Genomic DNA, 72,089 nt, shown 5'->3' on the forward strand with positions numbered 1-72,089 from the left:
AAATTTAAATTCAGTGCAAATTTGAATAATGAATCAAGTTATATTCGAGTATTATTCGATTTGAGTAATCCATGAATTTATTCAAGTAATTTACGAATATATTGTCTTTCAAATGATTTGCTTTTTTATTTGAATTCAGACTTGAGATTTTAAGATTGAGTTTTTACACCTCAGACATTTGCTTGATTTGGGTTCAAACAAAAACTAGTAATTTATTGTTTAAAAAAAATAGTTTTTTTTTTTTTTTTTTTTTTTTTTTTTGCAAGGACAGTACAATGCATTACAATCCACTGAGGGGATCGTTTGCATTAAGAATTTTATAATTAATCATATGATAATGTTAATTTTAATCACGTTATGATCTTTGGTCAATCATATGATAAATGTTAAGGATTAAATCCAGGATTTCTTGATCCTAGGACATCACCCCTATCACCAGGGCAGGGAATCATTTGCATTAAAAATTATTTATTTAATCATATGATATATGATAATTTTAAGATCTTTGGTCAATATAGAGGTTATACACAAATTTTTGTGTTGGTACAACTTTTGTTGGCTTTTAGATAACGAAGCATATAAATGAAATGTTGGTTAAAAACATCTTCTACAAGCTTGGTCAAATGTTGGTTAAATGAAATGTGAGAATATAATCTAATGATTAAAAGATTAGATTTAAAAATCATAAAATATTACGGTTTAAGACTTTTAGTAAATATATAGATTAAATAAAACAGAAAAAGAAATATGTATATTTAAAGATAGATTTATATAGTTAATTGAAATTTCAAAGTTATGAAACTTTTCATAAATCAAAAGTAAATTTGGCATTCTAAAAAACAAAAGAAAGTAAAATTGATTGTTATTACAGTGAATCTAAAAATTATTTATAGTGAAAATCAAATAAATTTTTGATAGCCAAAGAAAATAAAATTATTTGACGAAATAAGTAACTTGGTGGTGATTTTTTCTCCAGAGAGAATATATAAAATAGTATGATAGGATAAAACTTCTACAATACGATTCTGATTTCTAAATAAGATTGACAAAATTTTAAATTCTTAATTAAGATAAGGTAAAACTTCCTGATCGGAATCAATGATATATATTTGATTTAATATTGAATCATAATTAAAATTTTGTATTCTTAATTTAGTATTGATATAGCATGTTTTTTTTTTTTTTTTTTTGTGGTGTAAACCACCAGTTTCCACCTAATTCGGGTCGGGGCATTTGAAGCTGAGAGAAAATCTGACACTTGTGACATAACCAAATGTAGCTACTGTGATGTTCATTCATTATCAGCTAGTAATGTTTGAGGTCCATGATCTTCTGAGCCAATTAAATTTTGATTCATGTGCGAATCATGTTCTTCCCAATGCACCCATTCTATTACCTATTCAAATTCTGATTTTGTGGCGCACCCAAGGAGGATATTATTCCATGCTCGCTTATATAGCACATCTTCACATAAGATGAAATTGGAGGTCAGTTGCCTCAAAGTATGCTTATCTGACTTTGAAGCAATTTTTGGATACTGACTATAGTTGAGGAGGTTTAGGATATCCTGAACCATGGCTTATCATCAATAGCTTGAATACTTAGGTAGAAAGCAGGCTCTTTCTAGGCCTGAATTGCCAGCGTTCGGCTTGCCATTCCTTCTGAGGTATTTACAATGAAAGTCAAAGTAGCTAAAATGTCCACAAACTGATTCTTAGACTAGGCTAGGTAGTGGAAAGATAAGTCTTGGAATTGTTGCAACAAGTTGGCCAAAAGTTGATGGTAAGGAACCAAATGTTCTTCCTTTATCTTCCATTTTCCTAATGCTTGAGATATTATTAGGTTAGAGTCCCATAGACGTCATAGTCAGCCTCATTGTTGGTCACTGCCTTAATTGTTATTGGCATATATTCTCCATTTGGGGTGACAAGCATGACTCTAATCCCATAGTACTGTTCGAGGCTCCATCAAAGTACATCTTCCAAATACTTGGCTTAAATATTAAGATATTTTTGTTGGGGCTTTAGGCTTGAATAGCTCATTGTTAATCGAAGTGGCTATAAATTGATTGGTTAACATTGCGTTTGATTGATTTTCTAGCAATAGACTTCAAGTCGAATGTCGCTCATACCGCCTTTCACCTTATCATCTTGTTGTCGAGAACCAACCTTTCTTTAAGGAATTTTAAGGAGCTTTAATCAACAATGACATGTGTAAGGTAAAAGTACAAGTAGTGTTATAACTTTTGGCAAATCCATACTGGTGCTATGCAGAGTTTTTCATTCGACTGTATTTCAATTCATGGACTTGCATGCATTTACTAAATAGTAGATGATGTTCTTATTTTGTGAATCGTAGACTTTTTATGCAAGAATGGTCCCCATGAATTCTTCAGTCATCAATAGGTACAATAATAGAGGTTGCCCTAGTCAAGGTAGTTGAAGGATAGGAGGATTTAACATGTACTCCTTAATCTTTCAAAGGCGATTTGGCAATCATGATTCCACTCTTTCGAAGCTCCTTTCCTCTAGAGTTTGAATATAGGCCCACAAGTGTTTTTCAATTGGACTATGAATTTGCTGATGTCCCGTAGGTAGCCTATAAAACCTCTAATTTCCTTCTCGATCTTGAGAGTTGGCATTTCCAAAATTTCTTTTGATTCAATGGGTTGACCTTTATTCCCTCTTGCTAACCATATATCCTAAGAATATTTTTGAGGATGCTTCGAATAAGCACTTTATGGGGTTCACCCGAGGTTGTATTGACGGAGTCTAAGGAAGAATCGCCTTAAAGCACAAAGGTGATCCTCAGTTTTCTTGGACGTGATGACTATGTCATCCACATATACTTCCACATCTTGATGCATCATATCATGGAAGATAATGGTCACTATCCTTTATTGAATTGCCCTAGTATTCTTTAATTTGAAAGTCCTTACCTTGTAACAGTAGGTGCCCAATCTATGATGAATGTCATTTTCTCATTATCCAGAGGATATATTGGAATTTGGTTGTACGTGGCATATAAGTCTGTTAATGAAACCATTTCTGACCGAGCTAAATATAGTAGCAGATCGATATGGAATAAGGGGAAATCATCCTTAGGGCATGCCTTATTTAGATCTATGTAATCCACACACATTCAATTTCCCCATCCTGTTAAGAATAAGCACTATGTTAGTCAACTATTAAGCGTAAGTGAATGGCTCTATGAACTCGTTATCTAAGAGCTTGATGACTTCTTCCATGATCTTCAAGCACTATCCAAGCTTCAACCTTCTCAATCCTGTTTAATTAGCGTGATTTGATCATAAGTAGGAATATTGTAAAAGGCAATCAATGGGTCTATTCCTGTCATATCCTTGATTTTCCATACAAAACAATCTTTGAACTTCTTAATGAAATTGATCAAGCCTTGTCTTAATATCCAGAATGGATAAAGGTAGGCCTTGGATCATTTTTCTTGCCAATATTGCATGTTCTATTCACTTTCATTTTCATTTCATTGATGTTAGAATCAAATGGTGATGCAAAGGAAATGAAGACCACATGCGAGTAAGCAAAAAACTAGAATTTATTATTGATAAGGAGACCATCAAAGGTCATAAGTTACATCTTAATTGAATACTAGACCCTCAAGGTCAAATACAAATGAATCACTAGAAGACCCTACAGATTCAGGCTTAGACTTAGACTCGGAAGACTCTTCTGGGAGGTATAACTCAATAGCAAAAGGGGATCCATTATAGTACCATGGCTATATGGTGAAGAATGCAAGAAATTAATAAAATAATTTGAGGACAAGTTATAGATGTAATAAACATCATATAAAGGACAAGATGTGTTGCAACTAGAAGGATAATATGCATGTTTATGATAGGAGAAATAATACAAGCATCATAAGTAAGTCCAACCTTAAGCTTCAAAGAATTATATGTATATATATCCCTCTGACAATTTGACCCAACAAAGCGGTTGAAGAGAGCGGGTAGGCTCTTGGAAAACTTCTAAAATGACATGCTAGTTAGGATAGTGGAATGTAAGGCATATGAATGAATCGAATCTTATATTGAAACAGGGAAAAACTAATTACTGGAGGTGCCTTTTGGTGGAATAGCTTGGAGAGTTGGAAGAACTTTGGGGTTAAGCATGCTTTAGAATTGGTGACCTCCTGGAAATTCTCCATTCCATTTGCAGGACAAAACCGTGTGGATCTTGTCCAAATTCAAGATGGGGTGAAATTGGCTAGATACAAAGCAAACAATTTTCTAATGGTTAGAGTCAGGGTGCGATAATTAGTATCAGAGATGGACCTCTCTAGTAGATATGTGGTTCAAGGAAGAACTAGTTGAAAACTTGTGGACCTATGACAATTCGACCCGATAAAGCGATTCGAAAAGGACAAGTAGAGCAAAGCTCCTAGCAGGCTTCTAACGTGGCAGATTGGCTAGGGTAATCGAACGTGGGACACATGAATGAATCGATCATACATTAAAATGGAATAAACAAATCATTAGAGGCGCCTTTTGGTGGAATGGCCTCGAGAGTTAGAAGACCTTTAGAGTTAAGCGTGCTCACTTGAGGGAAACAAAACCATGTGAATCCTGCCCAAATTCAAGTTGGGTGGATTGACTTGATCTGAAGCGAATAATTTCTCTAGTGGTTAGAGTTAGGGCATATGATAGAAACTTTGGGCTTTGACAGTGATTTTTCGACTTAAGTGAGTGATTAAGGAAAAAGTGTAGATTTTCTTTTTTCTTTTTAGAAAGAATGAGAAAAGAAAACTTGGGAGATTAGATATCATAAAAATTGAATTTCATAATTCCTCTTACTTATAAAAAATTGTTACATATAATTAAAAATTTTTTTTAAAAAATATTGATGAAGATTTTTTTTGGTTAAATACATAAATTCATCCCTGAATTTCATAACCTTAACCTTGTGACACCCTGAACTTCACAAATGATCTATTATACACTTGAACTTGTAAATTTTGATAATATTACACCTTTTTCAACACTAATATAAATAATATTTAGGGTTTTTTTGGCTTTATATGTAAGATATCGACTTGATATGTAGTTAGCATGACCTTTGCGATAATAAGTTTTATAAATTTTAACTTTTTAATGAGTATTTAATTAATCTAAATTTTGCAAATTGAAGTATTCAGTAGAATAATTTTAAAAATTGAAATGTTTTATAAGTTGAAGTGTTTGATAAGTCAAAGTAAAAGTTGAGGGTGCCACAAGGTTGAAATTGCAAAATTCAGAGGTGAATTTATATATTCTGCCCATTTTTTTAGCTATAAAATATAATTAATTCATCAAATCATAAAAAAACAGTTGTCCAAAAATGAAAATAGAAATTAAGTTAAATGCTTTACAAAAAAGAAGAAGGTTAAATCAATTGTTCGATATATTTATAAACCAACACGATATACAAAATAAAATAAAATAAAATAATTAATTACCTCCCGAATTTCGGCCATAGATGTGGTAGACAGAAGGTGATTACGGTTTAAGTATGAACCATAATCTTGCTCTCAATTTGATGATGAAGTCGGTCACAAAGATTTTGCATGTCCAAAACTTTCTTCTTTGCTTCATCCATTGCATAACAAACAAAATCTATATTTCGGAATAGGGAGAATTGAGATTGATGGTTTAAACAAAAAGTGATTATTTTAGGAGAAAATAATTTATTGCTCCATAAAATTTGAATTTAATGCTTTGTTTTCATTACCGAAAAAAGTTAGAAATAAAAAAAGGTAATTTAAAAATTTATTAACGTACAAAATCTCACAAATCTATCGGTGATAAAAAAATATTTGTCTAATTCTCATATCCTTTTTAATCAGCTTTTATTATAGAAATTCACAATTCCAATATTTATCAGTGTTTTGAGAACCGGACTGATCAGTGAATCAGTGAATGTAGGAGTTTTTGAACTAGAGAGTTCGATTGGATTCAATACGGTTCAACCAGATTTTTATATAAAATATTTTTAAATATATTCATTAAATAAAATTTAAAATATAGGTTACAAAAAAAATTTTTGATCTCAAATAAAAACAGATTCAAATTTGGCTTTTACGAAAAAGAGTAAAAAATTAGTAAATAATTTTAAATAAAAAGAATAAAATATGACTAAATTTAATACTAAAAAAATTAACTAATTACCATAAAATGTATTATTGTTTTTCACATGTGGTTTTAAAGTTAGGCAATTTAATTATTTTAATTAACATATTAGGACTTTGAATTTACAAATAAAGAGGCCCAAAAACTAAAAAATCAGTGGACTCAATTTTTAAGAGGCCCAAATTTTAAAAAAGTCCTATATTTTATGAAAAACCCAGAATTTGAATTGAATCAGTATTTAACCAATTCGATTCATTGGTTTTTAAGTTGGTTTTCATACATTTTTTACTGGTTTAGGCCGATTTTTAGACTCCCAATTTTCTTATGAAACTCGGACCAGACCACAGAGCAGTTTTTGGTTAAAATGATCGAACTGGTCGGTCCGGCCCGATTTTCAGAATAATGATGTCAATGCATGTACTAGTGCTTGTACTCACAAGGAAATAAAGAGAGGAAATATTCAAAATAATCAAAATTGAGATTTTTACTTTTATTAGAGAATTATAATTTTAGTGTTAATGCATGCATTAGTCTTTATACCTTAGAAGGAAATAAAATAAGAAAATATTCACAAAATTTTTAAAATTATGATTTTTACTTTCACTATAGAATTCACAATTTTTCGTGTTAATGCATATACTAATCCTTATACCTTACGAGGAAATATTAATAAAATTTTTTAAAATTATGATTTTTTACTTTCATTTTCCACCAAAACTAAAAAGGAAAAATATTTGAAATCTGAATTATGACATATATGTTACCACTAACGAGAATATTTGTAATCTAATTTATTATCCTTTTTCTATAATTTGGATTTATACAAGAGCACTTACCAAGAAAAGTAATTAGTTATTGAAGAAATCTAAAGGAAAAAAAAATGTTTAATTAATTTGATAAGAATCCAAGTGTGAACTTTAATACATTCATATTTGGAAAAACGTCTGTTAAATTATTTAATAATCTATATGTGGCCCATGTGATTAAAGGGTTGGTTCTAATTAAGGTGGCCTAAGATGATGGTTATTGGGCTTAATGGATAAGAGCCAGTTAGGGTTTTAATACCCTTCCTCTGCCTTATAAAAGTAAAAGAATCGACAGCTTAGGTGAACACAGAAAAGAAAACAAAATAGAGAGTGTGATTGCTACCTCAAACATATACGGTGATAGCTTGTTTGAGAGAGCTCATAAAAGAAACTCCCATAGCTGTTGATTATTCTCTGACCATTGAGAGAAAACTTACGGACAAAAGGCCAGAGGAAGAAACGTAGATCTGCTGTTACGGAGAGAATCGAATTGCCGCAACAAGGTAACCCATAATATAGATCTGCTGTTATGGATCAAGGTACACTTCCGATTATTGTATATTCTTGTCAAATAAATTCTATGAACAATAGATCTGGGCTATATTAAAGATTATTCAACAACGTCAACAACTTAGCATTTGATAAAAGATAAACAAATATGTGTGTTAAGCAAGTGTGATCAAGTAAGATCTCAAATAAAAAGAAGATAAACACAAGGGATTTATAGTGGTTCGACGCTAATCCGCCTACATCCACTCCTCAAGAATACCTCTTGAGATTTTTCACTATGTTATCTCTTTTCAAGGGTAAGAGACAAACCAACATTACAAAAGAAATAGATCAATCACCTAGATCTAACTTTTAACCCATTATATTTTCTAAGGTTTTAGTTAATCTTTACCCTTCTATTTTATAGAGCTTAGAAAACTCTGATTCAAGATATAAAATCTCATAGGAGAACATTGCTTGATAACTCTTATAACTTAGTTTATACCCAAAGCTACACACAAATGATTTTTATTTGAAAAACTCCAGCCTACAATAAATTACACAAAATCTATATAGACAGAGAGAAAATGCAAGATAAGCACAAGAAGAACAGAATTAAAAATCAGAAAAGAAAATTAAATGCAGAAACTTTTCTTCAAAAATAGTTGTTGAAAACTTCTTTTCTTATCTTAACAATATTCAATAAGATCAGAGAAGAAAAAAAAAAAATAGCGGGCTAAAGAGAAGAGCTTTGATAAATTTGAAAATTTGAAAACTTGGATCTCTTTCTCTTGGTTTGCAATTTTGAAGGACTAAGACTTTCATAGTCAGAGGCATATTCTTCCCGTTAGAAAGTCCAACGTTAAAAAATCTGTTGAGAAGGAAATCTTGCTGATAGTGGTGGTTAAAAGAGGAAAGGCTTGAAAGGATATTAAAAAAAGGTGTAAATTATCTGTTTCTGCTGATTTTAAGAAAACTAGTTTGGTGAAACACAAATTTGCTAAAATCGATCGGCTTTTTATTAGAAGCTTACAATTCTATCATAATAGAACAACTTTTGCAGAAATCTTTTTGATTTGATTTTTCTTTCAAAATCTTTTTACATATACCTCTTATCTTTTGATTTCCATGAACACCAATCTCAAAAGTACCTTTCTCTCTAAAATTTTCAATCAAAAGTATTTAAAATCAATTTTTGAAAGAAAGATTGTAAAATGAATTTTTGTGCTTATAATCCATATAAATATCTCTATGCTACATGAGCCCTAATAACCCTTATATAGTAACCTTCTTAACTAATAATTCTTCAATTATTCTTTAAGTCTTCAATAATCATCCTTGAGTTATTAAAACATAATCTTCACTTCTTCAATATCAAAAAATCCGCAGAAAAGACTTTAGCATACAAATAAAATAAAATTTATTTATTTTGTCATTCATCAAAGTCTTTTAAGATATGTGACCTTGAGCCAACATCAGAACATCTTAGTTACGACCAACTAAAAGATTTTAATCTAAAAATATAAATAATATTTGATTAATTATAATGTTTAATATTTGATTTACCTAAAAAAATCAATAATTTATGGTTCATACAATAGTAAATATTCTATAAATATTTAAAAGTTAATACTAATTTTAATATTTAAATAAATTAAAATTTTAAAAATAAACCTAATCATATATATATATATATATATATATATATATATATATATATATATATATATATATATATATTGATAAAAATTAAACTAAACTATATATAGATATAATATTTTTATTATGATTATTAATTAGTTATTACATTCACGAATATAAAATCATATTTTAATATTATAAAACATAAATAATATAAAAGAAAAATTAATACTAATACTTAATATTATGTATAAAAAAATAAACGAGTAATGATAAGGTGCAACATACCTCATACTAAAATACTGGTTGACTTAAAATGGTATGAGATTACATTCATGAAGCCATTTATTAATAGGATAAAACAAATATAAAATGATGATTAAATATACAATCTTTAGAAGCGAGAAGAAAGGGCTCGTTGAAAGGGAAGAGCATTCGTGAAGGGAATGTTGAGAATGTTGACAATGATTATATCAACGAAGAAAATGTGATGTGAGCTACAGCAAATGACACTACCAAAGCAAAAATGAAGAGAAGAGTTAAGGAGCTGTTTAGAGCATATGAAAACGTGCTCAACTTCTTCAATCATGCTCCTCAGGAGCCATAAGGTATAGTTTACCTACTATCAAAATGTAAAGAAATTAAGATTTTATTTAATTAATGGTAAAATAACGTCACTTAATGCATATGATTATATAATTAATAAATTTTAATAATTGTTAAAGAGTTTGATATGACTTTGGAACGATCAATGCAAATAATGAAGTTTAAGGTTAAGAAGATTCTAATTTTATATATATATATATATATTTAAATGTTAATTTTGTGTTTATTATTGTAACAAAAAAGTAACATGGAGAAGTGGAAGAGGATTGACAAGAAGAAAGAGGTGAAAGCATGATAATAATGAAAGAGATGAAATTGGAAGGAGATCTGCAAGAAAAGGAAGGCAAAGAAGCATGCAAAAAAAAAATAAAAAAAAAAGATGAAATTGAAAAAAAATCCACAAGAAGATAGAGATAAAATGATGACAAGCATGAAAAATATCAAAATGGAATGAAATCCACAAGAAAATGGAGGAAAAAAGTATAATAGAAAAGAAAACATGGAATAGAAAGAAATCTGCAATAAATGGGATGCAAAAGCATGATAGGAAAACAACAGTAGTATTGGAAGGAAATCTGCAAAAAGAGGGAGGTGGAAGGATGACAAAAATAGAATAAATGAAAGTGGAAGGTAATCTACGAGAAAAAGGAAGAAAATGCAAAGAAAAGATGGAGTAAAAAGAAAATCCATAAGAAAAGGGAGGCAAAAGCATGATAGGAAAATAAGAGACAATAATGGAAGATATTGATAAGAAGAGAGGCAAAACTATCATCATTGATGATAATCTAGATCGTGAATCACTTTCAATATCAGATGATTTTGATGTTGAAGTTATGCTTATAGATAATCTGATCTACTATGATTTTCACTCTTTTTAATTAAGTCTTGCCTAGAAACTTTAATTTCAAAATAGAAAGGCTAAAAAAATTACTATTATAGTAATTGATTCTTATGACTTAATTATGAAAATCAATAGTAGTTTTTTATTCTTTTTATTTTGAAATTAAAGTTTTCATGCAAGACTTAATTACAAAGAGTGAAAAACGTAGTAGACCGGTTATCCATAAGCATAACTTTATCCTCAAAATCATCTGATATTGAATGTGCAGATTCACTATTTGGGTTATCATCAATGATGATAGTTTTACCTTTTCCTTCTTATCATTTATGTTTCATTATTGCCTCTTATTTTCCTATCATGTTTTTGCCTCCATTTTCTTACAGATTTTTATTTTACTTTCATCTTTTATTTGTCTTTGCCGCCCTTTTCTTGTAGATTACCTTCCACTTTCATTTATTCCATTTTTATCATCCTTCCATCTCCATCTTCTTGCATATTTCCTTCCAATACCGTCTAATGTTTTCCTATCATGATTTTGCCTCCAATTTCTAGCAGATTTTCTTCTATTCCACATTTTCTTTACCTATTATACTTTTTCCTCTATTTTCTTGCGAATTTCTTTCCATTTTGATCTGTTCCATGCTTGTCATCATTTTGTCTCCATCTTCTTCTGGATTTTTTTTTTCTATTTTCATCTTTTTTTTGCCTACAACATCTTTATCTTCCTTTTCTTATAGATCTCCTTCCACTTTCATCTCTTCCATTATTGTCATGGTTTCACCTCTCTCTTCTTGCCAATCCTCTTCCACTTCTCCCTGTTACTTTTTTATTACTATAACAAAGATAAAATTAATATTTAAACATAAAGAGATATATATGTATATGTGAAATTAGAATCTTTGTAACCTTAAAAGCTTCATTATTTGCTTTGATCTTTCCAAAGTCATCTCAAACTTTTTACTGATTATTAAAAATTATTAATTTTATTATCATATGCATTTAGTAATGTTATTTTATTGTTAATTCTCTAAACCATCATGTCTTTACATTTTGGTAGTGAGTAAATTATACCTTATGGCTCTTGAGGAGTATGATTGAAGAAGTTGAGCAGGTTTTCATATCATTCTCTAAGCGCTCCTCAACTCTTCTTTTTCATTTTTGCTTTAGTAGCATCATCTGTTGTAGCCCACATTACATGTTCTTCATTGTAATAATCATTGTCAACATTGTCAACATTCTCTTCACGAATGCTTTTCCCTTTCAATGAACCCTTTCTTCTCGCTTCTAACGATTGTATATTTGATCGTAATTTTATATTTGTTTTAAGCTATTAATAAATGACTTCATGAATGTAATCCCATACCTTCTCTATTTTTCAACTCATCAATTTTCTCCACAGCATCCTTTAATTCGAACCTTTTCTATAAATCTCATTCACAACAATTTAATCTAATCTTTAATAGCTTTGTTATTTCAACTTCATCAAATATTGAGATGTTATTTAATCATTCAAAAAAACTTAGTGTTAGATTCAAGATAAACATCTCAATATTTAACCATTCTTATAATTGACTAGCAACTTCTCTTATTAACTTCAAATTAATGCATTAAGTGACAAAGAACAAATAATATTATATTTTTAATTTTAACTCTGATCCTAGATAATAATTTCATTGCATAGACTTGTATGATGACCTTGTTTGGATATTAATTGTGATTTGCATATGCATAACAGTGAGCTTGAAGCTTGATAAATGTAAGAGAATATGTACATCGGGAGGAAAATATAAAGAACTTCATCCATGAGCATGATCCTTGTCATAGATCCTAAATAAGAAAATTTCAAATACACACTAAATAAGCAGAAATTTATTCTCTAATTGCTTAATGATGAAGTCAAAAGATTGTGTTAATCTCATATTCCTTGATTGCATATTTGATGGAATAAGGTAATTGATGAAATACCTAATTAAATAGACGTGACACCCATTAGTAATCAAAGAGAGATGCATATTTGATGAAACTGATTATTCATTGGCTAATCACATTTCATTGGTGACAACAAAATCAAGAATTAAGTGTTCCCCCACTAACAACAGATCATTCATACCCCAAAAATATAAGATGATGGAAATTGAAAAATATCAGATCTCTTGAACTGAATCACCATTAATGCAATATTAAAGAAAAAGCCAAGAAATAGATTAACTTTTTAATCTATTGTTAATGTAAAAGCCAAGAAAATAAAAGGCAGTTTTCTATTATTCCTTTAACAATTATCAACTAAATCTGTTATTAAAATCAAATATTAAGCAGTTCTTAAGCAGTAATGAAAATTGAAATGCAAAATCAAAATGGAAAATCACACACAAACAAAAATGCTAGAATGGTCACTAAAAATCAAAATGTAAAATCAATAAAACATGAGAAATCAAATTAAGGGAATGAGTTTTTATCAAAAAAGAAAAGAAATTGGAACATGGTGACTATGGATCAATTAGGTCACTTGAGAAGCTATATCGATGTTGACTTAGGGTTAGAGGAAAGGGGAGAGGAGCAGGAGAGTAAATTGATCGATCAAGAGGGATAGCACATATTGACAATATATAGAAATTGGAATCGGGTGATTATGGATCAATTAGGTCACTGGAGAAGCCATGAACGAGGAAGTTGATAAGAAAAGGTGAATCAATGATGACTTAGGGTTAGAGGAAAGGGGAGAGGAGTAGGAGAGCAAATCGTTCGATCGAGAGAGATAGCGTAGCGACATTATATAGAGCATACCCTATTTTACTTTTTCAATTTACAGATAAATTTTTTTTTCGGTAAATGAAAAACTTTTTGTTGTTTATGTTTAAGGTTAATAAATTGAATGTATATACCGGCTGAATTTCGCTCGACATTTAGTCGACAATTGCATTTACCGACAGATTTTCAATCGGTATATCTATCAGTATTTTTTATCGATAATTCTATCAGCTTTTTATTGGAGTTTAGTCCCATCAAATATTAGTGCCAATATTACCCATTGATTACCTACAAAATTATTTTATTGGTAATTAATTTCTAAATTACTATCAAATTCTGTTACTTTTTCTCAATTTAATTCTATCGTTTTTTCTGTTATGTAGTTAAATACCTATCAAAATAAGTTTTCTCGGTAATTTCTATCGGTATTTAATAATTTTTCTATAGCGTAATAGTTAGAATGCCTACTTATCTCTTAACATTTTTATTACCCATTCGTAAAATTTAACAACTAAATCCCAAAAATCTAAAAATGCAAAATAAATATATCATAAATAATATTAAATCTTTAGCATAAGTCTTCACACGTTGAATTTGAGTTCCATACAAGGACAACTAAATACAACAATGAAGAAAATAAACAATAAAAAAAATTAATAACAAGATATTATATTTACCTTGAAATTAACTAATATTTTCTTTCATAAATATCCATTCTTTTCTTCATTTTAGATAGCTCTATTGGACGACAATCAAATATAAGTATTTTCACAAAATACTTTCATTAGAAGAAATAAACCAACCCTTATTTGGTAATTTAGCTGGATCAAATTAAACTTACCTACAATTTTGGATTATGTGTTCTAGCAATTTTGGACTGTGTGTAATAACAATAATACTAAGAATAAATACTCATTGAAATTAAAATTTAAACTTTGACTATAATGAAAACTAAAAAAAAAAAAAAATTGAGATAAAAATTAAAAAGACAAACCTTGTAATGTGATTTTAAGGAGGATAAATAGTATAGAAAACCCTTTTTTTTTTTTTTGTTGCATCTTAGTTTCTTATGTAGTAAACAAACCTAATTAACAATTTTTATAATAATTAAAAATTTATTTTATATAAAAAAATGACTTGCAAGATACACTCTTTTATTTAATAACTAGTCTTTTTTATGACTTGCTTTGCACATTGACTATACTCGTTATATACCTATACCCTTTTAATTTTTTTTATCTATATAATACTAAAACATAAGTTTTTACTTAGATTAAAATAAATATAAAATTGCTTAATTTATATTAGACTTTCCCGTACAAGTTGCTTAGAATATTACTTCTTATATACTTAATTCTATTTTTTTTTGTATAACGAAGTGGTTTCAAAATAAAATTCAATCCAATTCTCAAGCCTAGTCCTTCAGTCCCTAATTTATAAATACAGATTCTTAAAACTTTAATAATTAAGTTGCCAAAAAGAAAATCAAGTCATACTCAATCTCCAACCTTCTGCCCTCAACCCAAATCAATATATATATACAATTATAACGAAAAATATAAAAATTATTTTTTACTGTTAAATAAAGAAAATAAATGAGAAAATGGTCTGAATTGATAATAGTAATTACTTTGGCTACAGTAACAGTATTACTTACCTAGTGAATTAGAGAAATCAATATATGCACGTACACATAAATTCTTGAAACCCTAAAAAGTGATCCAAAACATACATATATAATTCTAGTTTTTTTTTTTTTTTTCAATTTCAAAAACATTATTCTCTTTCAAATCAAACAGATTTAGAATATAATAGAAAAAATTTCAAGAAAATTGAAATTTTTTAATCATCAAGACGCCATCTATTTATTGTAAGGGATATGTAAATATCTTACTAAATTAAAGTGATAATAATTACAAATTAATTCAGTAATTTGAGAAACTCTATTATCCTCGGTCTATAAACCTTATATGGTAAAAAATATAATTTCTTATTTTATCAAATAGAATTTAAGTTTAAATAAAAAACTAATATAACAAATCAAAATTAAATTACCTTTATTTTTTCAAATAAATAAAATTAAAGTCAAATAAATAAATATTACAACTTCAAAAAGTTTTATGAAGAATCTTTTATTTCTTGTATACACCTTTCAAAATATATAGGTCAACTTGGAACAATTATTAAATTAATTCAATATATTTTTTATTTTAGGTTTCTTCAATAATTAATATTATACAAGAATCAGATTGTATAAAAAGTTTATTAATATAATTTCTCTTTACTTATGGCAAGTGTTCTTGTATAAATCCAAATTATAAAAAAAATAATAAATTAGGTTACAAATGTTTCTTATTAGTGGTGACATATATGTGACAGTTTAGTTTTTAAAACCTTTTGTTTTTTAGTTTTGGTGGAAAATGAAAGTAAAAAATCACAATTTATAAAATTTTGTTAATATCTCCTCACTTTCTTTCCTTATTAGGTACTAGGACTGTAATGAAAGTAAAAAATTGATGACTTTTGATAATTTTGTGAATACGTCATCACTTTATTTCCTTGTGAGGTATAAGACTAGTGCATAATTTTTGTGAATTTCTGTAATAAAACTAAAATATCATAATTTTTGAAAATTTTTTAAATATTTACTCACTTTATTTCCTTGTGTAAGTACAAATACTTTTTTTGTATGCATCAACATTGAAATTGTGAATTTCTGTAATGAATGCATATTAAATAAAGATATGAGAAATGAAAACAAAGAATCACGATTTCAAAAGTTATATATATATATATATATATATAGTCTTTTAATTTATTTCTTTAAATATGCATGAGTCAAATATCATAGATCAGAATGAGACATTTATAAAAATTTATTAGTATCTGTTTTTATTTTTGATTTTCTTCAATAATTAATATTTATATAAGAAAAACTATAAAAAAAATTCAATTAGTATAATTTCTCTTCAATTATGGCAAGTATGACTGCATAAATTCAAATTATACATCAAAAAGTTTTACGGGGAATCTCTTAAATTATTTCTGTTTCAGCAATGGTCAAAAGTCATGTATGTACGTGGGACATATGTCAAAGTAATAAACATCTTTTTCTTCTTTTAGATTTTATCAATAATTAATATTTATAAAAGAATAAAAATATAAAAAAGAGAATTAACCTCAGTTAACATAATTTCACTTCACTTATGGTAAGTGTTCTAGCATAGATTCAAATTTTACAGAGCAATAAATAATTCTCTTCTAAAATAGTTATCTTTTGTTCAAAACCAACAAAAATTGTAATTGAACTTATTTTCTTATCTTTCAATTTCTCTCTCACCCTCCCTCACTCTCAATTCTCTCTGTTCTTGAATATGGATTTTCTTTGTTATGGAATGGGTGAAGCAGAAAAGGAAGTGTTGGATATGCAAATCTTTGTGCCGTCTTCATCGTCAAATCAAGAACAAGATTATGGTTTATATATAAACCGTAGTCATCTTCTATCTGCCACATATATGGCTGAAATTCGAGGGGTAATTAATTTTTTTTTTTTTATTTTGTAAATCATGTTGATTTATTGATATAATCTAACCCTTGATCGGTAAAATGCAGCTTTGATTTATCTTTATTTCTAGTTTCATTTTTGGACAATTATTTTTTATGCGATTTGATGAATTAATTATATTTTATTACTCAAAAAAATCCTCATTAATATTTTTTATCTTAATATTAATTACATGTGCTATTTTTTTTTATAAGCAAGAGCAATTGTGAAATTGAATTTTATGATATCTAACCTCCCCTGTTTTCTTTTCTTTTAAAAAAAACGAAAGACAATCTACCATTTTTCTTAGTAACTCACTTCAATCAGTAAATCATTGACAAAGCCATCAGTTTTAACTTACAGTAGACTTGGTCATCAGTTTGGATCAAATCGGAATAGATCTAAGAAATCTATTATTGGATTAGAAGGAAGTTGTCCAAATTTTTATCCTTGCCCAAATTCAACCAAACAAACAGATTTGGGTTCTAGTTCAATTGATAATGTTAGCAGGGGCAAATCTAGGACAAAATGTTATTTTCAATGGAAATAAATAAAAAAAAATCTCCGGGTGGGCGGGGCTTCCTTGGGCCTCCATTAAGCTCTACCCTGAATGTTAGAATATTTATGGTCTGATTTTTTATAAAAAAAGAAAGAAAAAAAATCTAGCAAATCCTTTGCCAAGATAAAAATTAGTCTGAAATTAACTATATTGAGACCAAACTACAATTTTATAACTAGATTAAGATTTCGATTTTGCATTATACAGGCCTTAGACCGCTGATTTGATCAACTAGCCACCGGTTAGTGACAGATTTGAAACCACAGATGTTGCATAATAATATTGTTGGAATTAAAAAATTTTAATTTCCATTTCAAATATTTTCTTTTTACATATAATAATAGCTTTTGTTGTATATATATTTTGAATGATTTACAGGAGCTACTGCCAATTTACAAATTTGTCCAGCAAATGGAAATGGGTCCAAATTTGAGGCCATTAACATCAAATTTCAAGCAGGAAATGTGTTTGGCAAAAGGCAATGGGTACTATATCGATATTGATGATATGGTACATTTTTTTCTTAATTTCCAATTTCTCTATATCTTAATTTAATTTCTTGAATATATTATTGCATATATACACACACATTATTCACATCCATAGATTTTCTTTTTCAGCTTATAATTTGAAGCATAATATAAATTTAGTATATATGCTAAAAAAAAAAAAAAGTTTAAATAATATATACAAATTAAATTATTAACAATTCATGCCAAGCATGCATCAGCAAACAACTAGTATTTTGATGTTTTATGTACCAAACTCACAAATCTAACATTGAGAGATTGAATTCATTAGTGATGAGTAGGGATTCTTTTTAGGGTGTGCAATCAGTCAGTTGGATTGAATGAAATTTGACTCGATTACATTTTTCTAAACTGAAATGAAATTTATGCACAAAATTAAATCAAACCTGTATTGGTTCAATTTGATTGATTTGGTTTGCTTTTTGTGCAAATTTGTCATATTTTCTATAACTAAACTAAAATTTGAAATCCAAAATAACCAAAAGCCATAAATCGCAATAAATTGACCAATTCGAACAATCGAATCAGTTTGATTCGATTTTAATCAATTATGCTCACCCCTAGTTTTTGTCACCCCCACCCCTTGTAGCTTTAAATGTAAACAAAACATTAATTTAGAATCTCTATTGGAAAGAAAATCTTGAAAAATTTTGAATCTACAGATATCAAATTATTCGACTATTAGATCTTGAATATAAAACATAATTGACGTAATATGATAGAAAATTCTTGGAAACTATAATTGTGAATATAAGATGAAATTATAAACAGCATTTTATGTATTCCTTTTAGTTGCCTAAAATTCCAACAAAAACATAAAATTTTTCTAACATAGAATATAACATGAGTTTTTGGAATAGACCGAGCATTAGAAGTCCAAACATACTACCTCCTTCCAAGTTGCCCAAGTAAGAAACCTAAAGTAACAAATGCTAAGGTTCAAGGTTAGTAAGGAGTATTGAAAGAAGCCCAAATGTTTTCACGACTCGTTTCCATGGGCCGGACCGGCACTAGCGCCTAGGTAAGCTTAAGGCTCCTAAGGCCCGTAGTAAGCCTAAACTACAAAATTCAACTGTATCAATATGAATTTCAAATTATCAGCCCATATTGTCATACATAATAATTATATTATGTAGCTTACCTGGGCCTAGTGTCGGTCCGGCCCATGGAAACGGGTCGTGACAAAGTTGATATCAGAGCCGGACCCCCTCCAGTGGATGTATGGTCCGAGGACGAACCACGCGGAAGCTGGTGGGCCTGTGATATCTCGACTGTGGGACATAGGAATGAATCGGATCATATATCGAAAAGGGAAAAATTAATCACCAGAGGCGTCTTTTGGTGAAATGGCTTGGAGAGTTGGAAGAACTCCAAAGTTAAGCGTGCTTGTCTAATGGAAATCCTAAGATGGGTGACCGCCTAGGAAGTTCCCCATTTCACCTGCAAGACAAAATGTTGCGGATCCTCCCAATCCAGTATGGAATGGATTCGGTTTAATCTAAAGCGGACAATTCCTTTAGTGGTTGGAGTTAGGCACGACAACTACTCAACTTTGATATATCGTAACTTTTGAATTCAACATTTGTAAAATGTCAATGGAAAGCCCTTCAAATATATTTGATTAGGTATCCCTTCTTAAGTTGGCGATAAAGATCAGAGAAGAACCATCGTTCATTATTTGAAGTAATTTTCAAGATTTGGAAGATGTCTCTGTTTGTTGCAAATCATTTTTGACTTGATTTGAGTCCAAATCACTAGTTTGTTTATCTATTTTTCATTTTTCTTTTCCTTGCCAATTTTAAGGCTATTGTTAGGATGTCAACCACCACCCTATATATGTTATATTGGAAGCTTTGTTTCTGATTCAATGATATTATTACTTTTTCTCTCATTTTAAATTTATAGTTTTTGAAATCAAACTTGTTTGTCCTAGTGAGACTTATTCAAGTGGTAGCCTTTTCTAATCAAGCTAAAGTCATTATGTCTTTGTCATTTGCTTAATTGAATAGATTCTCCCAATATTAAGGGCTCTTGCACTACACGATACTTGGTTCAATGGAGATTTGGCACTAATTGCCAAAACTCTGTCAATAAATACAATTATTGATAAGGTATCAACTTTAAAAAGCTTGTCAATAAAATACAATAACGAATGGTTTTTTCAATTGTTATACGTGTTGCACTATGAGCTCTTGTAATTTGCATAGCCTCATAACATCTCATGAATCGTGGTACAACTCTCATAATCTCCTTATTCTCATGACAACTCAATTGAAAAGTTAGCTCACACTAAGATTTGGTGTGGGCTCTGACAATCATTCTTGATGCAACACATATATCACAATTAGACACGTTGTCTTGGTGTAACTTCTCATGCCATCAACAACGAGACATGTCTACTATGGAATGGATTCTTGTCATTCTTTACTTTGATGACAACTTAATTGAATAGCTCTCATAATCATTCTTAATGCAACGTGGATCCATCACAATTAGACACGCTATCGCAGTACAAGTTCTCATGCCGTTGACAGCGAGACACATATACTATGGAATGGGTTCTCGTTATCTCTTTACTATGATGACAACTTAATTGAATAGCTCTCACAATCATTCTTGATGCAAAATAGATCTATCACAACTAGACAAGCTATCATGGTACAAGTTTATGCATCGATAACAAGATACATTTACTATGGAATAGGTTCTCGTCATCTCTTTACTCGAATGACAACTCAATTGAATTCATTCATACTTGACGCACGCCATCATTTGTAAGCTAATATATATTCTGATAATCTCTTCATACTCACCACAATTCCAGTGAGTCCATTTATAACCTAATTTATACCAAAATTTAGTCTGGACTTCTAAAATTTCATTACTCTTAATTCAATTTGATTAATTCCTTCCATCGACAATGAGACACATTTATTGTGGATTAAGTTCTTGTGATCTCTTCATTCTGATGACAACTCAATTGAATCCACTCATATATGACTTATGCAATCATTTATTATGGAATCTTATAATATCAACTAGGCAAATTATCATGGTGTAGATTCTTATAATCTTTTCATGCTCAAAACAACTCCATCGAATCTATCCATAACCTAAATCATATTTAGATTTTCTGTGGCTTTCAGGATCTTATTGCTCCTAATGCAATTTGATTAATCAATTCCATTGGCAATAAAACACATCTATTATGCAATGGGTTCCAGTGATCTTCTTATTTTGACAATAACTTGATTGAATCCATGCATACTTGAATCATACCATCATTTTTTGTGATCTCTCATAATCTCATCTAGGCAATTTATCAGGGCATAGGTTTTCTTATTCCTTTTATGTTCATTATAAATCAAATTGAATCCATTTATAACTTAACTCATGCCAATATATGGTGTGGGCTTTTATAATCTCACGACTTTATGCAACTCAATTAATTAATCCTATTGATAATAAGACACGGCTTCTTATTATGGGTTGTAATGTCCTTACTTTAATTATAACTCGATTGAATCCATTTATACTTGATTCAAGTCATTATTGGATATGAGCTCTTATACTCTCAACCAGGCATATTATCAAGGTGCAGATGCTCATAATCTTTTCATGCTCAAAATAACTCCATTAAAGCCATTTATAACCTAAATCATTCCAAGATTTGGTATGGGATTTCACAATCTCGTTGCTCTTAATATAATTTATTAAGTAATTCCATTGACAGTAAAACACCATCGTATGGAATGGATTCTTGTAATCTCTTTATTTTGATGATAACTCAATTGAATCCATTCATACACGACTCATGCAATCATCAAATGTTGGCTATCAATCTTAACTAAGCATATTATCATGGTGTAGAGTCTTATAATATTTCATGCTTAATGCAGCTCAGTTGAATCTATTTACAATCTAACAATGCCAAGATTTGGAGTGGGCTTTCTAATCTCAACTCAATCTCATAATCTTTTCATGCTTAATTAATTAGTTACATCGATAACAAGACACAACTATAGTGGTATGGGATTTATAATCTCTTCATTCTAATAATACTCAATTGAGTTAATTCACACTTGATTTATGTCATCATTTGTTACTGGCTCTTAGTATCTCAATTAGGCATACTATCATGGTGCAGATTCTCATAAACTCTTCATGTTCTTCATAATTCAATGAAATCCATTTATAAACTAACTCATGCTAAGATTTTTATACATCTTAACAATCTCATCATTCTTAATGCAACTCAAATTAATTGATTCCCTTGATAATTAGACATGGCCTTATTATGGTATGAGTTTTTATCATCTCTTTGTCCTGATGATAAGTCAATTGAATTCATTCATACTTAACTCGAGCTATCGTTTCGTATGGGCTCCCATAATCTCATCATTCTTAATGAAACTCAAATGGATCTATCATAAATAAGCACACCAGCATGGTGTAAATTGTCAGTCTCTTCATGCTCATAACTACTCAATCGAATTCATTTATAACCTAACTCATGCCAAGATTTGGTATGGGCTTTCATAATGTCATCAATCTTAATTTTACTTGATTAATTAATTCCAATATCAACTAAACTTAGTTGTTATGGTATAGGTTCTCATAATATCTTTGTTAAAATGAAAACTAATTATATCAGTTCATACTTGATTCATACCATGATTTGTCATAGGCTCTTAAAGTCTAATCATTATTTATGCAACTTAACTGGTACAAATACAACCAACATGTTATCATGGGGTGAATTCTTATGATCTCTTCATGCTTAAGACTACTCAATTGAATCCATTTACAACCTATCTCATCCCAAGATCTAGTGTGGGCTTTAAAATGCTCATCATTTTGGAGTAACTCGATTAATTAGTTCAATTAACAATTAAACACGACTATCATGGGGTGGATTCTCTTAATCTCTTTATCTAATCGACTACTCAATTAGATCAATTTGTACTTGGCTCACGCCATCATTTGGTCTAGGATCTCATAATTCATAATTCATCATTAATATTACACCTTACTAGTTCCATTTACAACTTGGCTTATGTCAAGATTTTGCCATATATGTGTCGTTTTGTTGCAACTTGACTATAATAAACAATTAGGATTAGACTCATGTTAGAATCACATGGGCTCTCAAAATCTTTTCATGATCACATGCTCATCTTCATGTTAGTTTTTTCTTATGTTGCTATATGGATATTACATTTATTTATTTTTTTAACAATTGTGTTTATATTTATTAATTATTTTTTTTTCCAAAGGAATCTCAAGAAATTGAAAAAATAACAAATGAAGCATCAGACTATGCCATTGAGGCCATACCAATATCATACAAGCTACCAGAAGATCATGGCAATAGTAGCTTAACGAAAGACCAGGTATTAATTTCCTCCAAAAAAAATAAAAAATTAATTATTATCAATTGATTGGATTTGCGATTTACTATGCAACAAAATTCTCTTAAGTTCTTCAGAAAATAGCCTTTCTTTTTTTGTTTTGATTTCCTTATTCTCGTCTCATGTTTTCTGTGCTTTTAGCCTAGGAAATTAATTAAGAGATTTTGTTTAGATGTATCTTATTATAATTTTAATTATATGACGCAGAACGGATATGTGAATGGGAAAATGATTATACTCTGTCAGGAGTTTTGATCAATAACATATGATCGGACGAAATAAAATAGAGAAATAGATTCTCAAAGAAGTTTATTGATATGAATAATGATCAAAATAATGACTGAGTTCGTAATGCAAAATAACCTATTTATAGGTTTAGGCTTAATCATTAAAAATCTAAAACACAAAGAAAACGTAATTAGACAGAACCCTAGTGAGGGCGGCAGCACAGGTGTGCTAGAGGTGGTACGGCCATGCTGAGACTTCTAGAGGGTAGCACGGCGCGGGCTTGGCATGACACGGGCGTGCCGAAACTCGAATCGTAACTGGACCCGTCGGCACGGGTTTGCTTGTCATGGCACAGGCGTACTAGGACTTCTAGAGGCTAGCACGATCAGGCTATCTATGACACGGGCATGCCTGAACTTCATGGTCTTGGGCGTATCTCGCGTCCTGGACTTCCAGAGTCTGGCACGGGCGTGTTAGAGGTGGCACAACCATGCATCTTTTTCCTTGGTTTGCATCGATCTAAGTCTTCCAAATATTGAAGTGCAAGTTGCACCGCATCATCGTAAAAGAAATATATTTAGAATATGAGAGAAACATAACTAAACATATTGGCCATATAAAATTATTAAGTATTTGAAATTTTGTATTGTAGAAGTTTCTTTAATAATTTTATGCTTAAATAACTTTTGTGCTCATTTGGCCAACATGTGAAATTCATTTATAAATATGAAAATTAATTTGCTTTAGTTTCCTAAAGTACCCTTAACAAATGAAGATTTTAAACCAAACAAACAAATATAAATCAAATTCATTTCGAATGATTGTCCATTAGGAAATAAATGTACTATCTCTATTAAAAATTAATTACCATATCCAATCCCTCAAATAGTTCTTTTGTGACCTCAGAAATTAGGGATACAGTTTTGAATGTTAGTTTTTTATTGTGAAGTTTTACATGTATGTGCATCTACAGGTAAGAGATGGAGTGGAAAATTTGGCTTTGAGAATTGGAACTATGAGGCAGCCAAAAAGGCCTAATTGGGAAAACAATTGGGTGCTTCGACCAAGACAGCGCCAAGATGGAAGGATTGATAAGGTTTTTTTGTTTTTTTTACTCCCTTCCTTATAAATTATTTACAATAAAATATATCGATAAAAATATTATGATAAAACAATTATTAGTTTACAAATATAATAAAATGAACTACAAGATTTGATCTAATGAGCTATAATGGTTTCCAACAATGCATTTTTTGGGTAAATATTATACTGATGACCATTTGATTGTATTAAATTACATTGCTTTTTTATTTATTGGAAGGCTCGATGGCTGAAGTAACACTGTCGGCTACACAATAAGGGTAGCCCTCCCTGAATTCACCAAATTGGTTAAAATACTTGTGGTTGAGAGGGCTCTAACTCGAGACATCTCACTCCTCACATAAGTGAAAAGACTAATCAGACCACGCCTGATTGGAAAATTAAATTCCTTTAGTGTTACAAAGAAATTCATTCAATATAGTCATCATTATATTCTAGTACATTTACCAAACATATTCTAGTGTAAATGATGTACCAGTCATATTTTTCGTTATTAAACAATTCAAAACCTTGCTAGCTTTTTTTTAAAAAAATATTGCATTATTTTCAAAGAATAAATTACGTTTATTTAGATTTATGTTATCATGTTGCTTGCATGTTTTCTTTTTTTTTTTTTCTTTCTTTCCAAGCAGTTTGCTTTGTGTTATCTCTTTCTTTTCCTATTCAAATCATTCCATTTTTGAAATATTAAATTATTACCCCATAAAATATTAAAATTTTCTATTTTATCTTTTAAAATAGTAAATTTTTTCAATTTTGGCCTCTTAACTCTTGAATTTTTCTTAACCCTCTCTAACTTTAATTCATGGCTCCATCACCAGTAATGACTCATGGATACTGATAAAATACTAATTTTTGTCAATTTTTAATTAATTGATGTTTGGTTGCAGTACTATTATCACAAGGAAACGAACATCATGTGCAGATCAATGGTGGAGGTTAATGAATATGAATTGTACGGACTTCTGCCAAAGCATATGAGAAAAGTGAAGAAAGAGATTGCAAGTGAAAATGCATCTGTAAGTTTGATATTGACATGCATTATTATTCAAGATCAAGCTTGCTTAATATGAAATGAATTGCATATTTTCGTCTTTTATATGTAAATTATTATTTTGTTGTGTGGTTACAGCAGCTTTTAGAATAATGATTTTTACCATTTTCATCTATTTAATGAATATTTAATCAATCTAATTTTGTTAGTTTGAGTATTCCAAGTTAGAGTGCTTAACGTGTACAATTTTATAAGTTAAAATATTTAATGAGTCAAAATAAAATTTGATGGTACCATTAGACATTTTTTCATAAAGTTCAGGTGCCAACTTATGCATTTGGCTGCTTTTCTTTATTAATTACTTACAATGATATAGGATTGCATTCATGATGTCGTTTGTCAATAGTTTACAACCATATAATTATGATCAAATTTACAGTCTTCAGAAGAGGGAAGAAAAGACTCGTTAAAGAGAAAACGAATTCATGAACAGGATGTTGATAATATGGATAATGATGATTACAACGAAGAAAATGCCAATTGGGCTACAGCAGATCACGCTGCCAAAGAAATAATGAAAAGAAGAGTTGAAGAATTTTTTAGAGAATCATACGAAAATCTGCTCAACTTTTTTAATCACGCTCCTCAAGAGTCAACAGGTATATTTTACCCACCATAAAAATGTAAAGACATGACAGTTCAAGGACTTAATAGTAAAATAATATTATATAATGCATATAATTGTATGATTAATCATTATTTTATCTTGTTAGAAAGTTTGGTATGACTTTAAAAAGATCAAATCAGACAACAAAGTTGTTAAGGTTAAAGATTACAATTTTTTATACTCCCTTCGTCCCATTTTGTTTGCATGATTTGACAAAACACGTATATTAAAAATTTAGTAAACAAAAATTATTTTGCGCTTTTTAACCCTTAACTCATTAAGCTATTAATAAAAGTAATTCATTTAATAAACAATCATAAAAGCTATTACGGAAAAAAATAATTATTTAAATATAAAAATTTAGAAACTTTGCAAACATTTTGGGAAATCCAAACAAACAAGCAAAATGGGACGGAGGGAGTATATTTTTTCATCTAAATATTAATTTTATGTTTGGTATAATAACAGAAAAGGGACAGAGAGAAGTAGAAGAAGATTGGCAAGAAGAGGGAGATGAAATTATAATAATGATGGAAGAGACAAAAGCAGAAGAAGATGAAGATAGATTGATGACAATATTGGAATACACTGAAAAGGAAGGATATCCACGGGGAAAGAAAAACAAAAGTGCAAAAGGGAAAGAAAAGATGGAAGTAGAAGAAAATCTACTAAAAATAGGAGGTAAAAGAATGTTAATGGAAGCAAATCCCCAAGAAGAGGAAGGTGAAAGTGTGAGAAGAATGGAACATATGAAAGTGGAAGGACATCCACAAGAAAAGGGAGGTACAAACAAAGAAGATACACAAACAGAGACGACAATGGCAGAAAATCCACAAGAAGAGGAAAGCAAGATCATTGCCGTTGATCATACTACAGAGAGTGAATCTACCGTATCAATGTCAAAATAATCTTGAGGATGACATGATGCTTATAGATAACATGGTCTACTATAATTTTCACCGTTTTTAATTAACTCTTACTTAGAAATTTTAATTTCAAAGTACAAAGATTAAACTGATATTATTGTGCTTGTTGGTTCCTATTAGGAGTGTAATTCGGACGGTATGACATGGAATGACCCTCGTTCCGATTCCATTCCAAAATATTTTGGAATTTAAAATTTCATTCCATACTATTTTATGAAAATTCGGTTTGAATTCGGTAATTTCAAAATTCTCAACTGTAAACACAAATCTAGTCTATTATAATGCATTTTAATATATAAATTTTCGATTTAACAAGAATAATCAATATAATTATTTAAAATTAGATATAAATATTAAAAAAAACAAAATTAAATTGCAATAAAAAAATAAATTCAAGCTTATTGATGAGAAATGAGGATATACCTTCACTTGATAACTTTCCATTTAATTAGTAATGAAGTAATAGCAAAAACAAAAAACATAAAGTTAGTGCAACCATTAAATAGATATAATAAAATTCAAAAACAATAAATTAGAAAAAAAAAAAGAACTAAAAGCAAAAACAGGTCAAGAGAGAAATTCATATAAAAAATTTCAGAAATTTCCAAAGTTGATCATGAAAAAAAGAAATTTCCTTATCAAGCACAACAACAAAAAAAAAAAAAAAAAATTAGATTTTGAATCTTGGTTCCCTCTCTTGTTGTACTGCATATTTGTTCTTTATAGTATTATGGAAATATTGGTGAAGGAAAATAGTATGAACGCAGGAGAACAATCTTTGAACTTTTGTACATTAGATAATTTTTTTATTTTATTAATTGAGAACCCAATTAAACCAATGACCTATACACCCAGTTCTTTAACCTGGTCAGTATACGGACCGGGTTTAATAACACTGAGATTTTCCTTTTTCAGAATGTTACCTGAATGGATTATACTTAAGTAAATTATCATATGATTTTATATTGTATCAATTCAAATTTCGCAATAACAACATCATCAATAGTCAAATTAATTTAGGCTTTTACAAAAAAAAATGTTCGAAGTTTTGTTTAGTGGAAGATCCACTTAACGAATGACTAAGTACATAGAAAGTTCACTTAGTAGATGTGATGAGTGGGAGGTCTCGAATTCGAGTTCTCTAAACCACAAGAGTTTTTACCAATTTGGTGAGTCAAGAGAATGATTAACTTCAATTGTGTAGCCCATCAGGTTATTTCAATCCATTGAGTTTTCTTATGACTAAAAATAAATAAATTCTAGACAAGAGATGAGTGGATACTACAATTGTTTAAAAAAAAAAAGTTCATAATATCAATTGAAAAAATTAAAAGAATTAATCAGAAACATAAAATATCAAAATTTAAATTGTTAGTCATTTGGCCTATTTTTAATTTATTAGAAGGTTAAATAAGTCAAAATAACACAGGCTACGCTCTCCAAAATTTATTAAATTAGTGAAATCTCTTATAATAAAGACAACTTGTCAATCCTGTCTACTTCCCATGTCCTTATAAAAAGTGAGCATATATATATGTACGTATGTATAACTATGGCCTGAATATTGTCATCATTGTCTATTTTCTTTGTCTTTCTTGAGGTTCTGTCTCCTTAGTATTTTAAAAAATTTAATTTAATTAGTTATATTAGTTTTTTATTTAAATTTTATATTGGTTAAAAAATAAAATAAAAAATTATCCGTCGTATCTATATCAAGAATTTTATATTGTATATTACCGATATATATATATATATATATATATATATATATATATATATATATATATATATATATATATATATATATATATAAACTTTATTTATAAAAGTTTTATTTAATTCAATTATTAAATAAAACTTACTTTTCACATTTTAGCGAAAGTATCGACTTTAAAAGTTGAATTCTAGGACAACACAGTAAAATTACAAAGTTTCTTGAAATTGTTTTATAAAACGTCTAACATAAACAAAAGGGAAAATATATAGGCTTTAAAGAGCTACCAATTCAAAGATTGAATATTGTGGGTTTCAAATTTTAGATAATGTTAAATGAATCAGCATTAGAAAAGACAATCATTTCAAACTAAATCATTAGTTTTTGTCCCTGTACCATTCCCTCCGTTTCACTTTAATAACGAATGGGTATTCTTTATTTCACTTGAAATGTTTATTTAGAATTTTAAGAGTATCATAATTATTTTTTTTTTCAATTTTATCCATATTTATTAAGTATTTTATAGTAAAATTAATGAAGAGTTTTTCATTTTAAGGACAATTTAGACATTCAATCTTATATTTTAAAAAATCAACGTGTTCTAATCATTTTCTTAATTTTTGTGAAACGATTAAATATCGCTATTGGAGTGGAATGAATAGAGTAATTATTCTAGTATAAAATTTGAAGAGTACCTTATAAGTTCAAACTTCAGAAATTAGAGTATAATAATCATTAATAAAATTTTGCAATTTAGAAACAAGATTATTAAATTTTTGATATAATGAAAAAGATTATGAAGTTTTATTTCCCTTCTTTTGATAAACCTAATACAGAATTCCTGAAACAAAGAAATCAGATGCAGCATCAAATATATGGAGTGATGGAAATTTCACCATTTCTTCATTAATAGATGCAGCAAGGCTTGATATGCACAGTGAACATACATAAAATTTCATCAATCTTCTTAAACCAAACCATCATTTAGCCAATTTCTCATAATTGCAAAAGCCTGCTCTGCATCTTCATCTTCTTCGGGCGAGTTAGGACGATGTGCAAAGCTGTGACCTCTTCCCTCGAAAGTAACTACCTTGGATCCCTGACCAATGCGCTTCTCGAGATCTTTCAAGACATCAACTGAGCAAAGAGGATCGTCGTCCCCTGAAATAAATAGTACTGGCACCTTTTGGAAGCTATAGATGGATCAATCCTTGTGCCATAAAACAGGGACCCCAGTGCTAAAACAAGATCCCTGGTCTTCGGATAGCATGTCCACCACTCAGCCTCCTCCATAGCATAATCCAATTATGCCAAGCTTCATTGATATTCCTACAGCTAAAAGTTCATCAACCATCCATTTTGCTATTGTGGCAATATCTTCCACAATCCTGCTGGCTTCTTGTTTCTTAATTCACTATTCAAACATGGACTTTGGCCGGTCTTTTCTCCATACGTCTCCGCGAAATAAGTCAGGAACAAGAACACTGCAATTAAAGGACAAAATTATGCAAGGTTTGACAGTCAACAACCAAAAATTACAAGATCATTAATCTACAACAACTTTAAGATATTTAAAGGAGCACAAATAGATTAGAAAACAAACTTCCAAACTAACTGTAGGTTAGAGAACAAATACTAATCCTTCTGCTAGCATATAGGATGTAATTAATTCCAGAATTTTATAACCCTGGATAATCAGACTCTGTATCAATAGGAAACGAAGTTAATTGGAATAAGAAGATCATACACACATAAGAAGAAGCCAAAGGTTGAGAATTTAGTGTTACTTTATTGGACATAAGAACCATTAATGGTGTGTATAATTGTAAACAAAGCAAAATATTATACTTCATTGACATTCAAAAATTGGTTTGTTCACCAAGCCACAGAAAGTTCAAGACGGGTTGATTAGAAGTTTTATCAACTAGCAAAGTCTTAATATCAAAGTAGTTAGAGTCAGCTATATGAATCCACACTAACATCAAGAAGAAATAAATCTTTTGATTCAAAATTTCTTGAGTTTAAAAATTTTCAAGAATAAATATGGAGCTCTAACTATTAATCTATCATAAATATATATGTGTGTGTCTACTATTTAAATTAATTATCACAAAATCAAATATTATTATTATTATTATTTTAGTAAATTGTGGAAATATTATAGAATCTAATTAAACCAATTAAAATAAATAAATAAATAAAATAAAGTAATAAATCAAACCAGTAAACCTAGAAGCTTCTAATAATTGAACCAAACCTTTGGAAATGAACCAAATCAGAAAAAGCAAATCAAGGAGAGAGAAAGCCAACAAAACAACTTCCATCTCTCCTCTCCATCGCCAACAGCGCCCTTACCCCCTTTCCTTCCCATTTTCCGGCCAAACGGCCATTGTTTCCGACGAGTAAGGATTCTAAGTTCAAGAGCTCGACAAGGCAATGACTCCTATGGCTACAGTTTGCGTGATAAAGGCCTGGATCGAGGGGAATCGCGAGTAATGGGATTTGGTACCGTAGTGGCTCTTCTTTCAGCGATTCTCGCCGTTACCGGCAAAGATGGCCTTCAGGGAGACCTCCGCATCACCTCGGGAGCATTTTCCCTTTATAAATTTCGGCTACCAGCTCCGTCCCGCGAATCCGCGATGATTGACAGCAAGGAGGAGGCTATCAATGTGATTTTCAACTTAAGGGCTCCTCCTCTCTGCAAATTAAAGCCAGATATGGACTCTAGGAGAAATCCGGGCGATTTGGTGGCCTTCTCCGACAAAATCGATTTTTCGGCCGCCGTGCACAGCGACGGTCCGGTGACCGGCCGGCGACGCTCCAATAAGAACCCAAGAGATAGAATTTTCCACTTTTTGTGGTGATCGCAAATCCTCAATCTGATTTTTAATCAGTAAGCCCCAAGTCCCTACTGTATTTTCTTGTAAAAATTCAATTAGAACTAGTTAATTCAAGTTAGTCTAGTTAAACTTTATTTTAGTTGATTTAGTTAATATAAATTAACTCATAAAATAAAAATTGGGATTTAAATCAGTATAATTTATTATTACAGAAATGAAGTACCCGTTGTCTTAGATTCTATTGCTGAAAAAGTTGAGAAACTTATTAAGCAGGAGAAATTATATAATCATTGACCGTGGATGCTTACCTTGTGCTTATTTGACTTTGGTTAATTTAATATTAAAATTATGGATTAAATTACAATTCTAAGCGAAACCAAATTGAATTTGGTATTATGCTAGAATTGTAATGTTAATGAATCGACGGATGAGAATTTTATAGTTGATTCGCCCGAAGGATGGGCTGTGAATTGGATGAATAGATATATTGAATAATTGATAATGTTGCCATTGTTTAAGCAGGTAGATAACTCTATTTTTAGGGGATACGCCGCTGGATTTTCAGTAGCACAAACCTAAATGATGAAATTAACTAACCACATTTTCCGTAATTAGAATTTATGAGAATTGCTTAGTGAAAGACTTAAAATGAACTTAGACTAGCATATTATGGCACATATGAATTGGGATAGGTGAGTTAGATATAGAAGCAATGATAATGCTTGTGGATTTAAATTGAGAGATGATGAGAAATGTATTTACGTGTAGTCATTATAACTGTGTTTAGTAAGTAGAGTTGTAAGTAATGGAGGATGGGAATTGACCATTGATTTCTTGCTCGATGGATGGGCTGTGTTGACTGTTGATACAAATATATGCTTTTTGTTGTTTACATGTGGAAATTGAATGGGATTAATCCGGTTTAGAGGAGATGCAGTCGGATTTTTGGCAAGGTAGTTGGATCGATGATATGGAATAAGAGACTAGACTCGAAGAAAATATAAATTAGAAGAATAATAAAGACAATGAAACTAATCAAACATTTTGGAAAGCTAAAATAGTCGAATTGAAACGTAGAACTTAGCACATCTAACATACATATAGATTCGAATAGATAACTTAGGGTGTAGGATGATAGGTGTCATTTTTGCAGTATTTTTAATATAGTTTTTATTTGAAATTTAGTAATTTTAATCACTTTAACTCATTTTCGCTTCTTTTTATTTATATTTTTTTTTTCAAAGCTTCCTTGAATCATAATCCACTTGATCTTAAAGAAATTTGCAGGGTTTTGGCATAGAAAAGAGCATTATAAAGCAAAACACTCAGGTTTTGGCACGCCCAGCCCGTGCTAAACTTAAGGAAAATCAAGCGGACACTCAGACTCTAGCCCGGCACGCCCGTGCCTAAAAGGACCTCAGGTCGTGCTTCATGATGCATTTTATCTTGGAAAGTTAGAGTCTAGCATGCCCTGGCCGTGCTATGAAGCTCGCCCGTGCCACAAATACTTCTCTGGACGTGTTACAGGGCATGGCCCGTGCTGGATCATTCATAGAACTTAGTCTCTAACACGCCCGTGCTACGAATTTAATGCTGTCTTGAATTAAAAATGCAAGCCAGTCTCTATAACTTACATGGGCCCACCTAAGATATTTCCTGACGTGCAAATCAAGATCTAAACCTATTTAGGAAGATGGAAGAGTCCTAATTGAGAAGAAATCCAAGCCTAAATAGTTTGTGATCTCCAAAAAAGATTTCGTACTTAATAAGGATTCTATTTCCTAAACGGAGTCGGATTTTCTTCTAGGAGGTCTATATAAAGAGAGGAGCCATTCAGTGTAGAATCATCTCTTGTTCTATTTTTTTTTTCTACATAGTTGTCTCTCTCTCAAAGACTTCAAGCATTCAAGATTCGTGCCAAGATTCAAGGAAGCCATCCACATATCTGTCGCCTAATTTTTATTTCTAAACTCTTAATTTTGTTTTACTTTTCATTATTCATATTAATTATGAAATTTTATTTAAGTATTATTGAGTTTTATTTAATTACTATGTCAAACTAAATCCTCATACTAGGGATTTGAAGTAGCTTAAATTCTTCTCCAATTTATAATATTAGATTTGTTTTTCTTTGTTCGAAGTATGATTTATTATTGCACTTAATGCGTCTAAACAAAGTTTCTCCCCTGGATTGATTTATTTCATTAATCACTATCGGGAGAAGGGTTTTTGATATGAATAGGGTAATAAATTACATGAGAATAATAACTTGATGCGGAAGCTATGTGTCACGACCCATTTCCATGGGCCGGACCGGCACTAGGGCCCAGGTAAGCTTAAGGCCCCCGAGGCCCGTAGTAAGCCTGAAACGCTACAAATTTGCTATCTCAATAAAATTTTAAACATTTACAAATTTCCCTGCTTACAATACACTATAGTTATAATACAGGCTCACAGAATTATTCCATCTATAATAATACACAACTTAAAAGTATACAAGTTCTATAACTGCGGAGTTTACTGACGGATGTATACATATAAGTCTTCGGACAATTATCTATTTAATTGATCAATACTAAAATTAGCGAATTTCTTTTTAACGGCGAAGAGCAGAGTTATAACTGGGATTTAGAAAATGCTACTTCCTGAAAGAATTGAACAAAAGGGATGTGAGTTTATTAATGAATAATAATTATTGCACAACACACACATTCACACATTTGTATAAATATATCAACCTAGTCATCCGACTAGGTATATGCTCACACAGCCAGTCACACAAATGGCATATCACCAGCACTCACAATTATTAACATCTTCATATAATCACATCACGTGGAAATTAGTCAGTGGCGTCACCTAAACCCCCGACGAGCCGTCCTCTCAAACAGCCCATCCTCTCAAACATGTGCACCCGGGGAGCCAATCCCCCATATCTGGCCGACCGGTCTAATCCTCACTTGACCAGTCCTCTCAATATTTTATTTTACATTCTCTCTTTTCTTTTCCATCTCATCAACATCATTTCATCAATTCATCAGGTGCACACGGGGGCGCCGATCTCCCATTTACCCGGCCGACGGTCCAATTTCACAATTCATCATAATCAGGATCCATGCTTTATCGACCGTCCTCACAAACCCATGGTGACCCACTTCATCCCAATTCCACACAAGCAAAGCACAGCAATATCACAACACAATTAATCAAACATTGCAAACAAATGCAGACATATTATTCAATTGGACATCGTAATGCAATGCACAATTAAACATCCAAAATCAATGCAAATAAATAAATAAATAAATAATAGAATTGACAATAAACAACGATAATAAAATAAATAACAATAATAACAATAATAATGCAAATAAATAACTAAATATATAAATAATGAAATGAATAATAAAGATAATAAATAATTAGAGCACCGGATTTATTATGTACCAAATTATAGAACTAATCTAAATAAACTTATTTATTATGTTGTTAATTAAAATTTAGTTTAATTTCTGTCAAAATTTCGGCAGCACCTCCCCTAAAAATTGGACTATCTACCTGCTCACATATCACAATATCATTATATCTTTATCAATCAAAGCACACAGCCCATCCGTCGGGCAAGCAATCAATTTATTCTCCCTTCCTCCAACTAAGTAACAAAATAATTATTATTTAACCATCTATACAAAACCTTAGCTTTACTTAATACATGATTTCAACATTGATACAAATTAGTTTACTACTAATACAAAAATATTCATAGCTTTACTAAGATTAAACAAATAAGTAAATAAATACGCGATTAAATGAAAATGGTTATTTGTTTAATCTCCACATCCTACTTCTTTAAACTATCCGATCTTATATACCTTCAATAATCATACAAAGTTATGGCTCATATTTCTTTGACCAACATTAACTAGGATCTTATGTAACAACTTAATAATCCGTGAATCACTATCCTCACCAAGCAAGATTATAGGAAACGCCCTATTTAAATTATCTATTAAGCATAACTAAATAGGCATACTTTAACTAATCAATTCTTAGCACGAATTGAATTTATAACTCAATACACTATAGCCTTTGCTACTCATTAAGCAAAATTTAACCAAAATAACTAAACTAGCTGCTGCCTCAACAGTAAATAAAAATTCTTATATATGAACTTAATTAAACCGAAAACTACAATTTCTCTAATCACAAGTTGTTGCCATTTATCCAATTCTTAGCCTATAAATGAAAATTACCTCAATAACACCAAATCACCCACTAAATCAGAAAATTCATGAAATATACTAGAAAAGGTTGAAATTTTATTTACAAAAGACTATAAATGTTCATATATTTTTAAGTTAGTTTCTTATTATTCAATTTAGTCTATTAAATAACTCAATTAAATTCATTAATCAATCAATTAAGTTTTTATATATAAAAATTGAGAATTGAGTCTTAGAACGTACCCATTGGGAATCGGGCGACGATTCCATGATCAGCGCGAAGGGAAGAGGATTCTGTCTCTCGGGGGCCTCGCCGGAGTGTCGCCGGCCGGTAACTGGACAGCCGCCGTCGCCTCCGTGCACGGTGGTCGGAAAAACGACTTTTGCCCAGAATTTTACAATATATACACCAAAATGTTCGAAATCTCATGGGGACTCCGGATCTGTGTTCAAATTGGACTAACTGTGCCTTAATTGGCCGAAAATTACTTCGACAATGGCTTCGCCACTGCCATTCATGGCAATTCCGTCATCCAGGCTTCATCGCCGGAATCGATGCAGGGAAAACGTCAAGCAAGTGATGCGGAGTCAATTGAGTCCCTCAGTTGCATGTGAAGCAGTCGTAAACGGGGTGGATTTCGCCGGAATCGAAGCTGCGTCGCTAAGAGGAAGAGGCTTGCATCGTCGCCGCTGAGGGCCTGATCGGCGTGAAGAAAGACTGGCAACGTGACCGGCGGCATGAGAGGAATCGATCGCCACCCACCATCGTCAGTCTGGTGGCCGGAGACAGAAGGAGAGGGAGAGGAGGGAGTCGCGCCCGCCCGCGAAGAAGGAGAGGAGGAAGGGAAGGAAAAGAAAGAAAAGAAAGGTATGTCGGTTTCTAGGTCATTCCGGTTCGATTCGAACCGGTTTGATCAAATTCAACGATTTGGCTCGATTCTTGCTCAGTTTGCAGGTTTTTCTCTCGGTTTTCGAATTTTTCGTGTGGTTTTCGAAAAATCAGTTTGATTTTAAGGCCCGGTTTGATTTATTTTAATTATGCAGTTCGATTCCATAATATTTTCTCCATTTAGTCAATATTAATAGAATATGAACAATTGTGACATTTGATTTTTTTTACGAAAATTAATTTATATATATACATAATAGATTAATTGCTGGACTTCACATTATTATTCGAAAATTAACTGTTCTCGATTCAAAATTTTCGACATTATATTTGGGCTTGCGCCCAATTCGAAAATTTGGGCTCGAATTGAGACTGTATTACATTTACAGCCCACACGGTCAAAATTCCCGATTTTTAATTAAATAAAAAATCCAAAGATTTCAAAAATAAAAATTCAGGGTGTTTCAATCTCTCCCCCTTAAGACAATTCGTCCTCGAATTGGAATCTAGTAGGAGAGAGTAAGAATGGGCACACAGAGAATTCCAAAGCCATAAGAAATTACTTCCAACACCAAGGGCACAGCTCGAGAGTAGATAATATAAACCTAGGAAAGAAAAGAGTCAAGTATTCTAATTGTATTTCTATTGCTAACAATCCTATTTAGTGCCACTTGGCTGAAGTTTACGAGAAACTTAAGCTTATTGTCTAATTCTCCAATTCCTATCTTCAGACAGCTACTGAAATCTCTTTAGAAAATCTCTCTTGAATAAAATCTTACAATAAAACTGGGTTTAACAAGAAAATATATAGTTTTTTTTTTATATATATATATTATATTATATAATTTCATATGAAAATTTAAACTTTCACTAGGCATTTCTTCAGGAAAACTTAACACATAGCTTTCAAACACAACAATTGAAATTTAATTCATTTATAATAATAAGAATTAACTTGTCTAATTACATATATTAGTACTAAAACTTTCCTTAATCAAAAGTTCAGAAACCACTACTTTAATACAAAACTTTAAGAAAAAGTCAATCTTGTAACTTTCGTTGTCTATTAGTATCACAGGGCGACTCAAGCTCATTCTCTTGGTTTTTACCTATGCAAGTCCTATTCTTCCTATGATATTCTTATCCTGTACCAGTTCCACTATTCGATGACTCCTGGACTCAAGGATCTCACTGCACTACATAAATATCTTACCTTTACAAAGATTCTCATGTTTTTGACTCAACCATCAACTTTTCTTTAACTTGATCTCTCAAATTACTCTAAAACTTACCACCTAATGGACTTTCATAATAATACCTTTCATCCCTCTTAGCTCTTATTGTTAATAACTTTTCATTCCACCAATGTTGCTATTAGTCCATCCTAAGGATATTAAATACTCTTATTAATTATTTTATCCACTTGGTTTCTTCCATACAACTAATCATTATCACTCATGACTTACCTACTCACTAACATTTTAACCTACCATTTATTATATGTCCTAAATATAACAATACTGAGGTTTTTAATAAAATTTCTTAATTCTTGACCTAATGGTGCCTTACCATCAAAATATATAATCAAACAAATAGACCATAATAACCCAACTTCCTTTACCAAATTCTTTAGCTAAATAATTTATTCGTTTTTACATGAAATTTTCAATTTATACTTCAATCATGTAACAATAACAAGTCCCTAATTAGTACCTATAATACATAAGTTAATTGTTTTATTTTCCATCCTATAACCTATATACCTTCAGGTTTAAAAATATATTATCCATCCATTCACCTTATATCAAAACTCAAGCTAATGACTAGACAATTGTTACCATACTAAATTTCAATAGACGTAATAATCTCTTATTTCTACACCTTTATCGATTGTATTTACGATAAGAATCCACTCCATATATCAACTTACTTATTTTATCTATCTTAAATTTTCAACCAATCTTTTCCTTATCTAATTCTAGTAAGGTATCCCTGAATTCCTCTAATTTTTATCTACCATTTACTCCTCATGTCTATATTACAACTCATTATATATATCATTCCTATACCCTTAAATTATTCAAGTCCATTCGTAATATTATTTCTTCCCTTTATTATGTTAAGCAATCATGGACTCCAAATCTAATCACCATTTAACTTCTATACCAAAGTCGGTTACCGGGTATTTCCAACGTTCATATTCTCAACTTGATTACTACCTGTCTACTTATTATTACCACCACCAGTCTTATTCTTCCTTTTCCAACCTTCTTTCAAATTTTACTATCCTTGTAACCATTTCATTTTATGATCTAATCCAATTAGCCCCGTGATATAAATAGACAACTTTCAAAAATAATTTTCTATATAAATAATCAATTTCAAATTATTCATCATAACACAATTTGAATTCAAAATTAAAATGGGGTTTTAAAGTTAAATATCAAATATCAAATAACTAAAACAATAAAAAGAAATTCCAAAGAAATTCAGTAGCCGAACTGAATACTAGGATACCAATTCCTAATCGCCCAAAGTTCACCAATCCGCCATACAGATGAAAAACCTATTTATTCTCTACACTATCCGATTCACTATAGGAATAGAGCTCACATGAAAAGTAATGCATTGGGTGATTAGGCCAATCCATTACCATCCAAGTATTACTCCATTCCCTAGCCTGAGGGTTGATACCTGCTTTAACCCTTACAGGTATTGCGATGGGTTCATTCTACTATCCACTATTTCCACTCTAATTCTCAATTAATTCTTCTATAGACTATTGATCTACACCATCAGTGTGGATTTTCCCACCTCATAGGGTCTAGTGCGTCCACCATCCCTAGAGGAGGAAATCACAAAGTTTCTTTCCTTATGTTGGTTACGGCCGATCCCAACATAAAGAAATTTCCTATACTCCGCAGTTGTGTCCTAAAACCCTAACCTAAGCTCTGATACCAACTTTGTCACGACCCATTTCCATGGGCCGGACCGGCACTAGGGCCCAGATAAGCTTAAGGCCCCCGAGGCCCGTAGTAAGCCTGAAACGCTACAAATTTGCTATCTCAATAAAATTTTAAACATTTACAAATTTCCCTGCTTACAATACACTATAGTTATAATACAGGCTCACAGAATTATTCCATCTATAATAATACACAACTTAAAAGTATACAAGTTCTATAACTGCGGAGTTTACTGACGGATGTATACATATAAGTCTTCGGACAATTATCTATTTAATTGATCAATACTAAAATTAGCGAATTTCTTTTTAACGGCGAAGAGCAGAGTTATAACTGGGATTTAGAAAATGCTACTTCCTGAAAGAATTGAACAAAAGGGATGTGAGTTTATTAATGAATAATAATTATTGCACAACACACACATTCACACATTTGTATAAATATATCAACCTAGTCATCCGACTAGGTATATGCTCACACAGCCAGTCACACAAATGGTATATCACCAGCACTCACAATTATTAACATCTTCATATAATCACATCACGTGGAAATTAGTCAGTGGCGTCACCTAAACCCCCGACGAGCCGTCCTCTCAAACAGCCCATCCTCTCAAACATGTGCACCCGGGGAGCCAATCCCCCATATCTGGCCGACCGGTCTAATCCTCACTTGACCAGTCCTCTCAATATTTTATTTTACATTCTCTCTTTTCTTTTCCATCTCATCAACATCATTTCATCAATTCATCAGGTGCACACGGGGGCGCCGATCTCCCATTTACCCGGCCGACGGTCCAATTTCACAATTCATCATAATCAGGATCCATGCTTTATCGACCGTCCTCACAAACCCATGGTGACCCACTTCATCCCAATTCCACACAAGCAAAGCACAGCAATATCACAACACAATTAATCAAACATTGCAAACAAATGCAGACATATTATTCAATTGGACATCGTAATGCAATGCACAATTAAACATCCAAAATCAATGCAAATAAATAAATAAATAAATAATAGAATTGACAATAAACAACGATAATAAAATAAATAACAATAATAACAATAATAATGCAAATAAATAACTAAATATATAAATAATGAAATGAATAATAAAGATAATAAATAATTAGAGCACCGGATTTATTATGTACCAAATTATAGAACTAATCTAAATAAACTTATTTATTATGTTGTTAATTAAAATTTAGTTTAATTTCTGTCAAAATTTCGGCAGCACCTCCCCTAAAAATTGGACTATCTACCTGCTCACATATCACAATATCATTATATCTTTATCAATCAAAGCACACAGCCCATCCGTCGGGCAAGCAATCAATTTATTCTCCCTTCCTCCAACTAAGTAACAAAATAATTATTATTTAACCATCTATACAAAACCTTAGCTTTACTTAATACATGATTTCAACATTGATACAAATTAGTTTACTACTAATACAAAAATATTCATAGCTTTACTAAGATTAAACAAATAAGTAAATAAATACGCGATTAAATGAAAATGGTTATTTGTTTAATCTCCACATCCTACTTCTTTAAACTATCCGATCTTATATACCTTCAATAATCATACAAAGTTATGGCTCATATTTCTTTGACCAACATTAACTAGGATCTTATGTAACAACTTAATAATCCGTGAATCACTATCCTCACCAAGCAAGATTATAGGAAACGCCCTATTTAAATTATCTATTAAGCATAACTAAATAGGCATACTTTAACTAATCAATTCTTAGCACGAATTGAATTTATAACTCAATACACTATAGCCTTTGCTACTCATTAAGCAAAATTTAACCAAAATAACTAAACTAGCTGCTGCCTCAACAGTAAATAAAAATTCTTATATATGAACTTAATTAAACCGAAAACTACAATTTCTCTAATCACAAGTTGTTGCCATTTATCCAATTCTTAGCCTATAAATGAAAATTACCTCAATAACACCAAATCACCCACTAAATCAGAAAATTCATGAAATATACTAGAAAAGGTTGAAATTTTATTTACAAAAGACTATAAATGTTCATATATTTTTAAGTTAGTTTCTTATTATTCAATTTAGTCTATTAAATAACTCAATTAAATTCATTAATCAATCAATTAAGTTTTTATATATAAAAATTGAGAATTGAGTCTTAGAACGTACCCATTGGGAATCGGGCGACGATTCCATGATCAGCGCGAAGGGAAGAGGATTCTGTCTCTCGGGGGCCTCGCCGGAGTGTCGCCGGCCGGTAACTGGACAGCCGCCGTCGCCTCCGTGCACGGTGATCGGAAAAACGACTTTTGCCCAGAATTTTACAATATATACACCAAAATGTTCGAAATCTCATGGGGACTCCGGATCTGTGTTCAAATTGGACTGACTGTGCCTTAATTGGCCGAAAATTACTTCGACAATGGCTTCGCCACTGCCATTCATGGCAATTCCGTCATCCAGGCTTCATCGCCGGAATCGATGCAGGGAAAACGTCAAGCAAGTGATGCGGAGTCAATTGAGTCCCTCAGTTGCATGTGAAGCAGTCGTAAACGGGGTGGATTTCGCCGGAATCGAAGCTGCGTCGCTAAGAGGAAGAGGCTTGCATCGTCGCCGCTGAGGGCCTGATCGGCGTGAAGAAAGACTGGCAACGTGACCGGCGGCATGAGAGGAATCGATCGCCACCCACCATCGTCAGTCTGGTGGCCGGAGACAGAAGGAGAGGGAGAGGAGGGAGTCGCGCCCGCCCGCGAAGAAGGAGAGGAGGAAGGGAAGGAAAAGAAAGAAAAGAAAGGTATGTCGGTTTCTAGGTCATTCCGGTTCGATTCGAACCGGTTTGATCAAATTCAACGATTTGGCTCGATTCTTGCTCAGTTTGCAGGTTTTTCTCTCGGTTTTCGAATTTTTCGTGTGGTTTTCGAAAAATCAGTTTGATTTTAAGGCCCGGTTTGATTTATTTTAATTATGCAGTTCGATTCCATAATATTTTCTCCATTTAGTCAATATTAATAGAATATGAACAATTGTGACATTTGATTTTTTTTACGAAAATTAATTTATATATATACATAATAGATTAATTGCTGGACTTCACATTATTATTCGAAAATTTAACTGTTCTCGATTCAAAATTTTCGACATTATATTTGGGCTTGCGCCCAATTCGAAAATTTGGGCTCGAATTGAGACTGTATTACATTTACAGCCCACACGGTCAAAATTCCCGATTTTTAATTAAATAAAAAATCCAAAGATTTCAAAAATAAAAATTCAGGGTGTTTCACTATGTGGTTTGACCCATGAGGGGTGTTTTCATAAGTTAATGACCTTAGGTTATAAATTCACAAAACAAACTACAAAACTTAATGATTTAATTCATGTTTGATTGTGCTATTGGAAGATAGGTAATTAAACCGGGTTAAAGTAGCTAACAATACATCAGGAGAGCTTGTTAGTGATTTTATGATTGTTTCCCCTACTTGAACAATTAAAATTGATTGACAAACTAACAAAATAAATTGGATATAGTTAAGTGAAATCAAAATCCCTAGTAGTTTTAAAATCCTTGATTTCTTTCATCTGAATATTGTTGCTTGATTTATTTCTGTTTTATTTTTAGAATTTGCTTTTCTTACAATAGATCTCTCTTATTGCCGTTTAAATAATAATAGGTTAACACAATTTTGGTACTTGATATACAATCCCTGAGGAGACGATACTCTACTTACTTTATATTACTTGCTGCGATTTTGTATACTTGCAAAAAATCACTGTCATAGGAAACTGAAAGAAGGAATTTATCTTAATCTAGAATATTGTGATTAAACGATGAGGGAAAAGTGGATTTAGAAAGGAAAGATAGATCTCATGAAGAGTAAACTTATTCTGGTTCCTTCTTTAGTTATTATTGCGGGTTCTGAGGAATCAATTATCGGATAATAGGATAGCAAGAGAGGAGCACAACTTCTAGCTCAACTATAAAACTGTGAGCAGTGTTAGATAATTCGCATCATCCACTTGCATTTGCATCCATGCATACATGGCTAAATGCTAGACATGCATTACTTATTAAATTGTTATTTTATGTTGCATTATTTGTTGCTATTGAAAATGGTTTGATTAGTTGTGATGTACTCAATGTATGCTTTGCATGTGTGGAATTAGGATGAAGTGGGTCACCGTTGAGTTTGTCAGGGCAATCTATGATGCCGTCAGTCAAGTGTGGGGAGATCGGCGTCCCTGTGTGCATCTGATGAAATATGATATGGAAAACCACGGGGTGGCCTCCTGTTGGTATGAAAAGAAAAGAGAGTATAACAAAAATGAGAGGACTGATCAAGTGAGGTTGAGACTGGTCGGTCATGTATGGAGGATCGGCTCCCTGGTGCACACATAATGAGAGGGCAGGCCATGTGTGAGGACAGCTCGTCGGGGTTTTAGAAACGCCACTGACCAATTTCCACGTGATGTGATTATGTGAAGGTATTATTATTTGTGATTGTTGTTGTTTTGTCATTTGTGCGATCGACTACATGATCATAAAACTAGTCGGATGACTAGATTTCTTTATTTGCACATTTGTGTGATTGTGTGGGATGAGAGAGTTACTAACCTACTCACTCAGTTTAGGCGCTCATCCATGCTTTAATATTTTTCCAGGTTACAAGTCTTCCATTATCTCGTGATTCTTTACCACCCGACATCTAGAGGAAATGTTGAAAATGAAACCTTGATTAATTTTGATCGGTGTATTGAAGTGAAATTTTAAATTCTTAAATTGTTCCGCAATCGCGATAGTTATGTGCAATAAAATTTAGAAATTATTAATGTATTACTTATTAAAGTTTCTTTTATGTAATATATTAATACAAGTCCAGAGTACTATTATTGAAATTAACTTATGATATCTGAAGGTTGATAAAATTGGGCTTGAGGCCATTTTTATTGAACATGAAGTTCGTTTGGTTTATGTTGAAATCTTTGTGATTAAAGTAAATATTATATTTCCTAATTTAGGTTTATTCCTAATTAGTGTAAAGATTGTGTTTCCCAGTTTAGGTTTATTCCTATTTAGATTACTTCCTATATTGGAACAATTTTTTATATATATATAGTGGGGTAGAGGTTGAAAAATATAATGCAATTGAAACAAATAAAACATATTCTTTCCTTTAATTTCTACATGGTATCAGAGCCATTGCCACGAATTTTTCGGCAAAGGTTTCAGTTTGCAAAGTGGTCTAAGATACACACAGCACCGCCGGAAGTGGGAGTTGGTCGTCATTGCCAGTCTCAAAAGGAAGAACGACCGTCGATTGGCACTCCATCCAAACCGCATCACCGTCCTACCATGCGCGTGTGCACACGCGCCTCCAGAAGATTCTGATCGTTCTTCACTCGCCGGCGCGTGCGGCTGTTTCCGGTGAGCTCCGTCGATGATTTTTGTTCCGACGACCTCGACTCGGTGTGGCGAATCAGACCTACTGGTTCTTCAGCACCAGTTTTTCCTTTTTTGGAATTTTTTCCCTTTCCATCACTACTGCTGCCTTTTTTACCACTGCTACCGTTTAAATTTTTTTTTTAAGATATGGTTAACGGAAAGAAGGTAGATATGGTTTTTTACTCAGATAGCCCCTGACTTCAGATTAGTCCTATGAATTAGATGGAAGAAACTACCTGGCTTGGTCTCGGTCTTGTTTATTATTCATTGAAGCTAGAGGTTTGCAGGGATACCTTGATGGTGCAGCAAGTAAACCAGTTTTGACAGATTCGCCCTTTAACAAGTGGAAATCCGAGAATTCTCTTATTATGTCTTGGTTAATAAATTTCATGCAACCAACTATTTCCCGAGGATATTTGCTTTTTGATACAGCTAAGAAGATATGGGATGCTGCTTTATAGACGTATTCACAAACTGGAAACTAAGTAGGGAGATCTGACTATCGCTCAGTATTTTGCTGAACTTAGTGGGTTATGGCAGGAACTGGATTATTATCAAGACTTTCAAGCAAGATGTACCGATGATGCAACTCAAGTTCAGAAGTTGTTGAAGTAGAACGTGTGTATGATTTTCTGGCTGGCCTAAATAACGAGTATGATCAGATTCGAGCCCAAGTTCTTGGACGAGATCCTTTTCCATCCTTACGACAAGCATACTCATTTGTACAGTAAGAAGAGACGAGGAGGAACGCTATGGTTCACAGATCTAACATTTACAAAGCATGGTTGATTGCTAATTCTGCAAGAGAACATATTCAAGCTGCAAAGAGCAGTTCTTCAGATAGAGATCAATTATTTTGTGACTATTGCGGTAAGAACAGGCAAACTAAGAAGTTCTGCTGGAAATTACATGGACGCCCAGCTAAAGGGCGTGGAGGAAAGCGGGTCAGTTCTTCTAGACCATAGGCACACATATCTGATAGTGGAGCTTTATCTGAGGAACCATCTACTGCTGGAAGCTTTTTGATAAGGAGATTTAATCCTTGAAACGATTGTTGTCACAGCTTGATTCATCCTCAACTCAGATTGCAACATCTAATTTTGTTAATTCAGGTAATGCTTTCCTTACCTTTCTTGCAAAAATTGCAAAACCCTCTTGGCTTATAGATTCAGGAGCAAATAAACATACAACAGGTTCTATAAAACATTTCCTCACATATTTTAAGTATCAAGACACAGACAAAATTCGCATTGCGGATGGCTCCTTAGTACCAATTACTGGCATAGGTTCTATTGACTGTACTTCCAATATTAATCTGTTATCTGTTAGCTTAATCACAAAAGCACTTAATTGCAAAGTAACTTTTTGCCCTACTCATTGTATATTTCAGGAACTGAATATGGGGAAAATGATTGGCAGTGGTAGCTTGCGCGATGGACTGTATCCATTGGATGACGTTTGTCATTTTTCAAATTCGGGTACCAGTCAAGCTTTGTTAGGAACTTTTAGAAATCCTTCCCATGAAGTTATTAAATGGCATAGGAGATTAGGACATCCCTCTTTTTCTGTTTTAGGACGTTTATTTCCCACTTTGTTTGCTAAATGTGATTTTAATTCATTAGTATGTGATGCTTTTGAACTTGCCAAACACACCAGGCATTCTTATTCTCCAATTAATAATAAGAATTTGATTCCTTTTGCTACTATTCATTCTGATGTTTAGGGTCTACTAAAACTGTCTCTCTTTCTGGTTATAGATGGTTTGTGACCTTTATTAATTGTTGCACTAGATTGACTTGGATTTATTTGATGAAAACAAAAAGTGAAGTTTTTTCGTGTTTTCAGAACTTCCGTAAAATGATTTGTACTCAGTTTGATGTGCATGTTAAAATCCTAAGAACTGATAATGGTACTGAATACATGAATGCAGTTTTTCATACCTATTTAGATTCTAATGGTATTATACATCAGACTAGTTGTGTCAATACTAATGCTCAAAATGGAGTAGCGGAAAGGAAAAATAGGCATTTACCGGAAGTAGCTAGGTCTCTTATGTTCACTATGAATCTTCCCAAACCATATTGGGGGGTTGCTATTTTGTCTGCTGCTTACCTTATCAATCGTATGCCTCTTCGTACTTTAAATTTTAAAACTCCATTAGAGGTTCTTCAAGGAAAAAACTCTTATATTGTACCTCCTAAAGTCTTTGGTTGTGTTTGCTTTATTCATTAGAATGGTCTAAGCAAATTAGATCCTAGAGCCTTGAAGTGCGTGTTTGTTGGTTACTCTACTACTCAAAAAGGATACAAGTGTTATCATCCTTCTTCTAGGAAATACTTTGTGAGTATGGATGTTACCTTTCGGGAGTTTGAATCTTATTTTCCTACCCAGTCACCTCTTTAAGGGGAGAAAATATCAAATGGAAGAGGTGATGGATGACATTTCTTTCCAGGAGGAGATTCCTGTAGACATAGATAGTAAGAGAGAGCAACCACCCAAATCTCTAGGAATATTGGATAGACTTGATTTGAAAACCTACACACGACAGACTAATACGAATACAACCATGGAGCATGAGACCTCTGATCAACCGTCCTCTCCAATTTCAGTCCCTGAAGATACAGAAGAATAAGACCTTGGTGAGTCTTCTTTAATTCCTGTTGATTCTGATCCTAATCTTGATTCCAGTCCTTCTGACAATGACCTTAATATTCCTATTGCTCTTAGAAAAGGAGTTAGAACATGCATTAAACATCCCATCTCCCATTTTATCTCCTATAATGCTTTGTCCCCTTCCTATAGAGCCTTTGTTTTGTCAGTTTCTTCTGTTTCTATATCGCAGGATTGGCAAGAGGCATTACAGGACTCAAAATGGAAGGCTGCAATGGTTGAGGAGATGAGAGCTTTGGCAAAAAACAAGACATGGGATCTTGTAACTCCTCCACCAGCAAAGAAGCCAGTTGGATGTAAATGGGTGTTCACAGTTAAACATAGGGCAGATGGTTCAATTGAGAGGTACAAGGCTAGATTGGTAGCCAGAGGATTCAGTCAGACTTATGGAGTTGATTATCAGGAAACATTTACCCCTATAGCCAAGATGAACACAATCAAAATTTTGTTGTCTTGTGTAGTCAATCTTGACTGGGAGTTACATCAATTTGATGTTAAAAATGCTTTTCTACATGGTGATTTGAAAGAAGAGGTGTATATGGAGATTCCTCCTTGATTTGATGATGACAAAACTAGAGGAAAAGTTTGCAAGCTGAAGAAGTCATTATATGGGCTGAAACAATCACCAAGAGCATGGTTCGAAAGGTTCAACAAAGCTATGCCTTCTTTTGGGTATATTCAGAGCGATGCTGATCATACTTTGTTCATTAAACATTATGAAGGTAAGATCATATTGCTTATTGTTTATATTGATGATATAGTGATGATTGGAAATAATGAAGAAGAAATGACTCACTTGAGAAATTTGTTAGCTAGGGAGTTTGAGATTAAGGATTTGGGAAAGTTGAGATATTTCCTTAGGATAGAAGTTGCTAGGTCATAAAAAAGAATTTTTATTTCTCAGAGAAAGTACATCCTTGATCTCCTTAAAGAAACTGGTATGTTGGTATGTAAACCTGTAGAATCACCTATTGAAGCCAATTATAAGCTTTAAGCTGGAGGGGGAAGTTCAGTTGATGTTGGCAAGTATCAGAGATTGGTCGGGAGATTGATTTAGATTGCCTATACTAGACCAGATATTGCATATGCTTTAAGTTTAGTGAGTCAGTACATGCATGACCCTCGGGAGTCTCACTTAGAAGCAGTGCATCGGATTCTAAGATATTAAAATCAGCTCCAGGTAGAGGACTTTTATTTTCTAAATATGGCCATTTAATAATAATAAGCTATACAGATGCGGATCGGGATGGTTTCCTTGATGACATGAGATCAACCTCAGGTAATTGTGTTTTTGTTGGAGGAAACCTAGTGTCACGACCCGTATCCATGGGCTGGACCGGCACTAGCACCTACGTGGGCTTAAGGCCTCCGAGGCCCGTAGTAAGCCTTTATTAGTTAATCCATATTCTGTTTATAATTGTGGCTTCAGGCCCAATAACTTTATTCCACAAATGTATCAAAGAACAATTAATATGTTTAATATATATTCTTACTATTCAATTACAACCCATTTGGAAGACAATTGCAGAACTCTACCTTTTTACATCGTTATTTCAATCATTAATTGTCTGCTATGATTAATGTTTCAACTCCGTAGGGCTTTTCTTTGTTTCTATTACCTGAAAAAAATAGTAGGTTGGGGTGAGCGCCAAACTCAATGAGTAGGGTTAGATAACCCTCACACCCCACATAATCACCCATATACTAACATAAATCATTTTAGTCCTCCGACTAGTTATATGCTCATGCAGTTTGTCACACAAATGACAATATAACAACAACCACAATTATTTCATCTTCATGTAATCACATCACGTGAAAATTAGTCAGTGGTGTTACCAAATCCCCCGATGAGCCATCCTCCCACATGGCCCATCCTCTCCTGACGTGTGTACCACGGGGCCAATCCCCCATACATGGCCGACCAGTCTAATCCTCACTTGACCATTCCTCTCATTGTTTTTTCCATTCTCTCTTTTCTTTTCCATACCAACAGGAGGCCACCCTATGGTTTTCCATATCATTCATATCATATTATCAGATGCACACGGGGGCACCGATCTCACCATACATGGCCGACGGTATCGTAGACCGTCCTCACAATCCCATGGTGACCCACTTCATCTCAATTCCACACAAACAAGGCACAGTGATATCACATCACAGATAATCAAGCAATCTTTAATCGGAATAATAATGCAGCACAATATGGCAATTTACTAAGTAATGCATGCTAACATTTAGTCGTGATGCATGAATGCAAAAATGCAGGTGGATGATAGAAATTATCTAACACTACTCACAGTTCTTTATTGTCCTTTATAGGACTATCCATACTGCTGCATCCTTTCGGCTTTTGTCTCACCGTCCTGGAATTTTATATGCATCTAGAACGAAAATTCAGTGTAAGAATTCTAATTCCATAAATGTACTTTGCATTCATTTATTAATTTTGAGGTTCTATAGCTATTTATCATACTTCATCAAACTTAATTATATTTATATGTATCGTTTCTTTGTTTATTTTGTTATTCTAATTTATAACTTTTAAATAAGCTTCTAATTATTTGGTAAGTAATATTTTATAATATTAATAATAATATTAACAATAATAATAATACTAATATTACTAATAATAATGATAATAATATTAAAAGTTCGTCGCTCCTACCTCTTAAAGATATAACTAATTTAATTCTCAGAATATATATATATAAATATATATTACCGGCTGGCTGCTTTTTATGCAAAAAAGACAAAACGGGATTGGATTTCGCCGAAAATTTGGTAGCATTTCCTCTATAAACTATACTATCCAATTTTATATTTTTCCGCATGTCAACACACAGCCCAACCATCGGGCAATTCACATTAACCGATCCCGTCTGCCATAACCATCATTCATTCGTTCATTCAATTCACACAGCTCATTCATCGGGCACATTCTTAATCAACCTAAATTCCCATTATAATTAATTGTTCTATAATTATTTACTTGTTTATATAAATTATAATTCTTCCAAACAATATTTATTAAAGTTCCTAAAATTAATTTTTATAATTATTAGTTAGGAATTCTTATTTCAATATCTACCTCATATTTACAATTAATGTTCATGAAGTATATTTTACAATATTCAAATTAATTCACTTAAATACTCAATTAAATTCATTAATTAATTAATTTGGAATTCATGCAAAATTTGCGAATTTAGTCTTAGAGTGTATCGATTGAAAATCGGTTTCCAATTCCGTGATCCGCGTGAAGAGGAGGTCATTCTGCCTCTTGAAGCCTCGCCGGCCGATCGCTGAACCGCCGTGTACGGTGGCCAGAAAATCGAACTTTGCTGGACTCATTCGATCTTCATACTGAAACACTCGAAATTCTCTGTAGACGCCAAATACGGTGCTAGCTTCAAGAGACAGTGGGTCGTTTGGCTGGATCGGCCATCGCAGCCATCACCATGCCACCACTCATGGTGGTTTCAATTCCCTCAAGTAGGAGCATTGATTTCTAGATGGGAAGCGTTTGCACAAGAGAGAAGAGCTGATCGAAACTCACCTCGAGGCCTCAAAGTCGCCGGAATTGCTTGAACTCGCCGGATTCGCTGCTGCATTGCTAAGAGGACGAAGCTCGCGTCATCGTTGCTGAGGGCCTCATTGACGTGAAGAAGGATTGGCAACGTGACCGGCGGCATGAGAGGGATCAATCGCCATCCCTCGCTATCAATCTGGTAGTCGGAGACGAAATGAGAGGGAGGAGGGGGAGTTGCGCGACTGAAGAAAAAGAAGAAGAAGAGGAAAAGAGAAGAAAGAAAAAAAATCTAGAGCTTCTAGACCATTTCGGTTCGATTCGAACTGATTTGGTCCAAATTATTGATTTGGCTCGATTTTTACTTGGTTTGCATGTTTTCACTTGGTTTTTAGGTTATTCGTGTGGTTTTTTGAAAAATCAATTTGATTTCTGGGTCCAGTTCAATTTATTTTTGATTATTTTAGTTAGGTTCTGTAACATTTCCTCCATTTACTCAATAATAATAAAAATATTAATAGTAATGATATGTGATTTTAGGATAATTAATTTATATATATTTATAATAGATTAATTGCTGGAGTTTCATATTATTTCTCAAAAATTTTAATTGTCATCAAATCGAAAATTCTAACAATATATTTGGGCTTGGGCCCAACTCACAAAATTTTGGACTCAAATTAAGATTGTTAGTGTTTATAGCCCATATAGTTGAAATTCAAGATTTTTGATTTAATAAAAATTCGAAAGTTTCGAAAATAAAAATTCGGGTCTTTCACCTGGTCACATGGAGAAGTAAGAAGCAGGCTATTGTTGCAAGGTCCAGTGCAGAAGCTGAACATAGAGCTATAGCATTGGGAATTTATGAACTTCTATGGTTGTGCAGATTAATAGAAGAGTTAAAGTTGGTTGAAACAACAAATATATCTTTATTTTGTGATAGTAAAGCAGCCATCAGTATTACGAACAATCCAGTCCAGGATGATCGAACTAAGCACATAGAGATTGATCGTCACTTTATAAAAGAGAAGATAGTTGAAGGTTTTATAAGTGTCTCTTATATAGTTTCAAAAGAGCAACTAGCTGATGTTTTCACAAAGGGTTTGCATAGCAAGTTGTTTCATCGTTAGTTTGCAAGTTGGGCATGAGTAATATCTATGCACCAACTTGAGGGGGAGTGTTGAAATCTTTGTGATTAAAGTAAGTATTGTGTTTCCTAGTTTAGGTTTATTCCTAATTAGTTTAAAGATTGTGTTTTCTAGTTTAGGTTTATTCCTATTTAGATTACTTGCTATATTGGAACAATTTTTTGTATATATATAGTGGACTAGAGGTTGAAAAATATAACACAATTGAAACAAATAAAACATATTCTTTCCTTTAATTTCTACAGTTTATATATATATATATATATAAATTTTTTTTTTTTGTGGCCTACTACGGGTTTTAGTAGCTTTAAGCCTACTCAGGTCCTAGTGCTGATCCAGCCCAAGGTAACGAATCGTGACAGAATTTATTCATCTACATCGAGTTTCTCAGTGATTCAAAAAAATTTCACATTCTTGAAGCAAATGAATATATTTAGTATTTATAATTTCTAAGTTGAAGCTGCCTTAACTAGCACATTGAGAATTATCTACACCATTTCGATGAAAAACTTAAATGCGTGAAGAAATTGGTAGAAGGATAGACATCATCATCTATCACTTTTTGTTTCAAAGGTTTAAGCAAACATACTTGTAGCCATTATAAGCAACACAGTACGCAAAGTCTGTTGTAGATGAATCTTCAAACCCAAAAATATCAGATAAGAGAAGTATGCCAATTCCACTGTTATTTTTCATTGCCTTGAAGAGGTAAGCACGGATTGTATCAACACCATCACCTATTGACAGTTCCATTCCATTGACTAACTCGCATGCCTCATCATTTACGTCATCTTCAACTTTCAACAAATTACAAGAAACTTTATGGGAGACATTCTCTGTAGGGCACCTTTTGGTGAAATGACCTCGAGAGTTAGAAGAACTTTGGAGTTAAACGTACTTGCTTGAGGGAAACAAAACCATGCGAATCTTGTCCAAATTCAATATGGACAGAATTGACTTGATATAAAATGAACAATTTCTCTAGTGGTTGGAGTCAGGACGTGATAGAAACTCAGGGCTTTGTCAATGATTTATCGACTGAAGTGAGTTATTAAGGAAAATGGGTAGATTTTCTTTTTCTTTTTAGAAAAAAAAAAAAGAAAAGAAAAGAGAAGAAAGGAAAACCGGAGAGATTAGATATCATAAAATTGAATTTTATAATTCCTTTTACTTATAAAAAATTGTACATGTAATTAAAAATTAAAAAAAAATATATTGGTGAAGATTTTTTTTTTTGGCTAAATACATAATTTCACCCCTGAACTTTATAACCTTAACCTTATGGCACCTTGAACTTTGCAAATGATTTATCATGCATTTGAACTTGTAAATTTTTATAATATTACGCCCTTTTTGACACTAATATAAATAATATTGAGGTTTTTTCGCTTTTATATGTAAGATATCGACTTGATATGTAGTTAGCATAATTTTTGCGATAATAATTTTTAGCAAATGTAACTTTTAATGAGTGTTTAATTGATCTAAATTTTACAAGTTGAAGTGTTCAGTAGAGTAATTTTAACAATTGAAGTATTTAATAGATGTAGTTTTATAAGTTAAAGTGTTTGATGAGTCAAAGTAAAAGTTGAGAGTGCCACAAGGTTGAAGTTGCAAAGTTCAGCGGTGAATTTATATATTCTGCCCAATTTTTAGCTTAAAATATAATTAATTCATCAAATCATAAAAAAATAGTTGTCCAAAAATGAAACTAAGTTAAATGCTTCTAAAAAAAAAAAAAAGTTAAATCAAAGCTTAGATATATTTATAAAGCAACACGATATACAAAATAAAATAAAATAATTAATTACTTCTCGAATTTCAGCCATATATGTGGTGGATAGAAGGTGACTACAGTTTAAATATAAACCATAATCTTGCTCTTAATTTGATGATGAAGGCGGTCACAAAGATTTGTACTGTCCAAAAGTTTCTTCTTTGCTTCATTCATTTCATAACAAACAAAATCCATATTCCAGAATAGAGAGAATTGAGATTGATTGAGGGTAAGAGAGAAATTGATTGTTTTAAACAAAAAGTGCCTATTTTAGGAGAAAATAATTTATTACTCCATAAAATTTGAATTTATGGCAGAACATTTGCCATAACTGAAATAAAATTATGTTAATTGAAGTCATACATATTTAAAGAAATAAATTAAAATATTATCGATACAACTTTTGAAATTTTTATTCTTCATTTTGATTTCTCAATAAAATATATAAACAAAGAAAACAAACATTTAATGCACAAAATCCAAAATAAATATTTGTAATCCAATTCATTATACATTTTTGTAAATATGGTTGGTTATTAAAATTTAATATTTTATGTTGATGCATTTATTTTGCCTCATGCGTTAGAAGGAAACAAAATGAAGAATTCTTTAAAGAACTTTTGAAATTGTAATGCTTTATTTTCATTACCGACAAAAATTAGAAATAAAAAAAGTAATTGAAACACTTATTAACGTACAAAATCTCATAAATCTATCAATGATCTCATAAACATTTCTGTAATCTAATTCTCATATCTTTTTTAATAATCATTTTATTACAGAAATTCACAATTTCAATGTTAATCATTGTTCTGAGAAAAGGATCGATCAATGAATCAGTGAAGATAGTAGTTCACTGAATTGGAGACTGACCGAATTCAATACGGTTCAACTGGATTTTTATATATAATATTTTTAAATATATTTGTTAAATAAAATTGAAAATATAGGTTACAAAAAAATTTTAATCTCAAATAAAAACAGTTTCAAATTTGGCTTTTACAAAAAATAAAAAAATAAAAATTAGTAAATAACTTTAAATAAAAAGAATAAAATATGACTAAATTTAATACTAAAAAAATTAATTAATTATCATAAAATATATTATTATTTTTTACATGTGACTTTAAAGTTAGGCAATTTAATTATTTTAATTAACATATTAGGACTTTGACTTTACAAATAAAGAGGCCCAAAAATTTAAAAATTAGTGGGCCCAATTTTTAAGAGCCCAAATTTTAAAAAGGCTCACATTTTATGAAAAATCCAGAATTTAAATCAAATCGATTTTAACCGATCCGGTTCACCGACTTTTAGCTGATTTTCATATGATTTTTACCGGTTCAAGCAGATTTTTAGACTCGATTTTCTTATACAACTCGGACTAGACCACAGTCCAATTTTTTGTTAAACCGATTGGACTGATCGATCTGGCCCGATTTTCAGAATAATGATGTTAATGTATGCACTAGTCCTTGTACCTTACAAGGAAATAAAGTGAGGAAACATTCAAAATTTTCTAAATTGTGATTTTTTACTTTATTAGAGAAGTATAATTTTAATGTTAATGCATGCATTAGTCCGTGTACCTTAGAAGGAAATAAAATGAGAAAATATTCACAAAATTTTCTAAAATTATGATTTTTACTTTCACCGTAGAATTCACAATTTTCTTGTTAATGTATGTACTAATCCTTGTACCTCATGAGGAAATATTAACAAAATTTTTTAAAATTATGTTTTTTACTTTCATTTTCCACCAAAACTAAAAGAAAAATGTTTGAAATCTGAACTATGACATATATATCACCACTAATGAGAATATTTGTAATCTAATTTATTATCCTTTTTCTATAATTTGGATTTATACAAGATCACTTACCAAGAAAAGTAATTAATTATTGAAGAAATCTAACAAAAAAATATGTTCAATTAATCTAATAGAAATCCAACAATTTATTGCTTTCACAAAGATTAAAATTTTAACACATTCATATTTAGAAAAACATCAACAACTTAGCATTTCATAAAAGATAAATAGATATGTGTGTTAAGCAAGTGTGATCAAGCAAGATCTCAAATAAAAAGTAGATAAACACAAGAGATTTATAGTGGTTCGGCACTAACCCGCCTACATCCACTCTTCAAGAACACCTCTTGAGATTCTCCACTATGTTATCTATTTTTAAGAGTAAGAGAGAAACCAACATTACAAAGGAAACATATCAATCACCTAGATTTTACCTTTAACCCATTATATTTTTTAAGGTTCTAGTTAACCTCTGCCATTCTATTTTGTAGAGCTCAGAAAACTCAGATTCAAGATATTAAATCTCATAGAAGAAGGTTGCTTGATAACTCTTACAACTTAGCTTTATACCCAAAGCTACACACAAACGATTTTCATTTGAGAAACTCTAGCCTACAACAAATTACACAAAATTTATATAGACAGAGAGAAAATCAAAGATAAGCACAAGAATAGCAGAATTAAAAATCAGAGAAGAAAATTAAGTGCAGAAACTATTCTTCAAAAATAGTTGTTGAAAACTTCTTTTTTTCATCTTAAAAATATTAAATAAGATTGGAGAAGAAAAAAAATAGCAGGTTGAAGAGAAGAGCTTTGATAAATTTGAAAATTTGGATCTCTTTCTCTTGGTTTGCAATCTGAAGGACTAAGCTTTTCATAGTTAGAGGCATATTCTTCCCATTAGAAAGTCCAATCTTAAAAAATCTATTTACAAGGAAATCTCGCTGACGTGGTGGTTAAAAGAAGAAAGGCTTGAAAGGATATAAAAAATGTGTCAATTATCTATTTGTGTTGATTTTAAGAAAACTAATTTGGTGAAACACAATTTTACTAAAATCAATTGGCTTTTTATTAAAAAGTTACAATTCTATCATAACATAATAATTTTTACAGAAATATTTTTTATTTGACTTTTCTTTCAAAATCTTTTTGCATATACCTCTTATCTTTTGATTTCCATGAACACCAGTCTCAAAGTAATTTTCTCTCTAAAATTTTCAGTCAGAAGTATTTAAAATCAAATTTTGAAAGAATGATTTTAAAATGAATTTTTGTGCTTGTAATCCATATAAATCCCTCTATGCTACATGAGCCCTAATAACCCTTATATACTAACCTTCCTAACTAATAATTCTTCAATTATTCTTCAAGGTATTCAATGATCATCCTTGGGTTATTAGAACATAATCTTCACTTTTTCAATATCAAAAAATTTGTAGAAAAGACTTTAGCATACAATAAAATAAAATTTATTTATTTTGTTATTCATCAAAGTCTTTAAGGTATGTAACCTTGAGCCAACATTAGAACATTCTTAGTTATGACCAATTAAAAGATTTTAATCTAAAAATATAAATAATATTTGATTAATTGTAATATTTGATATTTGATTTACCTAAAAAACTTAATAATTTATGGTTCATATATATTGATATTACAATTCTATTTAAAAATTAAACTAAATTATATATAGATATTGATTATGATTATTAATTAGTTATTATATTCACGTTGATATCAATTTAAAATCATATTTTAATATTATAAAACATAAATAGTATAAGAGAAAAATTATAACTAATACTATATATTATATAAAAAAATAAATGAGTAATGATAAGGTACAACATACCTCATACTAAAACGCTGGTTGACTTAAAATGGTATGGGATTACATTCATGAAGCCATTTATTAGTAGGATAAAACAAATTTAAAATGAAGATCAAATATACTATCTTTAGAAGCGAGAAGAAAGGGCTCGTTGAAAGGGAAAAGCATTCATGAAGAGAATGTTGATAATGACTGTCACAACGAAGAAAATGCGATGTGGGCTACAGCAGATGATGCTACCAAAGCAAAAATAAAAAGAAGAGTTAAGGAGCTATTTAGAGAATCATATGAAAACCTACTCAACTTCTTCAATCATGCTCCTCAAGAGCCATAAGGTATAGTTTACCCATTATCAAAATGTAAAGACATTACGATTTTATTGAATCGATGGTATAGTAAGATCATTAAATGCATATGATTATATAATTAATAAATTTTAAAGCTTGTTAAAAAGTTTGATATGACTTTGGAAAGATCAATGCAAATAATGAAGTTTTTAAGGTCAAGAAGATTCTAATTTCATATATGCATACATGTCTCTTTATATTTAAATGTTAATTTTGTATTTGTCATAGTAATAAAAAGTAACATGGAGAAGTGGAAGAGGATTGGCAAGAAGAGAGAGGTGAAAGCATGATAATAATGAAAGAGATGAAACTGGAAAGAGATCTGTAAGAAAAGGAAGGCAAAGAAGCACACAAAAAAAGATGAAATGAAAAAAAACCACAAGAAGATGGAGACAAAATGATGATAAGCATGGACATATCAAAATGGAATGAAATCCACAAGAAAATGGAGGAAAAAGTATAATAGAAAAGAAAACATGGAATGGAAAGAAATTTGCTAAAAATGGGAGGCAAAAGCATGATAGGAAAACAATAGATAGTACTGGAAGGAAATCTGCAAAAGAGGGAGGTGGAAGGATGAAAAAAATAGAAAGATGAAAGTGGAAGGTAATCTACAAGAAAAGGGAAGCAAATGCAAAGAAAGGATGAAAGTAAAAGAAAATCCATAAGAAAAGGGAGGCAAAAGCATGATAGGAAAATAAAAGATAATAATGGAAGATAATTGACAAGAAGAGAGGCAAAACTATCATCATTGATGATAATCCAGATAGTGAATCACTTTCGATATCAGATGATTTTGACAATGAAGTTATGCTTATAGATAATCCGGTCTACTATGATTTTCACTCTTTTTAACTAAGTCTTGCCTAGAAACTTTGATTTCAAAATAGAAAGGCTTAAAAAATTACTATTATAGTTATTGGTTCTTATGACTTAGTTACGACAATCAATAGTAGTTTTTTTAGTCTTTTTATTTTGAAATTAAAGTTTCCAGGCAAGATTTAATTACAAAGAGTGAAAATCATAATAGATCGATTATCCATAAGCATAACTTCATCCTCTAAATCATTTGATATTGAAAGTGTGGATTCACTATTTGGGTTATCATCAACGATAATAGTTTTGCCTTTCTCTTCTTGTCATTTATCTTTCATTATTGTCTCTTATTTTCTTATCATGTTTTTGCCTCCCTTTTCTTATGGATTTTCTTCTACTTTCATCTTTTCTTTGCCTTTGCCTTTTTTTTTTTTTTCTTATAGATTACCTTCCACTTTCATCTATTCCATTTTTGTCATCCTTCCATCTCCCTCTTCTTGCATATTTCCTTCCCATACCGTCTAATGGTTTCCTATCATGCTTTTGTCTCCGATTTCTAGTAGATTTTCTTCTATTCCACATTTTCTTTACCTATTATACTTTTCCCTCCATTTTCTTGCAATTTTTTTTTCCATTTTGATCTGTTCCATGCTTGTCATCATTTTGTCTCCATCTTCTTCTGGAATTTTTTTTCTATTTTCATCTTTTTTTTTGCCTACAACTTTTTTGTCTTCCTTTTCTTACAGATCTCCTTCCACTTTCATCTCTTCCATTATTGTCATGCTTTCGCCTCTCTTTTCTTGCCAATCCTTTTCCACTTCTCCCTATTACTTTTTTATTACTATAATAAATATAAAATTAATATTTAAACATAAAGAGATATATATGTATATATGAAATTAGAATGTTTTTAACCTTAAAAACTTCATTATTTGCATTGATCTTCCAAAGTCATCTCAAACTTTTTAACAATTATTAATTATATAATCATATGCATTTAGTAATGTTATTTTACTGTTAATTCTCTAAACCGTGACGTCTTTACTTTTTGGTAGTGAGTAAACTATACCTTATGGCTCTTGAGGAGGATGATCGAAGAAGTTGGGTAGGTTTTCATATCATTCTCTAATAAGCTCCTTAACTCTTCTTTTCATTTTTGCTTTAGTAGCATCATCTGATGTAGCCCACATCGCATTTTCTTCATTGTAATAATCATTGTCAACATTCTCTTCACGAATGCTTTTCCCTTTCAATGATCCCTTTCTTCTCGCTTCTAAAGATTGTATATTTGATCATAATTTTATATTTGTTTTAAGCTATTAATAAATGACTTCATGAATGTAATCCAATACCTTCTTTATCTTTCAACTCATCAATTTTCTCCACAGCCTTTTTCAAGTCGAACATTTTCTGTACATCACATTCACAACAGTTTAATCTAATCTTTAATAGCTTTATTATTTCAATTTTATTAAATACTGAGATGTTTATTTAATCATTCAAAAAAACTGAGTGTCAGATTCAAAATAAGCATCTTAATATTTAATCATTCTTAAAATTGACTACCAACTTCTCTTATTAACTTCAAATTAATGCGTTAAGTGACAAAAACTAATAATATTATATTCTGAATTCTAACTCTAATCCTCGATAATAATTTCATTGCATAGACTTGTATGATGACCTTGTTTGGATATTAATTGTGATTTGCATATGCATAACAGTGAGCTTGAAAAGCTTGATAAATGTAAGAAAATATGTGCAGCAGGAGGAAAACATAAAGAACTTCATCCATGAGCATGATCCTTGTCATAGATCCTATATAAGAAAATTTCAAATACAAACTAAAATAAGTAGCAATTTATTCTCTAATTGCTTAATGAACTTAACTCTAAAATTTGATAAAACTCTAATTACGAATGTAAGAGATAATAGGAGTCTAAAAATTAAGCTTAAATCAAAAGATTGTGTTAATCTCATATTCCTTGATAGCATGATTTCTCCCAATTTCAATAGACGTGACACCCATTAGCAATCAAAGAGATGCATATTTGATGAAACTGATTATGCATTGGCTAAAAGACAAGAAAGACAGGCTGATCACATTTTGTTGGTCACAAAAAAATCAAGAATTAAGAATTACCCATTAATGACAGATCATTCATACCTTAAAAATATATGATGATAGAAATTGAAAAATATCAGATCTCTTGAACTGAATCACCATTAACGCAATATTAAAGCAAAAGCCAAGAAATAGATTAACTTTTTAATCTATTGTTAATGCAAAAGCTAAGAAAATAAAAGGCAGTTTTCTATTCCTTTAACAATTTTCCATGAAATCTGTTATTAAAATCAAATATTAAGTAGTTTTTAAGCAGTAATGAAAATCGAAATGTAAAATCAAAATGGAAAATCACACATAAACAAAAATGCTAGAATAGTTGCTAAAAATCAAAATGTAAGATCAATAAAACATGAGAAATCAAATTAAGTGAATGAGTTTTCTATCAAAAAAGAAAAAGAAATTGGAACCTGGTGACTATGGAACAATTAGGTCACTGGAGAAGCTATATCGATGATGACTTAGGGTTAGAGGAAAGGGGAGATGAGCGGGAGAGTAAATCGATCGATCGATAGCGATAGCGCATGTCAACATTATATAGAAATTGGAATCTAGTGAGTATGGATCAATTAGGTCACTGGAGAAGCCATGAAGGAGGCAGTTGGGAGGAAAAGGTGAATCAATGATGACTTAGGGTCAGAGGAAAGGGGAGAGGAGTAGAAGAACAAATCGATAGACCGGGAGAGATAGCGTAGCGACATTATATAGAGCATACCCTATTTTACTTTTCCAATTTACCGATAAAATTTTTTTTCGGTAACTGACAAAATTTTTATTGGTAAAGTTTTAAAGTTAATAAATTAAATATATATACCGACTAAATTTCACTCGGCCTTTAGTTGACAATTTCATTTACCGATAAATAATTCTGTCGGCTTTCTATCAGAGTTTAGTCCCATAAAATATTAGCGCCAATATTACTTATCGATTACCTATAAAATTATTTTGTTGCAATTAATTACTAAATTACTACCAAATTCTGTCATTTTTTTCTCAATTTAATTCTGTCGTTTTTTCTGTTATGTAGTTAAATACCTATAAAAATAATTTTGTTCGGTAATTTCTATCGGTATATAATAATTTTTCCGTAGTGTAATAGTTACAATGCCTACTTATATTTTAACATTTTCATTACCCATTTGTAAAATTTAACAACTAAATCCAAAAAATCTAAAAAGACAAAATATGTATCATAAATAATATTAAATCTTTAGCACATGTCTTCACATCCTGAATTTTAGTTCCATACAAAGACAACTTAATACAACAATTAAGAAAATAAACTATAAAAAAATTCATAACAAGATATTATATTTACCTTGAAATTAACTAATATTTTCTTTCATAAATAGTCATTCTTTTCTTCATTTCAGATAGCTCCATTGAATGACAATCAAATATAAGTATTTTCACAAAATACTTTCATTAGAAGAAATAAACCAACCGTTATTTGGTAATTTAGCTGGAGCAAAACTTACTTATAATTTTGGACTATGTGTAATAGCAATTTTGGACTATGTGTAATAATAATAATACTAAGAATAAATAGTCATTTTGAAATTAAAATTTAAACTTTGACTATAATGAAAACTAAAAAAAAAAAATAATTGAGACAAAAATTAAAAAGACGAACCTTGTAATGTGATTTTAAGGAGGATAAATAGTATAGAAAACCTTTTTTTTGTTGTATCTTAGTTTCTTATGTTGTAAACAAACCTAATTAACAATTTTTATAATAATTAATATTTATTTTATATAAAAAAAGACTTGCAAGATACACTCTTTTATTTAATAACTAGTCTTTTTTACTTGCAAGATATATTCTTTTAATTTTTTTTTATCTATATAATACTAAAACATAAGTTTTTACTTAGATTAAAATAAATGCAAAATTGCATAATTTATATTAGAATTTGCCGTATAAGTTGCTTATAATGTTACTTCTTATATATTTAATTTTATTTTTTTTATAACGAAGGGGTTTGAAAATAAAATTCAATCCGATTCCCAAGCCTAATCCTTCAGTCCCTAATTTATAAATGCAGATTCTTAAAACTTTAATAATTAAGTGCCCAAAAAGAAAATCAAGTCATACTTAGTCTCCAACCTCCTGCCCTCAACCCAAATCAATATATATATATATACAACTATAATGAAAAATAATAAAAAAAATTCTTTACAGTTAAATAAAGAAAATAAATGAGAAGATGGTCTAAATTGATAATGGTAATTACTTTGACTACAGTAACAGTATTACTTACCCAGTGCACTAAAGAAATGAATATATGCACATACAAATTCGTAAAACCCCAAAAGTGATCTAAAATATAGATATAAAATTCTAGTTTTTTTTCAATTTCAAAAACATTATTTTCTTTTAAATCAAACTGATTTAGAATATAATAGAAAAAATATCTAGAAAATTAAAAATGTTTAATCATAAAGATGCCATCTATTTATTGCAGGGGATATATAAATCTCATACTAAATTAAAGTGATAGTAGTTACAAATTAATTTAGTAACGAAAAAAATAAAAACAAAAAATTTATTAATAATATAACTCTTTTCAAAACTCAACATATAATAAAGAAATAAATTATATTAAAAAATTATCAATTTAAATTTCAAAAATTAACCCCCTCTTTAAGTGGAAAGGTTGCAATTTATTGAAATTTAATGTTGATGGACAAAAAAAATAAAATAAAATACTATTGCTAAGTCAGTAAATGAAAATTACAAAGCAAATTATGCTAAGATCTAATTTTATTTCTCCATTTTTCTAAGTTGCAAATTTAAAATAAATGATTTAATTAATTAATTAATAAAAAAGATTACATAAAAGGAATGGTCTATCCTCTCCAAATAAATCATCAATTTTCCCTACAACTATATAGAAAAAGAAAAGTATACTTTTTCTTTCATATTTTTAAAACAATATGTCCAATCAAAACATACAAACATAAATAAAAAAATAATATTAATAAAAATAATATTTTTTTTATCTCGCTCCTAAATAAAAATATTTTAAATTATAATCAAAATTAATCAAATATTTAATAATAAAATATAAAAATTTTCAAATGTCTCATTATCATGTATATTTATTAAAAAATAAATTTAAAAAAGAATAAACTTAAAATTTTAAAATTCTAATTATTTCTATCTATTTATATAAAAATAATTTTTATAAATTATATCCAAACAAATAATAAAATGTAATTTTTTAATTGGCTTTAACTAAGATTATTTTAGCATATTCTAAATTTCAAACTAAAAAAGATAAAACATAAAATTTTAAAATTCTAATTATCTATATGAATTTATTTAAAAAAAATAATTTTTATAAACTATATCTAATCAAATAATAAATGTAATTTTATAATTTTCTATGACTAAGATTATTTTAGAATATTCCAAACTTCATCAAGGATATTATCGAAAATCTCATTGTTCCCCATATTCTCACATTTATATATAGTATACATAAGAAATGTGGTGATTTGCGTTGCACCCTTTCTCTTTTAAATACAAAGAAACCAAAAAAAAAAAAAAAAATACAAAGAAACCAAAAAAAAAAAAAAAAAAAAAAAAACTCAGCCTTCATGTGGCCGAATAGCACCAATAAGAACAACATTCAACCATCCTCCAACCATAAAAGAGGGAAACTCTATTATCCTCGCTCTATGAACCTTATATGATAAAAAATATAATTTTTTATTTTATCCAATAAAATTTAAGTTTAAATAAGAAATTAAAATAACAAATTAAAATTAAATTATCTTTTTTTTCAAATAAATAAAATTAAACTCAAATAAATAAAATATAACAACTTCAAAAGGTTTGATGAAGAATCTTTTATTTGTTGTATACACCTTTCAAAATGTATAGGTCAACTTGGAACAATTATTAAATTAATTCAATATTTTTTATTTATTTTAGGTTTCTTCAATAATTAATATTATACAAGAATGAAAAAAGTTTGAATAATTAATATTATACAAGAATCGAATTCATATGATTAAATCTATATAATTAATATTATATAAAAAGTTTCAATTAATATAATTTCTCTTTACTTATGGTAAGTGTTCTTGTATAAATCCAAATTATAAAAAAATAATAAATTAGGTTTAAAATATTTCTTATTAGTGGTGACATATATGTGACAGTTTAGTTTTTAAAATTTTTCTTTTTTAGTTTTGGTGGAAAATGAAAGTACAAAATCACAATTTTAGAAAATTTTGTTAATACCTCTTCGCTTTATTTCCTTGTGAGGTACAAGGACCGGTGCATGTATTAAACCAACATTGTGAATTTTTGTAATGAAAGTAAACAATTGATGATTTTTGATAATTTTGTGAATACGCATCACTTTATTTCCTTGTTAGGTATAAGGCTGTGCATGTATTAACACGCAAATTGTGAATTTTCTATAATAGAAATCAAAAATTAAAATTTTAGAAAATTTTGTGAATATTTCCTCATTTACTTCCTTGTGAGATACAAGGATTAGTGCATGCATTAACAATGAATTTCTGTAATAAAATTGAAATATCATAATTTTTGAAAATTTTTTAAATATTCCCTCACTTTGTTTCCTTGTGAAGTACAAAGACTAGTGTATGCATTAACACTAATATTGTGAATTTCTGTAATGAATGCATATTAAATAAAGATATGAAAATTAGATTACAGATTCTTTTATTTTTGAGATTTTCTACCTTAAATTTTTACACTACTTTTATTGGTTTTTAATTTTTGTCACTAATGAAAATAAAAGAATTACAAATATTTCTTATTGGTGCCTGTGGATATTTGGATTTGTGCGTTCAATATTTATATTCGTTGTTTTTAATTTTGGTGAGAAATCAAAAGAAAGAATCACGATTTCGAAAGTTATATATATATAATCTTTTAATTTATTTCTTTAAATATGCATCAGCCAGACATCATGGATGAATACAGGACATTTATCACATTTATTAGTGTCTTTTTTTATTTTGGATTTTCTTCAATAATTAATATTTATATAAGAAAAACTATATAAAAAAAAAAATCAGTTAGTATAATTTCTCTTTAATTATGGCAAATATGACTGTATAAATTCAAATTATACGTCAAAAAATTTTATGGGGATCTCTTAAATTATTTCTATTTCAGCAACAGTCAAAAGTCATATATATACGTGGGACAATGTCAAAGTAATAAACATCTTTTTTTTTCCTTTTAGATTTTACCAGTAATTAATATTTATGAAAGAGTAAAAATATAAAAAAAAGTATTAGCCTCAATTAACATAATTTCACTTCACTTATGGTAAGTGTTCTAGCATAGATTCAAATTTTACAGGGCAATAAATAATTTTCTTCTAAAATAGTTATCGTTTGTTGTTCAAAACCATCAAAAATTGTAATTGAACTTATTTTCTTATCTTTCAATTTCTCTCTCACCCTCCCTCACCCCAATTCTCTTTGTTCTTAAATATGGATTTTCTTTGTTATGAAATTGAAACGACTCGGAAATTTATTTTCACAATTTTTCATTTAAAATTTTAATCATAAATTCTAACCAATGAAATTCAACGGAAAATAATTTTATTATTGCCAACCCAGAACCATAAACCAAGTGGAAATCTTGTAAACCAAGCAAAAATTGAGCCAAACCACTGAATTGAGCCAAACCGATTCAAATCGAACCAAAATTGGCCCAGAAAGCTATAGAAACCCTGCCTTTTCTTTTCTTTTTTCTTCTTCTTCTTTCTTCTTCGGGAGCGTTGTTTCTCCCTCTCCTTGTTTTCGGCGCCGCTCGACTGCAGCAAGGTGGCGACCGACCTCCTTTTCAGTGCTGGACATGATTCCAGCTTTTCCTTCTCAACGATCGGAGCTCCAACAACATGGGTGGAATCTCCGCCTTCCCTCAACGATGCAGTTACAATTTCTGGCAATACCAGGCGATTCCAGCGACGTGAGGCTTCAAAGTGAGTCTCGATCAACTCAACTCCTCCATGCAAACGTTTCCCCTCATGAAGTCCGATGTTTGGCTCAGTCTTGCGAAAACACCATCAAAGGCGGCGGTGCAGCAGCTGTGAAACGACCCAAAAAATTTTCAAAAATTTATCATTTAAAAATTTAATCATAAATTCTAATCAATGAAATTCAGTGAAAAATATTTTATTATTGCTAAACCAAACCTGTAACCAGTTTGAATTTTTCGAAAACCAAGTGAAAAACTCGTAAACCAAGCAAAAAATCGAACTAAATCATTGAATTAAGCCAAACTGGTTCGAATCGAACCGGAATCGACCCAGAAAGTTCAAGAAAGCAGTCTTTTCTTTTTTTTTTTCCTTCTCTTCTTCTTGTTCTTTTCTTCCTCGCCAGTGTCATCTCTTTCCCTCTTCATCGATTTTTCGGCCATCTTAGCTTATAACTGGTCGACTCCAGCTCTTCCTCACCAGCACTACTCTGACGACTCCCCTTCCTATTTCCAGTCGGTTTTAACGCAGAAAGGAGAGGAAGGTTGATTATGTGCAACAATCGGTTTCTCATCAATCCTTGCCGATTTCAGTGGCTTCACGTCATGAGGTGGGCACCAGTCGATCCTTTTCCTCCATATGATCATTTTCCCTCAAATAATTCTAGTGATGGAGCATGGAGGACAAGACCACCATGAGCAATGGAGATACAACTACTTCCGGCTCGATTTCGACCAAACGAGCAACTGGCTCTGCAAACGGACGGTGGATCTGAACTCCTCATGAAATTGTGAGTCGAACGGTGTGATCACTGTAAAATTCTTGGCGATATCGATTTTCCGGCCACCATGCATGGCGGTAGTTCGGCGACCGACCGACAAGTCTCCGGCGAGGCCCCAAGAGGAAAAATCGTCTTCTCCTCACGCAGATTGTGGAATCGTAGTCTGATTTTTGATTAGTGCGCTCTAAATTATTGGTTGACTTAGTTGATTTTTTGAATAAATAGTTAGTTGAAGACTTTGAAATGTTAGGCAGAATGTTGGATCTGTCATGTGGACTCAAAATATGCAATTAGAATTGTTTAGCTACTTAATTCTATATATGTGGAAACATAGTTAATAAACTTAGAATAGTTAATAAACTACGAAGTAATGCAAATTTGGTACATAGGCTTCTAAGGTGAAAAATCACAGAAATGGATGAAATAGTAGTTAGCGTGATCTCAGAAAGACTTAGTCAATTAATTAGATGATTCTTAATTTAGTTTAACTAGAATCGATTACTGTTGTGAGTTAAAGTTGAGGAAGTTTAGTTCTATATAAATACAACCTTGAACCTTAATACTTCGAAGTATAAATTATAAACCTAAGAACAAGCAACTACTGTTCTTAATTAAAATACAATTTAATTGTTAGTAAAAGAATGTACTAACTATAGCTCAAATATGGATGAGTTGAGCTATTCACTATAAAAGGAAAAATAACTATTTGTGGTTTGTTTATTTTGATAATGTAATTATATAGCATTTTTATAAACTAAGAATATGACGTTAGTTGATATTAATTATGAATTGAGTAAATGTTTAGATGAATGAATATTGGTTATCGCGGACGTGATTAGTTGTTGTGAAGTTGGGCTATGAAAATTTATTATTGTATGGTGATATGGCTATTAAAGGAGGATGGGGAATTTGACTTAATTGGTTGCCCAATGGATGGGCTTTGTGGGTTGAATGGATATTTAATGAGATTATTGATATTTAAATAGGTGGATAGTCCTATTTGTGGGGGAGATTCTATTAAAATTTTGATAGAATCTCGATTAGCTTTACTTGTTAAATAGGTTATTGGATTATATAGGACAAGCCTTTATTTTTTTTATTTAACGGAGTAATTTATTCAATTCTTTTCTCCCCTTTGAATTTCCATTTCGTTTAGATCATTCTAGTTGGTTCACTAATTTGATAAGTTAGAATCGAAATTTGAGTCTTTTCCCATCTAGTATAGAAAATAATAATAAATAGTGCATTACCGGTTGCATCATACATAATCATTACTATATAGAGCTTGGTCTTCAATTATTTATTTTTATTATTTATTTTTGTTTCAAGCAACAATTATTATATTATATTATTATTTAATACTCTTATATTTGTTTGAATTGGTATGTGAATGTACATTTGCACTCCTGCATGATAGGGTTTAATTAATTAATATGCTTGCATTTAATTGCGATGTTTGATTATTTGTGTTGTGACATTGCTATGCCTTGTTTGTGTGGAATTGGGATGAAGTAGGTCAGAATGGGTTTGTGGACGGTTTTGGAAATGATGAAAATATGGAATTCGACCGTTGGCTATGTATGGGGAGATCGGCGCCCCATGTGCACCTGATGATATGGATTATATGGAAAACCACAGGGTGGCCTCCTATTGGTATGGAAAAGAAAAGAGAGTATAAAAAAAAAAAAAAAAGAGAGAGAGAGAAAGAATGAATGAATGAAATGAAAAGAGAGGACTGGTCAAATGAGGATTAGACCGGTCGGCCAGGTATAGGGGATTGACTCCCTGGTGCACACGTCATGAGAGGATGGACCACGTGTGAGGACGGCTCATCGGAGGTTTCGGTGACGCCACTAACAAATCTCCACGTGTTTGATTACTTGAAGGTGTGATTATTTGTGGGTGTTGATGATGTGCCCTTTGTTTGATTGGATAAGTGTTCATTTTAGTATTATAGGAAGCATTTTGTGCGAATGCTTGTGTTATGCAATAATCACAATTTATTATTAGACTCACATTTCTTTGTTTAACTTTTCCACATTGTAGACACTTCTTTGTTCCGGTTAAAGCTCTGTCTCCTTCCCCGCAGAGCTAGAAAAGTAACTTTTAGAATCTATAATTATTTAAGTTATGAAGCTATATGTATTAAAATATTTTTATATTTATCTGTTAGTGAACTCCGCAGTTGTAGGATTGTAACCGATAAATTGATGAGGAGATGTAGTTATTTATTTTTGTGAATGCATGAATCTGTTAGCCACATTAAGTATGCTTTGTATTATAATTGGGCCCAAACTATAAAATGTTTAAGACGTTACATTTGGGCCAAAGTATAATATAACTATGAGATTGATCATGCATGGCAATATGGGCTGATTGATTAGAATTCATATTGATATGGTTGAATTTTAGTGGTTTAGGCTTATTACGGGCCTCAGGGACCTTATGCTTACTTAGGCCCTAGTGCCAGTCCGGCTCATGGTTCCGGGTCGTGACAGGCTATCGAGCTTGATTTCGGTTAGTTGGCTCGTCAAACTCATAAACAGATGATGGATTTGAGCTCCTTATAAAATTTCCAGTCGGGTGGTGGAAGTCTTGCAAATTTTTGGGCAGGATCGACTCTCCGGCCACCCTGAACGGCGATGCTGGCAGAGGTCTGGTGATCGGCCGGCGAGTCTCCGGCGAGGCCTCAAGAGACAGAATCATCTTCTCCTCATGCAAATCGTGGAATCGTAGTCCGATTTTCGATTGGTATGCTCTAAGACTTAGTTCCTTATTTTTGGTATAAATTCCAAATTTAAAATTATTGGTTGATTATGTTGATTTCGAATAAATAGTTAATTGAAGGACTTTGAAATATTAGGTAGAATGTTGGATTTGTCATGTGGATTCCAAATATTCAATTAGAATTGCAACCTGACCTCGATTAATAATTAAATCGTTCATTAGCGCATATTTTGTGTATATACTTTTAAAATTGAAAATGTCCAGAACTCAGTTATCCTTGTATTGCCTAACTGACCTGTTACAAGGTAGCTAATAATCAGAAACTACGTAGAATTGTTTAGCTACTTAATTCTACATATGTGGAAACATAGTTAATAAACTAAGAATAGTTAATAAACTACGAAGTAATGCAAATTTGGTACATAGGCTTCCAAACCGAAAAATCGCTGAAATGGATGAAATAGCAGTTAGCATGACCTTAGAAAGACCTAGTCAATTAATTAGATAATTGTTAATTTAGTTAACTAGAATCGATTACTGTTGTGAGTTAAAGTTAAGGAAGTTTTAGTTCTATATAAATACAACCTTGAACCTTAATAATTCCAAGTATAAATTATAAACCTAAGAAAAAGCAACTATTGTTCTTCTTTGAAATACAATTTAATTGTTAGTAAAAGAATGTACTAAGCTGTAGTTCAAATATGGATGGGTTGAGCTATTCACTATAAAGGGAGAAAGAACTATTTGTGGTTTGTTTATCTTGATAATGTAATTATATAGCGTTTTGATAAACTAAGAATATGATGTTAGTTGGTATTAATTATGAATTGAATAAATGTTTAGATGAATGAATAATGGTTATGGCAGACGAGATTTGTTGTTATGAATTGCCTAATGGATGGGATTTGAGAATTTATTATTGAATTGTAGGTTTAAGTAGATGGTTTAATCCAATTTTTAGGGGAGGTTTCGCCAAAATTTTGACATAATCTAAATTAGTTTTACTTGTAAATAGGTTGTAGGATTTATTTAGGATAATCCTTTATTATTATTTAGGAGAATGCTTTATTTAATTCTTTCCTTTCCTTCCAATTTCATTTCATTAGAATCACTCTAGTTGGTTCACTGATTCGACAAGTTAGAATCGAAACTTGAGTCTTTTCCCATCTAGTGTAGTAAATAATAATAGATAGTATTTACCATTTGCATCATACATAAATTCATTACTATACAGAGTTT

General features: G+C 31.0%; 1 protein-coding gene and 4 long non-coding RNA genes across 6 annotated transcripts; 2 read left to right on the forward strand and 3 right to left on the reverse strand.

Moving 5' to 3' along the window:
* The first annotated feature begins 16,590 nt into the window (after nucleotides 1-16,590).
* On the forward strand, nucleotides 16,591-27,360 carry LOC149493842 (uncharacterized). Its single transcript, XM_089726416.1, has 7 exons — nucleotides 16,591-16,806; nucleotides 17,755-17,886; nucleotides 23,183-23,299; nucleotides 24,519-24,641; nucleotides 25,537-25,665; nucleotides 26,080-26,299; nucleotides 26,776-27,360. Exons 1-7 carry the CDS (start codon nucleotides 16,648-16,650, stop codon nucleotides 27,213-27,215), a joined length of 1,320 nt encoding a protein of 439 aa, XP_089582542.1. The 5' UTR covers nucleotides 16,591-16,647; the 3' UTR covers nucleotides 27,216-27,360.
* A 2,461-nt stretch (nucleotides 27,361-29,821) lies between these two features.
* On the reverse strand, nucleotides 29,822-31,343 carry LOC149493843 (uncharacterized). Its single transcript, XR_016322498.1, has 2 exons — nucleotides 31,205-31,343; nucleotides 29,822-30,431 (listed from the first exon to the last, which is right to left on the reverse strand). It is a non-coding gene; the product is annotated as an uncharacterized LOC149493843 (long non-coding RNA).
* Nucleotides 31,344-31,700: 357 nt separating this feature from the next.
* LOC149493844 (uncharacterized) lies at nucleotides 31,701-33,812 on the forward strand. The gene is made up of 2 exons (XR_016322497.1): nucleotides 31,701-31,840; nucleotides 33,065-33,812. It is a non-coding gene; the product is annotated as an uncharacterized LOC149493844 (long non-coding RNA).
* Nucleotides 33,813-34,165: 353 nt separating this feature from the next.
* Nucleotides 34,166-43,974, reverse strand: LOC149493845 (uncharacterized). 2 transcript variants are annotated; one of them, XR_016322500.1, is made up of 3 exons: nucleotides 42,044-43,974; nucleotides 36,254-40,222; nucleotides 34,166-34,432 (listed from the first exon to the last, which is right to left on the reverse strand). It is a non-coding gene; the product is annotated as an uncharacterized LOC149493845 (long non-coding RNA). The 2 variants fall into 2 exon arrangements; XR_016322499.1 differs by lacking the exon at nucleotides 42,044-43,974 and having other exon boundaries at nucleotides 36,254-42,032.
* A 12,463-nt stretch (nucleotides 43,975-56,437) lies between these two features.
* On the reverse strand, nucleotides 56,438-58,984 carry LOC149493846 (uncharacterized). The gene is made up of 2 exons (XR_016322496.1): nucleotides 58,104-58,984; nucleotides 56,438-56,863 (listed from the first exon to the last, which is right to left on the reverse strand). It is a non-coding gene; the product is annotated as an uncharacterized LOC149493846 (long non-coding RNA).
* Between the last annotated feature and the right edge of the window lie 13,105 nt (nucleotides 58,985-72,089).

The sequence above is a fragment of the Jatropha curcas genome, chromosome 9 (genome assembly GCF_041381405.1).
Source record: "Jatropha curcas cultivar XTBG-Jc1 chromosome 9, XTBG_Jcur_1.0, whole genome shotgun sequence".
Lineage (NCBI taxonomy): Eukaryota > Viridiplantae > Streptophyta > Magnoliopsida > Malpighiales > Euphorbiaceae > Jatropha > Jatropha curcas.

Bases quoted from the DNA above. Each gene is read 5' to 3' on its own strand.
- LOC149493842 (XM_089726416.1), top strand. From the start codon at position 16,648: ATGGATTTTCTTTGTTATGGAATGGGTGAAGCAGAAAAGGAAGTGTTG. The intron at 16,807-17,754 runs GTAATTAATTTT...AATGATTTACAG, and splicing joins ATATGGCTGAAATTCGAGGG to GAGCTACTGCCAATTTACAA. The intron at 25,666-26,079 runs GTAAGTTTGATA...TCAAATTTACAG, and splicing joins TTGCAAGTGAAAATGCATCT to TCTTCAGAAGAGGGAAGAAA.